The sequence below is a fragment of the Choloepus didactylus genome, chromosome 18 (genome assembly GCF_015220235.1).
Source record: "Choloepus didactylus isolate mChoDid1 chromosome 18, mChoDid1.pri, whole genome shotgun sequence".
Classification (NCBI taxonomy): domain Eukaryota; kingdom Metazoa; phylum Chordata; class Mammalia; order Pilosa; family Megalonychidae; genus Choloepus; species Choloepus didactylus.
Window position 1 is genome coordinate 45605950 of NC_051324.1, and position 68477 is coordinate 45674426.

A 68477-nucleotide genomic window follows, 5' to 3' on the forward strand; every position below is an offset into this window, starting at 1 on the left:
GGCCTCCCTGCCTCAAGCCTAGACAGGAAGTCATCCCAGACCCCTCCTCCCTCAGTCTCCAGGTCCTGGCAGTCCTGGCATCCTGTCAGTTTCTATATCCTGAATAGTTTTTGACTTGCTCTTTTATGTTCATGCTGCTGCCCTCATCTCTCAACAGCCCTGTGAGGGTCTCCCTGCCCTCAGACTGCCCTCTCCAATCCCTCAGTTTCTTCTCCCAGAGGAGCCAAAGGATTCCCACTAAAATGCAAATCTGAGCCCTTCCCTCCTTTACTAATGATTTTTTTTCTTTTAGAATAAAGTGCAAGCTTTGCCTCCTCCCTGCCCCAACCTCACCAGACTCATCTCATCTTCCCCTCCCGCCCCCACTATCTACCCCACGCAGGCCTGCGGGAGTAGAAACATCACCTCCTCCAGGAAGCCCCCCGACCACGCCATCCCCACCCTGCCCCAGGGCCAAGGCAGGCCCCTTGGTGCCTTCACACCCTGAAGTTTCCTCTGCCGACCAGGGCTCACGGCGTGGGTTGATGAGGGCCTCTCCGCTGCACTGTCTCACTTTTTATTCCTCTTCAGTTCTCCAGCCCCGACGGCCTGGACCCGGTGGGTTCTGTTCACTGAGATCCTCTCCGGCCCCGGGCCCACGAATGTCCAGTGGATATTTGCTGAATGAATGAATCAGGGGCTCTCACAGACCTTGCAGAGGAGGCAGAAGCCCCCGAGGGTCCTAAGGTGGGGCCGCCTCCCCGGCGCGGCTCCCACCCGCCCAGACTTAAGTGCGCGCCGAGAAGTAGCTGCAACTCAGCATCCCCTCGGCCGCAGCGGCGCGCGGGCCGCCTCCCCACTCCTCCAGCCCCGCCGCCTGCCCCTCCTCCCTCACGCTCTTTGTCTCCTGGGCGCCTGCCTCCCCGCCAAGTGCCCCCCGCATCGCCCCTTCCCCGGGGACCCCCGCGGACCCCCACTGACGCGGCGCGGATCGGCCTGCCAGGCAGGGAGCCCCGCGTCCGGCCGCGGGGGGCGGGAAGGGGCGGGGAGGTGGCGCTCCCTCTCTCTCTCTCTCTCTCTCTCTCTCTCACACACACACACACACACACACACACACACACACACACACACACACACACACACACACACACACACACACTCACCCACTAGCTCATTCACACACGGAGCATCCTCCCTTCAGGTCTCCGGGTCCAGCCCCTCCTGCGCTTCCTGCAAACCTTTCCTTTTCTGCATCCCACTCCCCAATTCCCTCCGGCCCCGGGACCCTCCCCGCCGATCCCACCCCCAGTCCCAGGATGGAACGGAGCGAGCCAGCCCGGAGCCCCCCGCGGCCGGGGTGACGGTCCCCCGCCCCTCTCCCTCCCGGGCCCCCGCCTCGAGCACCATGGGCCGGAGGGGTTCCCGAGGCGCCGGACGCTGAAGATGACCGAGGCTGGAGGTGAGGGGCCGGGTCCCCCAGGGTCCCCCAGGGTCCCGGGGTGGGCGGGGAAGGGGGCTGGGGTCGCTTGGCTTGAGGTGGGACTCCGAGCGGGGTTGGATGGGGCGAAGGGAAGGGGGCCTTTCTTCCCCTGTCCCGAGGGGGGCCGCATGGGACGGGGGAGCTGGACTGTCAGGGGAGGGGGCGGAGATAGGATTTGTGTCGCTAATCCCCTCCCTCCAGCCTGCCGCCGGGAGAAATTAATAACACACAAAAAACTGGCGTGGGGGGAGGGGGAAAGGGCTTAACTCCTTCATGCCTGGCACGGAGTTGGATTGATGCATTAGAGAGAAACTAGCGCCCCGGCTCTGGTTGGGGGTAGGGGTCCTGGAAGTGATGTAGTTGCCTTGCCACGACCCCCACCCCACTCCAGTTGCCATCTGAGGTGGCGGCAACTTCCACCCCTGGCCATGGAGGGGGGAACCGCCTTCTCTACTCTACAATTCACCTCCGCCCACCCCAAGCTTCCTCTCCCTGGCCATCCCTTCCCACTCGCAACTTCTCTCTCCTGGCTTTCTCCCCTTCCAGGGCCCCTTTCCTCTGCCTACCTCGCTGGGGGCTGCCGCTCTCCCACAGTGGATTCTCCTATTCTCCTTGGTTGGCACCCCACCCTTGGGCCTCACCCAGGGCTGCTGGAGCCCTCTGTTCCTACTATGGCTTTCCCTGGCCCCGATGCTCATTCAGTCTCCTCGTCTGTCTTCAGTCTTTCAGCAGCCCTGTGACTCTCCTCTCAGTCTGCGCCTCCTCCTCTTTCCCTCTTCAGGCTACCTCCCCAGGGCTTGTGTGCACACTTTCTCTCTTTCTTCTTCCCCTGGGTCCCAGGAAGCTTTGAGCTCACCTGCCTCCCTTTCTCCCAGAGAAGGGTCAAAGGTCACTGGTGCCTCTCCTCTGGGAGTCTGAAGTTTTGTGGGAAGGGAGTGGGTTGGTAGCATCAGAGCCCAGACTGGGTCCAGAGGGGAAGGTCCATTTCCACCCTCACGGCTGTTACCTGGTTGTGTGTGTGTGCACATGCATTTTTTTGGGGGGGGGGGGCGGGGGCGGTGGGGTTCAGCATCTAACTTTCCGGGGCTCAGTTTTGGAAGAAGGTGTTTGGGTTGGAGGGCCCTGGTGACCACTTGAATGTCCTGTTTCTCCAGAGTTCCCCAGCAGACCACGTAGGAAGGGTCCCCCATGCACACTCCAGGGAGTTAGTTGTTGAAGGGAGGGAAAGAAAACAGTTTAAATCAGGATGGACTGGGAGGGGGTGTGAGCTGCAAGCCTGAAAGAGGACTCCATCCAAAAGAGGATCTCATCCCTGGCCGGGGGCCTTACATCAAGGGCACATGGGACCTCCAGCTTCAGGTAGTCTAGGAGAGGAGACACAACCCCTGCCCTCAGGGAGCCCCCATTTTGATGGTAGAGGCAGTTCCTATCTTCAGAGGGTCCATAGCCTGATGGGGAATATATGGCCCCTCTCCTTGGGGAGCTCTCTTCTAATGTAGGGGGATATGACCCATTTAATGAGGTATTGGAAAAAAAAAAAAAAAAAACCCACTTCCCAGTGTTTGGGGAAGGCTGGATTTAGAAATGATGTGGACAAAATGAGTAGCGGGAGGACCATCTAGGATGGCTTTCTGGAGGAGATGGCAGCTGGGTCCTAGTCACATGAGGTTTGGTGATTGAATGAAGGAATTTGGTTCATTCTTAGGGACAACCTTCCTTCCCATCTGGCCCCTCAGGGCAAGGAGAGAGGTTCTGGAATGTCTCTGGTACTAGCCCTACCTCCCTAGGGTTCAAGAATGGCAAGAAGTTACTTAGACGGGTTCAGCTCATGTCCCCCTGATGCTGTCCCACACTTTATTTCCTGCTTTCAGCTCCAGGCATCCGTGGAGTGTTTTGATGCTTCTCCTCATCCTAGCCAGTGTGGACCAACTCCCCTCCCCCTATATTCACACCTGTCTTCTAGTAGTGTCCCTTCCTCAAGAACACCCCCCAAAACTGCAGACCATCACCCAGGAAGGGACCAAGGGACAGAAGACCAGGTTCAAGGCTGAGTTCTGCCTTTTATCTCCTGCATCTCAATTTCCCCATCTGTAAAGTGGGGTTACTAAGAATCAACAGCCTGGTCAGCTCACTGTGAGACGAGGTCTATGTAATAATACAAGAGGAGAATTGAAAAAGACCCCAACAGGCACGCGGTCCAGCTTTCCTACACCTGTCAAGTGTAGAGGCCTTCTCTTGGGAAGCTGAATGTTAGAAGTAATTTGAGATCATGTCTCATGCAATGTGCCCTTGCCCTAAGCCATCAGTGGTCCCTGAACTTCCTCACTCTCCCCTCGTCCAGCATTCCCCTGTCCCTCCAACAGCAAGGGCTGCTGGCATCCTGTATCTGCTAGGAAGCGGCCCAAATTGTTCAGCTGCTTAAATCCTGCTTCACTGCCTGCCCTCCCTTCTTTCTTATCACTAAAACAAACAAACAGACAAAAAAATCCACCTATCCATCCACACTTCTTCTCAGAACATTCTTAATGTACTGGATGCATCATCAAGCTTTGGCTGTCCGCTGTTCTGCTGCCAGCACGCCTCATACCCTTTTGCACCTATGAGTCTGTCAAGAACTCTGAGAACTGGGAGTTTGTCTAGAACGGCGGCCCTGCTGTTGGCGCCAGCTTCCTGAACAGCTCATGTTCTGAGAGACAGGTGGTGAGAGCACCAGTGATGATGGGGAGGGGCAGGATTGGATGACGGACAGAAGATGGATGGGTGGATGGTACGAATTGATGATGCAGAGATGGTTGGCTGGCTGGATGGGGATGGATGTTTAATGGATGGATGGGTGGGTAGATGGATGGTTGGATGGATGAATGGGGGATGGATGGATGGATGACTAGGCAAGTCAATAGATGGATAGTTAGGTAGGTAGATGGATGAAAGAACCAGAATTCTGGCCCTGATTTTACCGTCAACTTGCTATGTGGTCTTGGGTCAATCATTCTTCTTTCTCTGGATCTATGTCTTCATTTGTGAAATGAGAGGACTGGAATTAAAAATCTCCATGATTTCTCCCAGATTTGATGTTGTATAATTTACGATTATTAACAGCTAATAGGGGATGATAATGATGGAAAGGCCAGAGGTGGTCACGGAGAGATGTTCAGTGACCCACGTGATGGCACACGGCCAATCAGCTTGATCCAAGACTGCAGGACTCAGCCTGTGTCAAGTCTCTGGATCTGCTTCTGTCCCCACCCTTCTGCTTATGCCTCTTGCCCCAACCCCCACAATCCGGGCTATGACACAGGTGACCTCTCTTCCAAGGGGCTGGAGGAAGAGTTCTGGGGTGGGGGTTGAGGGGCCAGAGGCCAGGGCTACTGCCTCGACCAAACCAAACCACTTACCTAAGGTGTCTTTTCTTTCTCTCTCTCTCTGTCCCTCTGTCCTCTCCAGGTCTTTTGAGTCATGGCTTCTTCAAAGCTCCGAGAACCAGCAGATGAGGTTTTTGGTAAGTTCTTTATGGCTTTGTCTCTAATCCAATAGTCACAACTATAGAGCACATTCTTACAAAGCCACACAACATTGGAGGGAGTGTCTCTGGAGGCGTGAGTGTGTGTGCGTGTGTTGTGGCCTTACAGCCTAACTCTCTGTCACCACTATCTTGGTGGACATGGCCAATGATAACAGCAATAATAATAATTAGGGTCCTTATTGATTCAGTGCTTGTCTCATAACAGACACTAGGCTAAGCAGCCGCCTCTCACAGGCACTGTACCATTTAATCTTCACAACAATGCTAAGAAGTGTGCCCATTCCATAGATGAGGAGCCAAGGGTGTAAAGTGCTGAAGTGACATGGAAAACTAGTGACAGAGTTGGCTCTTAAGGGCTGTGCTGTGTACCAGTACACCCCAGCACAGATGACACACATTGCCTCCAAGTCACATGAGGACCTGGGACATCTCCTTGCATGGATGTGCACCGAGAGCACACACGCAGCCTCAAATCCCCAGGCCTGCCCCCTCCTTGGTACACACTGGGTGCATACACACACCTGCCTGTGCCACCATTTGCCCCCTGCAGTGTGTCTGTTGTGTGGGCTGGAGAGAGAGAGACCCCCTCAGGGCAGAGTTCCCGGTATACACTGGGGTGGAGAGCCTGCTTCCCGCCTGGATGCCAGTGGTGGCCTCAATGAGGACAGGAGTGTGGAGGAACATGGAAGGAAAGGTGGAGACAGAGAGCGGGAGCCGCCTGAATTCTGTACGTGCACGCAGCCTTCACCGGCTCACCCAGGGGGCCCGTATTGCCTGGGATGCCACAGGGACTACCCTGCCTTCTCCCCTTCTCTACCTCCCCCACCCCCTCCCCTGCTGCCTCATTCTCCTCTGTCCCTGCCACACCCCTGGCAATGCCAGGAATTGATCCTCCTGGCTCCTGGGGGAACACTGCTTCCCAGCTGGGCCTCCCTGAGGCCCCTGGAGAGAGGATTTGCCTCTGGGACCCCCAGGCTCTAACTGCCTCTGGCCTTAAGATTTTGAATCTTTCAGTCCCCACGTAGGCCCAGCCTAATTCCTGGCCTGACAGCAGTGAGCTCCCCTTCCCCACGGTTTTCTGCCCCACCCCCAATATCCCCCTTCATCCATTTCCTGATTTATCCTCCACAACCCCCGCAGACTTGCTGAGGCAGCTGGGCCCAGCCTTGCCCACTTCTAGATACGAAAGGCAATTAAATAGTCATGACCCGATCTCCCACTGCCCAGGGCCAGCCACCTCCCTGGGGGAAGAGAGAACAAGGAAGAGATGGAAAAAGCAGGGCAAGAGGTCCTGATGGATCAAGGGACCAGAGGAGAGGCTGGACCCACTTGGCCTCAAAGCCCCCAAGTCCCCTAGGAGTCCCTTTGCTCCCTGGACACTCACACAGATGACTGTGGTCCTTGTGTGGCCCAGACTCTGGAACAAAGGGACCCCTCCCTGGCCCAGGCTGGCTAGGCACCAGCTGAGTGCCAGTGGAGTTGCTCGCCAGCCCCCAGAACCAGCTAGGGTACTAGCTTGGGAGCCAGGAGCCTGGCCACCCTCCTTGACTCCCTCTGCACCCTTAGTCAAACCCTGCTGAGCCTCAGTTTCCCCACATGTAAAATCAGGGGTTTGGACTCAAGTCCCTCCCATTTCTGCCTGGGAGTGTAGCGTAGCCTGCCGTGTGGGCCCCAGGCTGCCCACCCTTAGCCCTGGCCCTGCTCTTGATCAGCCATCTGCCTTCGAGCAAGTTACTTAGCTGCCCTGGGGACAGCTGCAGGACCCTCCTCTTAGTGTTGGGGGTGTGTGGGTGATGGGTTTCAATGACTTAATAATTGTACAGCACTTAGAATCTTGCCTGGCACAGTGAGTGCTCAATAACTATTAGCTGTTACTTACTCTGTGGTTCAGTCCTCAATCCTCACTGCTTGGCGGCAGTGCCTGGAGAATCTGAGCCAGAGAGCATGGGACAGAGAGCTCTCCTCCCCAGCTCATTCCCAGGGCTTGAGCACCAGAAAGGAAAGAGGGGACAGCTAAGAGACAGAGGGGTGGGGTCACACCTGTCGCTTTGACAGTACCTCACCTGTATCACCAGCCACTTCAGCTGCCTCCTGTCTGCCTCCAGCCTCCCCTTTCAACCAGGCCCTTGCCCACCAGCCCCTGACTGCTCCTCAGACACTCCGAGCTCAAGTCTGCACTGTTCCTCTACTTGGAAAGCTCTTCCTTGTTCTTTCTACAGCCTCAGCTCTTTATTGCTGCCCAGATCGCAGCCGGGCTACTTAATCTAAAGCAGCTGGCCCTTGATCTTTCATCCATATGACAAATGTTTATTGAGTCCCTAATATGTGCCAGGCTCTGTTCCAGGCTATTGGAAGACAGCAATGAATGAGCCAGACAAAATCACTGTCCTCATGGAGCTTGAATTCGAGTGCAGGGGTCAGGGACTAGAAGAACAAATAAATCAACCAGGCAAATGTTAGCTGGTGGGGCGTGCTAGCCAGAGGATGAACATGCCGGACGTGACAGCATGTGGGCATGGGTTCCTAAGCAATGTCTCAGCACCTGCATGTATTTTGAGTGTGTTTCTGCCTAAGTGTGCAATGGTCCATGGCATTGTGACTTTGGTTCAATTCGTCAAACACCGATGGTCTTGGCATCTCCTATCCACCAGGTGCTGTCCCAGACTCTCATGATACATAGCGGACAGCAGACAGTGGACGGTGAAGGGCTTTGCCATCTGCAGTGTGCAGACTGGCATGGCACAGTTGTTCCTGACCACACAATGGTGCCAAAGCCGAAGAGGTGGCAGTCCAGAAGGGGTGGGGGCAGTGCCGGCTCAGAGCCCATGAGTCAGACAAAGAAGGGGAGGAGCCTGATGGAAAGAGCAGCAGGAGCAAAGGGATGAAGGTGGGAAATGAGGTGGAGAGAGCGAGGCAGGTGCACAGTAGAGCTCGAAGCAATTCAGTACATCTCCCACCAACCCATTAGTAGCCAGTGCTTGCCGAGTGCTTCCTAAGCCACGGGCAGTTCCGCAAAAATACTCTACGTGAATCATCTTGTTTAATGCTTACAACAACCCTGCGAGGAAGATGTCATCATCTTGACCCTGTTTTATAGATGAGGAAGCAAATACCTAAATGAAAGTTACTTGCCCCGGGTCACAGGGCCAGCAAGTGGCAGAACAGGATTCCGCCCAGCCGTGTGGCTCCGGAGGTGGGCTGGGGCCCCTTCAGGCCTTAAATGGCAGGCTGAGGGGCTCAGACTTTATACTGTGGGCCTTGGGGGACCCCTGAGGGTTTCAAAAGTAGGAGAGTAAGTGACATGGCCAGAAATGTGTCTTAGAAAGTTTCCTGTAGCCTCAAGGAAGGTGTGGGAGCGGGGCAGAGCCGGGGCAGAGCGCACAGGGTGGAGGCTGAGGCTGTGTTCTGGGCTGGCGGGGCGGGGGCTGGGGGAGAAGGTGGGTGGAGGCAGCTGACTGATGAAGGCCTGAGCTAAGGCGGTGCAGTGGGGAGGGGGTGGAGGGGGTCCAGAGGAGTGAGGAGTGCCAATCAACGGAATTCCGTTCTTTCATTAAAATATTTGCTAAGTATGTACAATGTGCCAGGCACTGCTCTATGCCTCTGTGTGTTAGAGCAGTGAGCAAAATGGAGAAAAATACGGAGCTGACATTCTAATGGGTGGAGAGCAACAAGAAACTAAATTAGTAAAATATTTGGCATGCAGGAGGGTGATAAATGGGAAAAAAAACAAGGATGGAGGTTATGGAGTATGTGGGGAGGGGATGCTAAGTAGGGTGGTGGGGGAAGGCCTCAATGAAGAGGGGCATTTAAGCGAAGACCTGAAGGAAATGAGGGAGAGAAATCCATGGCAAAAGCCTTGCAGAAAGAGGGAAGAGGGGGTGCAAAGGCCCTGAGGTGGGAGCAGGCCTGGCAGGTGAGGAAGAGCCAGAAGGCCAGGGTGGCTGCGGTGGAGGGAGTGAGAGGGAGAGAATTAGGAGCTCAGAGAGGTACAGGAAGGCTGGAAGGGCACTGGGAGAACCCTGGCTTACTCTGCATGAGACAGAAGTCACCAGAGGGTTCTGAGCAGAGGAGTGACATGACCTGACAGGTTTTATCAGGATCACTCTAGCTGCTGTGTTGAAATAGGCTGTAAACAGGAAAGGGAGGAGGAGGGAAGGCAGCTAGGAGGACTTTGTAATAATCCAGGCAAGAGATGATGGTGACCTAGGCTGGGGGGCTGCAAGAAATTCCCCCTCTCTGCTCCCCAACTCTTTCGTCTCATCTCCTTTCTCTCTCCTCTTTCTCTCCATGTTTATTGTGGAATATCTCAAACATACACAAAAGTAGAGAGTATGGCCCAGTAGCCCATGAACTCATTGCCCACCCTCTACTGTTACCAACTTGGGGCGTCCTGTTTCATCCTTTCCCCCTTCCATTCTCCACCCCCACGCCCCTGGGCTATTTTGAACCTAATCCAAAACATCATATCAGTTCACCATAAATATTTCAGTATGGCGAGATATATTGCAAGGGCAGAGCTAACAGGAATTGTGGGTGGAACGGTTAATAGGGTGGGAGGGAGAGAAGTCAAGGATGACTCCAGGGGCTTGGCCTGGGCAGCTGGCAGGACAGAGCTGCCATCCGCTGATGGGAAGGCTGGGCAGAGCAGCTTGGGGGGGCGGGGGCAGGTCAGGAGGTCAGTTTGAGCATGTAAGCTTAGGATGCCTGTTGGACATCCCAGTGGAGATGCCAAGTAGGCAATTGGACAAATGAAAGGTCTAGGACTGAGAGGGGGTAGCTTGGAGCTGTCTGACTTGGGTGACTGGGTGGATGATGGGGCCTTTCACTGAAGCAGGAAGCAGAGGAGGTGAAGTGGTTTGGGGCAAGGTGATGGATTCGTTTGGATGGGTTGAGTTGGAGGTGCCCGCAGGCTCTCTAAGTGGCACACTTCCTGCAGATACCTGGGTGTCCGGGCTTGGAAATCAGGGGAAGAGACAGGACTGAAAATAGACATAGATGGTGGTTAGGCCAGGAGAGATCTGGGTGGCTTAGGGGGGGGGTCTGCAGGCAAGAGACAGGCAGGTGGGCATGAGTGATGGCATGGGGGTCCCAAGACCATCAGGGTGGAGTGGGGAAGGAAGACCTTGACCCATCCTGAGGTCTGGGAAGAACCTTTTCTGTCTGAAGACCCCAGTGTCGAGCTCAGGGCCACTACAGAGTGGGGGTTCATCCTGACTGGAGCAAATGAAAAGCAAAACTATGAGCACTAAGGGTTTCTACGGATGGTCCGCTGGGGTATGCCTACCCTTCCTCCATGGCCTCCCGGCCAGGAGCTGGCCCTGGGCCGTGGGGATCGTGGGACTCCATCAGCAGCTACTCTGCTGCAGGTCAACTGTGAGCCTTCCAGGTGCTCCGAGGGCTGTGTCTCCCGAGGGTGCCCTGAGCACGGCCCAGGAAGCCAGTGTCCACTGCAGGGACCCGGACAGGCCATCAGTCCGAGGGAGGGGTGAGCCGGTCTCTGGAGCCAGAGATGGCTCAAATCCTGGACCACTGCTAGCTGGTGGTTTTGGCCAAGTGGCTGAACATCTTTGAGCCTGATTCCTCAGTTGTAAAAGGTACATAATAGCCACATCGGTTGTTTGGAGGCGGAGGTGAGATGGCACACTGCCTGGTGCCTTGTAGGGGCTTTTTAAAAATTTCCTTTTTAAAATATTGTGGTAAAATATACATAACATTAAAGTCATTTTTACCATTTCTAAATGTACAATTCTATGACATTAAGTACAATGGCGATGTTGTATAACTTTCACCACTATTTCCAGAACATTTTCATCTTCCCAAAAAGAAATTCGTACCCATTGAGCAATAGCTCTTCCTCCTCCACTCCCCTCAGCCTCTGCTGTCCACTATTCTGCCTTCTTTCTTGATGAATTTGCTTACTCTGAGGATTTCATATCAGATAGATCATACGATATTTGTCCTGTGTCTGGCTTATTTCACTCGGCAAGATGTCTTCATTTCTTTTTATGGCTGCGTAGTATTCCATTGTGTGTATCTACCACATGTTGTTTATCCTTTCATCTGCTGATGGACACATTACGAATAATGCTGCTGTGAACTTTAGTGTACAAATATGTGTTTGAGTCCCTGCTTTCAATTCTCTTGGGTTCATACCTAGATGTGGGATTGCCGGGGCACAGCGTAGGCCTATGTTTAACTTTCTGAGGAACGGCCAAACTGTTTTCCTAAGAGGTGCTTTTGAATCGGCAGCCACTACTGCCACGATCTCTCCAGCCGCACGCCCCAGCCCTCCCCTCCACAAAGCTGCCCTCCGACCGTCCCGCAGGGGCCGCCGCCTGCTTTTCTCCTGCCCAGAGTCACATATGCCAGTCTCGCCACCTGGGTACCCCTCTCTGCCTCATCTCTTGTAAACTCCCACCCAGACCTTAAGATTCAGCTTTGGTGTTTCCTCCTGTGACCCCTCCGAAGGCCGTTCTGTCCTCTGTGCCTGTGTGAGGTTTCTGCACCCTGTGCTGTACGAATGTGTGGACAGGGCTTGCTCTGCTGAGGCTTCCTCTCATCTGTAGGCCCAGTGCCCAGTGAGGTGCCCAGCCCATGGGAGCCTTGGTAACCGTTAGGCAAGGGCAGGCGGCCACCCAAGGGTATGTGGTCTCTTTCTCCCCTCCGTTCCCCTGGTTCGCAGACCTGGACTTGGCCGTGCCAGAGACCGTCAGACTGGACAGCAGTTTACACAAGGCCCGGGCCCAACTGCTGGCCAAGGGCCGGAGACACCGGCCCTCCCGCTCGAGGCTCCGAGACAGTGCCAGCTCCGCCGAGGACGGTGAAGGCTCCGACGGGCCCGGAGGCAAGGTTGGGGCAACCCACCCAAACACACATAACCCCTCCCCACCTCTCGCCTTTGGATAGGCCCTCCAGACCTCTCCTCCGGGAAAACCACATCCCAGACTTCTGACACCATACGCTAATAAATCTTAGTTGCCGGTCACTTCTGGCTCATTTCATCCTTTTAAAGGTCTTACTATCCCCTCTTACAGAAGAAGAAACTGAGGGTCTTAGAGTTCAGTAACCAAGTCACACAGTAAGTGAGGGAGGTGGGATTCAGTCTCAGTCCTCAAAGGCCGCGATTCCCATCTCTCACTGCCCTAGACACTCCTCCCCGCAGGCTCCAGATGGACCCAGAAATCCTGGCTCCCCGCCCTAGCGGATCCTGCGCAGTTTGCAGGGTGAAAGCAGCTCACAGCCCCTCCGGGAAGCGGGGAGGAGGATTCGCGGTGAGCGGCTGCTCCCTCCCCCAGGTGATCGACGGCTGCGGGAGCCCCCTGCACCGGCTGCGCTCGCCCTTGCACTCGGGCCCGGGGTCCCCGGCCGGGGGGTCTTTCTGCCTGGAGCCTCCGGGGCTGCGGCGCAGTCTGGACGAGGATGAGCCGCCGCCCTCGCCGCTCACGCGCTACCGACCCCTGCACAATGCCGCCTCGCACGAGGGCCTGGCCGCCGCCGCCTGCTCGCCGCCGCGCTCCGCGCCCTTCTCCGACAGCTCGCCCAGCTTCGTGCGCCGCCATCCGCGCGCGGAGCCGCACAGCGAGGGTGAGTGGAGGGCGGCGCGGCGCCCCCTGCCGGTGCGCACCGGGGCCGCAGCGGCTCCTCCCGGTCCTGAGCGGACCGCAATGCCCGGCTGGACCAGGATGGGTCGGGATGGCTTCCGGGAAGGCGGGGAAGCAAATACCAGGGTTCACTCATTCAACTAATATTTACTGAGCACCTTCTATGTGCCAACGGCTGTTGACTCGAGGATATGCGTGAGCAAACGAGACAGTCCTTGACCTTATGAGGCTTCTCGTTTGGAGGTGGGAATGGGGACCCAGTAATCCTAAATTAAACGTGTAGCTATAAACTACAATAAGTGCAATGATGAAAATATGTACAGTGATGGGAGAGCACATCTAGAATGCCTGACCGAGCTGGGGCATTCCTGGAAAGCTTCTCTGAGGAAGTGACACTTGAGCCAAGATTGGAAGGCCGGTTAGAAGTTGGCTGGGATAAAATTAACAAAAAATAGAAGTGGTCTCTGTCTTTTCACAGTGCTTCACAGATTGTAAAAGGCTTTCATGAACATTGTACCATTGGGTCTCATGAAATAGGCGGCTATTGTCCCCATTTTTGAGGTGAAGGAAGCTCAGAGAGATAAAGTGACCTGTCCTAGGTGGCACAGCTAGTAAAGGACCCCAGAGTCAGGCTGCATGAATCTAAATGCAAGAGGAGGCAGGCAAGCCACCACACTGGCTATTCTCCCCGCACCACCACCCCCTCCCGCCCACTTCTCCACAGATGACAGCCGGGATGCCAGCCCACCTGAGCCTGCCAGCCCCACCATTGGCTTGGATAAGAAGACACGACGAAAGTTCCTGGACCTGGGGTGAGGGGCAAGAAGCCAGGGCTGGGAGTTCTCAGAGTGAGGGGTAGCACAGTGGACGGCCCTGCCTCACCTCCCCCTGCCCTTCCCACAGGGTCACCCTGCGCCGAGCATCCACTGGGAAGAGCAGGAAGGAGAAGGGCAGCAACCGCCTGTCCATGGGCAGCAGGTAGGAAGTAGCCACTGTGCCAGCCCATAGTGCCCTGTGGGCCCAGCCCTCCCCTCTGTGCCCACACCCATGTCGGGTGCTCTCTCTGCAGGGAGTCGGTGGAGGGGTCTGGCAGGACAGGGGGCTCCCCGTTCCTGCCCTTCTCCTGGTTCACAGACAGCAGCAAAGGCTCAGCATCCTCTGGTAGCACCACCTCCCCCGCCTGCTCCCCCAAACATGAAGGCTTTAGTCCCAAGAAGTCAGCTTCTCAGGTGAGTCTATGGTTTTCTTGCCCCCAAACTAGCCCCCAGACAGGTGATACTGAGGGCAAACTTCCCTCTGTCTCACGCTGGGAGTCAGGCATTCCTAGAGTCCTTTCGTTCATCCACTGAGCCATTTGGTGGTTCATTAACTCATCCATTCTCTGCATTCATCCATTCACTTGTTCATGCATTCATATTCTGAGTGGTTCATTCATTGCTTCATCCATTCAACACACATCACTGAATGCTTTTGGAGGTGGGTCAACTGCATTGTGGGGTAAGGTTCAGGGGATGAACAGAACCCCAACCCTAGTGCTCAAAAAAGCTCACAAACTTGCAGGGGAAGCAAGACCAAGTAACAGAATGATTGTCGTCTTATGTCCACTCAGCACTTTACAGTTTACAAAGCCCCAAATGCATGGTTTTGCTTTACTCTCACAACAGCTCAGTGAAGTGGGCAGGGCAGGCACACTCATCCCATTGTACAGATGAGGAAATAAAGGCTCAGAGACAAGGGACTTGGCCATGGACTCATGGATTTAGATGTGAGGCCCTATGACTCCCAGGCCAGTGCCCGTTCTCTGGTTTTGTTCCATATTTGCTGCTAGGGCAGAGGGGCTAGAAAACTGGGAATTCAGAGAAGAGTCACTTCTAACTTGGGGCTTCCTTCCTTTCTCCCCACACTCTGCCTCCATCCTTCCCTTTCTTCCTCCCCTTTTGCTGGGCCCTGGGTATACTATGATGCACAAGACACAGCCTAGGCCCTCACAGAACTCACAGTCCAGCGAGGACAGAGACTTCTAACCAGGCAGTTACAACCCAGGGTACTAGGAGCCATGGGGGCGGGGCACATAGCAGGGGCACCTGACCCAGCCTGGGGGAGTCCTGGTAGGCTGCCTGTAGGAAGCAACACCCACCTTCCATTTCTGTTAACTATTCTGCCTGGCTGATTCTAGTCCTGTGCTCTCTGGATGGCCACCTGCAGAGGCCCCAGGTCCTGACACCTCACATGAGTCACCATGTCCTGTGTGCCTGCCCAGCTCCTGGCCCATGCACAGGGCAAGCTGAGCAACTCCTGGTGTCCATTCCAGGACTTCAACTCCATCCAGATGGGGGTGGTGGGCCAGGGGTCTCCCTTGGGCTTGGGGTGAGCTCCCTTCTCAGCCATGTGCAACCCTCCTGTCTAGGAATCCACCCTGAGTGATGACTCTACGCCCCCCAGCAGCAGCCCCAAGATCCCAAGTGGCCCCCGGCAGGAGGCCAAGTGCTCCTACCCCTATCACACACTGTCCCAGTCTTCGGATGAGGTGAGCAAGGCCTGGCCCACAGTGCCAGCTGGACCCCTGACCTCTGACTTGGTCAGACGTGCAGGCCACAGGCCATGCTTCCACCCCTCACTCACCTTGGTCTCTGCCCCAGTTCCTGGATGAGCCCCTCCCTACTGTCCACCACTGGACCAGTCAGCAGGTGGGCCAGTGGCTGCACAGCCTCAACCTGGAGCAGCACGCTGCCGAGTTTGCCGCCCGGCAGGTGGATGGGCCACAGTTACTGCAGCTGGATGGAAGCAAACTGAAGGTAGGTCAGAGAAGGGCCAGGAGCCTGGCCTGAGGCAACTTTCAAGGATTGAGATCCCCTTAACCTGACCTTTGATGCTGAGCGCAGCTTCCTGGGCTGACCTTTTCACTCCCTCTAAAGCCACAGCCTTGACTACCAGGCAAGGTCCTTGACCTAATCTTGGCACTCCAGCGTGGGTCCCCAGTCTGACCTGAAACTCAAGCCCGATTATTCTAGTTGAGCTTCAAGCTCCAGCCCAAGTCTCCAGGCTGACATCTCTAGGACTCTCATCTGACCCTGTCCCCTGGTGTCCCGGGAAGCCAGCCATTTCCTGGGGTCATCGCTGCATCGTTCTCAGTCTTGGAGGCTGGTGGTAGGGGTGGTGGTGGGACTCTGCTCTCTGCCAAGCTGCTTGGGGAAGGGGTGGTGAGGTGAGTCCCCCGGGAAATCTGTGGCAGTGGGGAGGGGCCTCAGTCTCTGACCAGCTATGTGACCTTGGGCGAGTTACTGCCCATCTCTGGGCCTTGGGAGGTTGGGACAGTGTCATCCCAAGGCTAAAATCCTGAATGGGGGATGACAACCAGGGATTGGCGGCCATAGGGCCTGGCACCCGCAGCCCTCATCTCCCCGTGATTCCAAGTTCTTGCGCTGAGGGTTCTGATCCACCAGCAACTCAGTTTGGGAGAGAATTGGGGAGAATTGATAAAGAGTTCCAAAAGAAGGGGACCGGAGGCTTGGATTGTCCAGGACAAAGTGTGGCTCCATACCCCTTCCCTCATCCTTGGATTCCTCCCCCAGAGCCTGGGGCTCAGCAGCTCGCACGACCGGGCACTAGTGAAGCGGAAGTTGAAGGAGCTGGCAGCGGCTGCTGAGAAGGAGCGCAAGGCTCAGGAGAAGGCTGCGCGGCGGCGAGAGAAGCTCCGGCGCAGGGAGCAGGAGGCCAAGAAGAGCTAGAGGAGGGCAGGGGCAGGCGTGGGCACCCAGGCATGGGGTGGCTGCCGGGCTCGGCAGGCTCAGGCCTCACCAGGGAGGCTGGGCCTGGCCCCAAGCCCTCAGGGCACTCGCCCTCTCTCCCTGACACACTGTCTGGATCTGCACCCCCAGAAAGGGAGAGCTCAGGGAGAGGGGCTGGTAATAAACCCTATTTCAAGGATGGGTTTGGCACAGAGTTCCTGGGGAAGATGGCAGATCCAAGAAAGAGAGCAGAAAGCCCAAGGCCTAAGCAACTCTGGGAGCCCCCTGGAGCCTGGGTCAGGCTGACCTTCTGAGCCCAAGCTGGGGCGGTGCTGGGGCTGGAAGTGAGCTGGATGCCCACCTGCCTTCCTTCCAGAAGCCTGAGACGGCGAGGATCCCAGGCCCAGAAGCAGGACTGAGCAGCCAGCCACGCAGGGGAGCCTGTGGAGCTGGTCCCCCCAGCTCTCTGGGGGCTGCATGTGGGCAGAGCTCTCCTCTGCTCCCCAGGAAGGCCAGTGGACACTGCAGCAAATCACACTCAGGGTCGACTCCCAGCCAAATGCCTCAGCAGGAGAGCACAGACGGCAGCATGGGGATAGTGCAAGCTTTGTAAACTTTAGAAAGAAGGAACCATGGAACCCTTCTCTGTGATTCTTCCCTGTACTGTGGGTCCCAGTGGGTGACATGACATCCATATAGGTCTGTCCTTCCTGGGCTCTCGTCAAGGCCTGGTCTTTGGCCTAACCCCCAGCCAGGCCCACTTCTCCTACTGTTCCCTCGGAGGATGCCCGAGACCTCTTGGGGGCAGAGCAAACTTGGGAGCTGGTGGGGACAGGACCACCACCACCCATGTCTAGGTGGGGCTGGCAGTTTGGGAAGCCAAGTCCCCTGGAAGCTGCTGGACTGGAAGGGTTCACCAGCCCTTCCCCAACCCAGGGCCCTGCCAGGGCCTCAGTGGGCTCCAGGAGCGGCGGCAACGCGGGCTCCGGATCACTGGGCCGGGGAGGGTGGGGCCGGCTCTGAGCAGCCTCTCACGGCCGCCCCAGGGGCCCTGGCCTCAGGCCTTGTTAGGACCTGTCTGGGGAGGAAGCTTCCAGGGTGGTGGCTTATTTGCAGGGTCAGGGGACCTGACTGGAAGGCACCTCCCCTCCGCCCACCTGTCCAGAGTGGCCGACAGGAACCAGTGCATGCTGGCTTCCCTCATTCCTGGGGGGCGTGTATGTGTGCACGTGTGAGCCCCATCCCTGCCTCCCCCCACCTCCACCCCACTGAGGAGCTGTGGGTGGAGGGCCACCCCTGCTACAGCCTGGGCCCTGTCCCTGGGACTCAGCCCATCCTTTCCTCTCTTTGCCACCTGTGCTGGGAAAGGGGCTTCAGAGGGAAAGTTATGGGGACGCCGGCCCTCTACAGGCCTGCTGCAGGGACCAGTGGGGGAGGCTGGGAGGCACTTGGGTCCTCGAAGCTGCAGGAACTCTAATGGGGGCCCACCTGCATGTGAAGGGGGGGAGGCGGTTATCAATTTATTTCAATAAACATATGACGTGCCAGTGACCTTTCTGTCCGCTTGGCTGGGGGCTGGGCTGGGCCACAGGGCCTGCGCCACACACTGGGTCCATCCCAGGCGCTGGGCTGACGGATGTGCCAAAGGAATAGCCTTGGCTGGTGTTTTACTTGTGGTGCACGCTGGGGCATGATCTGAGCCAGGCTGCATGTCCCGAGCACATGTCCCCGCATCATATGCTGGTCACGGGGTACCACGGTCTGCGTGCAAGTGTGCGCCCTGCCCCCCGCCCCCCGCAGGAAAGCAGCCAGGCTGCAATGTCATCCAATCAATCTTCTCTTTACTGTGGGTGTCACTGTCACCATCACAGCCACTGGAAGGAGCACACAACTTTAACCCCCTGTGTGCTGAGGGGGCAGGGGCATTCAGGGTTACAAAACTACCTATATACACAGAGCATTCTGGGGAGAAAGCCACTCCGGGCACAAACGTGCCAGGTGGAGCGGGAGTTGAGGGCTGGAGCGCAGGCAGGGGGTGGGTGCACGAGGAAGGCCCGGCAGGGTCAGGGAGGGGCAGAAATGTCACAGAGGCCACCTGTGGGGCCTCGAGCAGCTAGGCTGGACGGGTGACCTCTGGGTCTTCCCAGGTTCCTCCACTTTAGGGGGTGGACCTTGGGAGAGAGCCCTGTCCCTCCTCACCTGTCCACTCAGAGTAAAAGGAGAGGCTGCAGGACCAGGTCCCCTATCATGGGTGCCAGGGCACAACCCCTTTCCTCACCCAGGGTAACCCCAGATCTGGGGTCACTGAGCCCCTTCCTAACACTGACCACAGGCCCAGACCAGGGAGCCTGTGAGGGCTGGGGGGATAAGGCAAGCAGGGGCAGCATGTGGAAGGCCAGAGCTGTGGAGGGCAGTGAGGGGGGGCTCAGGACCCCTGGCAGAAAAGTGACAGCACTGGACTCAGGACTGCCGCGGAAAAGTATCTCTGGGAGTCCCCATCAGGGTGAGATGTCCCCCAGCCCTCAGGCATCACCCACAGAAACTGGACACCAGGGAGATCACCTACGGGGCTCCACAGACAGAGATTGGCACTTAGGGGCCACCACAGACTGGTCATTGCAGTGATTTCCACAGAGACAGAATGTGGTCATCAGGGACATCCACCCCCAACCTGGGGATTTGGGGCGGGGCACCATGGTGACCAGTCCAAGGGGCAGCAGTCCATCCCCTCAGGTGCAGCCAAGTGGGTGGCCTCTAGCTGACCCGGTATGTGGACGTGTTCTTGGGCTCCGTGCTGGGCACGCACCAGTCGCCGGCCTCCTGGATGGTCTGGTAGTGGCGCCAGGCAGACTTGTTGTAGACGGGCAGGCGCTCCACCGAGTCCGTGGACAGGGCCTGGATGGCACCAGGGTCAGCCTCTCCCCCGTCTTGCCCCTGGCCCACTCCCCACCAGACTACCCCATGTCTGAATCAGCCCGGTCCATGCACCAGACACTGGCCGAGATGATGACCCCGGGCCTGAAGGACCCAGGAGAGGTCTGTCCCTCTTGTGTCTTGCCCCTGCCCATTCAAGAAAGCTGCTCCCTCATGAGGGGAGGGGAGAGAGGAGGAGCCTGTACTGTATGACCTTGATCAAGGTCACTAACGCTGAGCCTCAGTCTCCCCCTCTGAGCATGAGATAACAAGACCCCTATGCCCTCCTTCTTCCGGGTTTACTATGTCAATGGTTCCCAGAAAAGGGGTTTTAATCCTGGGCTGTGGACTCCCTGAGAGCCTGCCAAGTTGTGTGTGTCCAGGGGTTAGACAGGCTGAGGAACTGTAGCCCTCCTTGAATTTGGGGTCTGGGACCAGGAAAGGCTCAGAGGGGCAGGTGCAAACCTCACAGCAGGCCAACCTCCCCGCTTTCGGCCACCCCCTTCCCCAAGCCGGGCTCCTCAGGCAGGGGCCCTCACCTTGAGATAGATGACAGCATCAGTCCCAAAGCCCTCCATGGAGAAGAGCTGCAGGTCCCCCTGGAAGTACTTGGCATAGAGGCGGGAAATGGGGAGCCCATAACCAAAGCCAGCCTGCAAGGGGGAGGAGGGGAGTGGGTGGTGAGGAGGTTGGCATGTGGCTTCCCAGAGACTGCAGGGACTGATGCAGTGAGTGGCGGAAACATGGAGACAGGGGTGAGGGGTGCTGAGCCAGGGTCATGAGGTAAGGGACGTTCCCAGAGCTGAGGAGGGGACGGGACATGCAAAGAGCAACCAAGGTGGGGTGGGGGTCTTGGGATGATGGAAATCAGCCTGGTGGAGGAAGGAGGGCGGGGAAGCATTACGGGGCAGGCTCCGGTAGCCAGAAGCCCTGGGTACCAGTCTGGGCAGGTGGTGGGGTCCTCTAAGCCTCAATTTCCCCATCTGTAGAAAGGAGGACAGACCCAAGGCCTGCCTACTCCACTGGGAATGGGCAGGGAGGGGTGGCGAGCTGGTAACGCCAAGAGAGAGGTTGTGATTTAGCAGAGGAAAAAGAGGGGAGAGGGAGAATTGGGGAAGGGTGACAGGCACCCAGCAGACAGCGGGGTGAGCACAGGCTGGGGAGGATGGGCGGCTCAAGGAGCAGGGAGGCACACACCACCCAGGAGAACGGAGAGCACAGAGATCCAGAGGCAGAGGCACGGCAGAGTGACAAGTCAAGGGAAGAGATGACAAGCACAGCTTCTGGAAGGAGGAGGGGGGCTGGGGTAAAGCCTCCTCACCAATGGGGTTCCCCCGGTGCCAGGCTGGGGGGTGGGTGCCGTGGAGTACATGTAGCTGAAGAGTCGCTCAATCTTCCTCAAAGGGACACCCCCACCTCGGTCACTCACCTGGGGACACAGGACGTATCAGGGTTCTCTAGGGTTGGATCCCCGCTCCCTGACACCCCTGACCTCCTCGCAGCCTTTCCCACTCCCAGGATCTGCCCTGAGCCTGCTGCATGGGAGCCCACCTATTTCCCAGTAGGTGAAAAATCCCCGCCATACCATTCCCGGGCCCTCAGGGTCAAGGGTCACATACTTTGATGGATAGATCTTCTTCACCCAAGGCCACCATGACCTTGACAGGTGGGAGAATGAGGCTGGATTCGTGGCTTTCCACAGTTGCCCGCATGGCATTCTGTGGAGGGAGAGAAGTAAGGGATAAGTGAGAGAAGCCTGGCCCTAGCCCCTCTCCCCCAAGGGACCCTGCCCAGCCTCCTCACCTTGAAGAGCTCAAAAAGCATGTGGTAGAGATGGGAAGGGACATACACTATGTGAATTGGCTGTTTAGAGTTGGATGCTGCAGGGAAATCAAGACCAAACATCAGGAAATTGCTAAGTGGTCACCACTCAGCATTCATTCACCCAGCATCTCACATTCAGCACCCAACTGCCAACCCGCTGTCCATCTGTCTGCTTGTCCAGTCGTCCACCTGTCCTTTCATGCAGGGTCCATTCAACCACCCACCCATCCAGCTAGTATCCATCCATCATACAAGGTCCGTCTGCCCACCCACCCATCCATCCATTTGCAGATCCAGTGTCCGTCCGTCAGCCCACCAGTGACAGTTAGTCTTATATGTCAACTTGGTTCGACTATGGTACTCAGCTGTTACATCAAACACTAATCTAAGTGTTGCTGGGAAAGTGTTTTGTAGATGTGATTAACATCTGCAATCATTTGGCTTTAAAAAGGAGCTGGCCCTGGATAATGTGGGTGAGCCAACACTGATCAGCTGAAGCCCTGAAGAGCAAAAACAGGTTTCTTGGAGAAGAAATTCTGCCTCAAGACTGCAGCATAAAATCCTCCCTGCTGGCCTGCCGAATAAATTTCAGATTTGCTAGCCCCCATAATATTGTGAGTCAATTCCTTAAAATAAATCTCTTCATGTACACACACACACACACACACACACACACACACGCACGCACAGAACTGGTTCTTTTTCTCTGGAGAACCCTGGCTGATACACCACTCATCCAGCATTCATTCATCCAACCGTCCAGCGTCCATTCCACATCCAACTGTCCTTGAATCTGTGTATCTGTGCACACATCGGTCCTTCCTGTCACCATCCTATGAATGAATCCATCCATTTGTTTACAGGGTACATATCCGTCCATCTCTCCAACATCCATCCCATCCCTCCATTCAGCTACTGTTTATCCATCTCTCCATCATTCATCCATCAAGAGTGTCTATCCACATAATGCTAAGCGAAATAAGCCAGGCATGAAAAGGGAAATATTATATGCTACCACTAATGTGAACATTGAAAAATGTAAAACAAATGGTTTATAATGTAGAATGTAGGGGAACTAGTGATAGAGAACAATTAAGGAAGGGGGAACAATAATCCAATAAGAACAGATAAGCTATCGGGGGTAAATTTAACATTCTTGGAATGCCCAGAAATGACTATGGTCTGTTCATTTCTGATGGGTATAGTAGGAACAAGTTCACAGAAATGTTGCTATATTAGATTACTTTCTTGGGGTAGAGTAGGAACATGTTGGAAGTAAAGTAGTTAGCTCAGTTGTCTTTTTCTTACTCCCTTGTTATGGTTTGTTTGAAATGTTTTTTTATTGTAGGTTTTTAAAAAAAATTTTTTTTATTTTTTATATAGTTGATTTAAAAAAAAAAAAACAATGAAAAAAATATGCAGAGCCCCCTTGAGGAGCTGGTGGAGAATGCAGGGGTGTTGGGCTCCCCCACCTCGATGGTTGCTGATGTGCTCACAGACATAGGGGACTGGTGGTTTGATGGGCTGAGCCCTCTACCACGGGACTTGCCCTTGGGAAGACGGTTGCTGCAAAGGAGAGGCTAGGCCTCCCTATAATTGTGCCTAAGAGTCTCCTCCCGAATGCCTCTTTGTTGCTCAGATGTGGCCCTCTCTCTCTAGCTTAGCCAACTTGAAACGTGGAATCACTGCCCTCCCCACTACGTGGGATCAGACACCCAGGGGAGTAAATCTCCCTGGCAACATGGAATATGACTCCCGGCGAGGAATGTAGACCTGGCATCATGGGATGGAGAACATCTTCTTAACCAAAAGGGGGATGAGAAATGGAATGAAATAAGTTTCAGTGGCTGAGAGACTCCAAAAGGATCCAAGAGGTCACTCTGGTGGGCATTCTATGCTCAATATAGATAATCCTTTTTAGGTTTTATTGAATTGGAATAGCTAGCGTAAATACCTGAAACTATCAAACTACAACCCAGAACCCATGAATCTTGAAGACGATTGTATAAAAATGTAGCTTATGAGGGTGACAATGTGATTGGGAAAGCCATATGGACCACACTCCCCTTTGTCTAGTTTATGGATGGATGAGTAGAAAAATGGGGGAAGGGAAAAAACAAACAAACAAAGGCACCCAGTGTTCTTTTTTACTTTAATTGCTCTTTTTCACTTTAATTATTATTCTTGTTATTTGTGTGTGTGTGGTAATGAAGGTGTCAGGGATTGATTTTGGTGATGAATGTACAACTATGTAATGGTACTGTGAACAATCGAACATACACTTTGTTTTGTATGACTGCATGGTATGTGAATATATCTCAGTAAAATGAATTAAAAAACAAACAAACAAAAAAACCTATACTAAACAAAAAAGCTAAAATAAATAAATAAATAAATAAAGAGTGTCTACCCAGCCTACTCGCATTCACCTGAATATGAGAATCCCCTGGGGAGCTTTTCAACCAGGGGGAGAGGAGTGAGGACAGGAGAAGGGTGCTTCCCATGATTCTGATGCCAGCACCCTGCTCCCCAAGAATCACTCTAGTCCAGCCTGGAGGGTCTGTTGGGGGTAAGGACCAGGTATCATCTCCTGGTGCCTGGCACAGAGCTTTGTATGTAGCAGGAGCTCAAGAACCGTGCAATGGATCAATGAATGAAGGAATGTCAGGCTGTGTGCTGGGCAGTGGGGACATATATGTGAGTAAGAGTCAGTCCTGCCCTCCAGGAGATTCAAGTCTAGACAGAGAAACAAACAACTGCCTTTCACATTAGGTTTTGTATCCAGAGCTGTGTGCCAGGCCCTGGGCTGGACCCTGGGGATACTGAAGCAAAATGACCTGTCTCTGCCCTCCACTGTCACCAAGTAATTATAAGACAGTGCAATACAGAGGTGTACACGGAGCCTGGAAGATGTCTGCTTATCCTGTCTGGGAGGTCTGGGAAGGCTCTCCAGAGGAGCTGAGTTACGAGAAGTTTAGGATGCAGGCAGGGTGACTTCAGGTACAGAGGCACAAAGCACCTCTGGTCTCTGGCACCCAGGGCCTGGGGGTGGCTGGAGAGCAGGTGGGTGAGGGATAGTAGAGGTGCCCTCAGGCCCCCGCTCCTCCTTGCCACTCTTCCCCCAGGCACCTCCCTGTCCTCAGCAAGTTCTGACACCTCTACCTCCAAGATATTTATGAAATCCACATCCTCTTCTCCATTTTGGCTCTCTCCACCTCCCCTAGCCTGGTTTCCACTCATAACCTCCTAGCTGGGCTTCCTGTGTCCTCCTCAATCTCTCTTTAGAATGGAAGTTGGAACCTGTCATCAGCCTGCTTCAAATCCACCCAGGGGTTCCCACTGCACTCAAAACTCCCAGTTCCTGTGCGGAGCCTCAGGGCCCTGCACGCCTGTCCCCTCTCTCCACCTCCTCAGGGCCACTCGCCCCTCGTTGTCCCACCACATGATCCTTTGTGCCACCTCCTTGCCACCTTCCTGGACTACTCTATCCAAAGGAGGGCCCCCATATCCACTCTTCCCTTCTTTTAGTAACAGAAGCCTCTCCCCCCCCCACCAAGTTTTAACTGGGCCCACGGCTGCCCAGCTAGAGACTGAGTTCTGAGACTGCCTTGCAGCTGGGTGGAGCCCGGCAACTTAGAGGTGATGCTCGACTCTGGGACTGCGCCTCCTATGTCCTCTCTCCCCTTCCTCCAACTCAGACATGCAAGAGCAGCCAGGTGTGAACATCCCACCCCTGGAGCTGACGGAGGAAGCTTCCCTCTGAATTAAGCCACTCTTACTAGGATTCTGAGAAGTGGTCACACTGATATCCCATCTAATGTACCATCTGTCCCACCAGTCTCTCAGGTCACCCCATTTTATTTTCGTCCTGTCACTTATCATGATCTGAAATTCTCTTCCTTATTTGTTCATTGGTTAAAGGTCCCATTCCCCAAACTCCCTAGCATCAAGAATGGAAGCTCCAAGAGAACAGGGACCTTGCCTGTCTGGTTTCCTGCTTCATTAACATTGATCAAATGAATTGATGATGAGAATGAGGATGAGGATGATGATGATGGTGATGATGATGTTGCTGTACTCGCTCTGCTTCTGCCCTGTTCAGAAAACAGTCCATTCTCTGACTTCTCACCCTCCCCTGTGTCCCCAGCCCTGTAGACAGACAGACAGACAGACAGGCAGACACACCTCCCCTCACTCACCATTGAGCTCCTGGATCTCCAGGTCAGGGGAGGCCATGTAATACTTGTCACACAGGAGCTTGGCCATATCGTAGGCATCTGAGAAAAGATGGGGGCCATTCAGAGCGTGGGGATGACCCACCCTTGGCATCACCACCAGGCACCCCCAACACTACACCCTTGGGATGTGGCCCCGCCCACTAGGGAATGGGTTGCCGTCTGGTCAGGTAAGACTAGGGGGGTCCCGGGGCTCCTCTGCGGGCTGGGCTCGGTGGGGCTGGCTCACCTTTTACCACCTCAGAGACGTTGCAGTTGGGGTCGATGCTGCCGATGTGCTTAGGGTGGGCTGGGTTGGTGCTGCCATCAAAGATCAGGGCTGGGGACCGGGAGGGAGGACGCTGTCTAAAGGACCCAGGGCCTGCCCCAGCCTTCCCTCCTCCCCGGGGCACCCTGACTCTCTACTTCCATCACTAATGCCTCTGTCAGCTTGGACCCTTCCCACCCTCTCTCCCCAACCCTCCCCTCTCTGAAGCAGGACAATTTTAGACCTTTTCAGAGATCTCCCCCCAAAATGCGCACAATTCCACATTAACTTCACTCTTTTCCTTTTCGATAACATTTAAAAATAGTCTTTACCATCTTGCTTTTGAAATTATTTGAGCATGAGAAACTCATTTAATTTGTGATTGGCTACGATTTCTCAACAATCACAGGAAACATTCCTGGAGTACAAACTCTAAGCAAAAAACTGTTTTTCGATGTAATGAGACCTTTTATGAATACTGAATTTGACGCTTTTTTTACAAGTGGCATAATTTTACATTTTGTAAACATTTAAATATTGATTGATTTCAATGCTGCAGTTCTCTTTTTATACTTTGAAGCCACTAACATTGTCTTTGGGTCTCGAGCAGGAGTGCAAGCTCGCGGTGTGTCTGGGGAGAAGCGTCCCCCCTGCCCAGCCCCGCTGCCCTGCTCCCGCCTTCCCAGCAGCCCCCACTCACTGTGCTGGTTGATGAGCATGCGGATGGAGATGCGGCTGAGGTAGAAGCGGTCCAGGAAGTACTGGATGTTCTGGTTGGACACGGGGTCGTCACCATAGCTGTCCTTGTACTCCAGCACGCCCTGCGCCATGGTGGGCACCACATCATTGTGCCGGTTCCGGATGGTGACCAGGGCATCAGTGAACCTGCCGGGGAGGAGACACCCTGGGACTCTCCTCCACTTCTGACTTCCTCTCCAGTGTCTCCACCCCTTGACACCACCTGACCAGACAGACCCCCCCCCACCCCCCGCCCCCACCCCCAGCTCCCTGCCTGGAAGCCTGCCCTGGATCTCCCAGCTGCTGCCTGACAGCCTCAGGCTCCAGGGCCTAGAGTTCTCGGTTCCTCAGACGGGCTCCCCAAGGGCCTGCACGTCTCGATCAGACCCAGGGCACCTGAGGGCGGAGGCTGTCTCCTCCCTCAGACAGGGCATCCCTGAAAATGGAGTTCACGCTGTCTCTCCAGTCACATTCGGGGCTCCCTGGAGCAGAGCCTGTCTCCCTTCTCAGACTTGATCTCCCCGAGGGCAGGATTCACAGCTTCTGCCTGCCCCTGGGGCTGTGACCCCGGGGGCACTTCACCGGCCCCACCCTCCTGCCCTCCCAGGGCCCTCACTCACTGACTCAGGGTGCGCTGGTCCTCAGGGTCCTTGTCCAGGAACTCCATGATGTCCAGGAGACTCTGGACATACCTGTGTGCAGGGGAAGTTCACCACCTCAGCTCCAGCTGGGCCAGGACCCCTCAACCCACTCACTGGACCCCATGCCTGTCCTGCCCACAGAGTGGTTCTGGTTGACAAGCCATGCCACAATTCTTCTCAGTCTGTTTCATTTGTATGTGAGTCTCCCTGACAACACAGTAAGTTATGTGAGAACATCTCCAATTTGTTGGTCCCCTTACAGCTCCTTTGATTTTGAAATTCTAGAATGGTAGTGTTGGAACGACTTAGAGATCATCCCACCCAAGATGAGGAGAACAAGGCCCACATGAGGTGGGGGCACTGGGCAACAGGACTGCAGTGAGGGAAGGCAGGGCCCAGACTACAGAGATCCCCTGCGAAGTAGAGAAGCAGGTGGTTTCCAACCAGCTCACACACTCCTAACTTGCTCACTTAACCTCCCTGGGCCCCTCTTGGAAAGAGATCCTAACTCAAATCCCATGGGGCTGCTGCTCCATCTAATAGGACACAGCTGGCAACATGGCCAGCACAGGGCCAATGAGCAGGGCCTTGCTGAAGATGGCAGCCTGCACCCCCGACTCTCAGTCTGGGGTGGGCCAGGCCAGGCACCAGGGACTTGGCTTCCAAAATGGCAGGTGGGAAGGACCCAGGGTTGGGGAGGGCCAGCACAGCCCCTGGAGAGCCCAGAGAGGCTCACTCTGCTCCAAAAGGCCCAGCAGGTGCTTTACTCCTCCATCTGCCTGCCTCTTCAGGAGGCCAGTTTCCCTAGGACCTAGAAAAGAGCTGGGTAACCAAACGCAGTGCTGGGAAGTCCCAAACTCAGGGACAGCAAGCCAATTTGGGTAAGGGAGTCAGGCCCACCCACCTGGAGCCGCTGTCCCCCTCCCAGCCCTGACCTGTGACACCTTTCTCCTGGGAAAGGCAGGAGGGCTGACTGTCTCTCTGAGCAGGGAACAGAAACACTTCCAGGAGGCAGGAAGGAGGGAAGGCTGAAAGCCCCATGGGCAGGCGGGAGGGTCCCTCGGTCCCCCAGTCTCTCTAGGAGAGGCTGCACCACATCAGGAATCACTGTGTGCACACTGCACGGACCTCACTCTAATCCCTAATGGGTAAGGGGAGGATTTAGCCCCATTTTACCATCTCCTCAACTGAGGCCCGAAGTGGTCCCACAGCTGGTGAGTGGTGTCCAGGACCCAGAAGTCTCTGGCCGAGCAGGAGGCGCACCTCCAGGCCTCTGCCCAGGCTGCTCCCTGGGAGGGGGGGCCCTTCCCCGGCTACCTGGGGCCCCCACTCTTCCCTTTTCTGCTCCAGCCAGTCGGGAAGATGGCGCAAGAGTCAGCTTTGAGCTGGCTGAGCCCAAATCCCAGTCCTGGCTCTCCCACTTCTGTGTGGTCCTGGGGAAGTCATGGAATCTTTCTGGGCCTGAGTTTCCTCATTTGGAAAATGGAGGGTCTTGTACCTTTGCCTGTCACTGGTTTTCTTTTTTCTTTTTCTATTCAGCTTTTTAAAAAAATATGTATTAAGCAGTTTTATTCACACACCATACAACCCATCTAACGTGTACAATCAATGGCTCTCAGAAGAGTCAGAGTTGTGCTTTAATCACCACAATCAATTTTAGAACACTTTCATTGTTCCAAAAGGAAAAACCCCATTCTCTTTATATTCCCCTATTAGTGACTCTTAGCATTGGTCTGGTACCTTTATTACAGCTGATGGAAGAATTGTCCATAGTTTGCATTAGGTGTAATTTTCCCCACATACTACCCTACTATTAACACCTCGTAATAGTGACAAACATTTGTTCTAGTTCATGGAAGAACATTCTTATATTTGTATAATAACCACCTTTATCATCCACAACAGGGTTCACTGTTACACAGTCCCATATCTCATTCTCCTTCTAGGGACATAAAGGACCTTTATCTTCCTCTTACAACCACAATCCACACGATTCAGTGCTGTTCATCACACTCCTGTGATAGTTAGGTTCATGCGTCAACTTGGCCAGGTGATGGTGTCCAACTGTCTGGTCAAGCAAGCACTGGCCTAACTGTTACTGCAAGGACATTTGTAGCTGGTTAATAAACCAAAAGGCTGGTTTATTAAATCATCAGTCATTTGGCTGCGGCTGTGACTGATTACACCAACGAAGGGCGTGTCTTCTACAATGAGAGAATGCAGTCAGCTGGATTTAATCCAACCCGTTGAAAACTTTTAAGCAAGATAGATGGAGGCCCTTCACTTCTTCTTCGGCTAGCCAACAAAGTGCTTCCTGAGTTCATCGAAGTTGCCAGTTCGTTTCCTGAGGAGTTCATCAGACATCTTCATTGGAGTTGCCAGTTTGCTGCCTGCCCTGTGGAATCTGGACTTGCGCATATCCACAGTTGCGTGAGACACTTTTATAAAATATTGTATTTATAGATATCTCTTGTTGATTCTGTTTCTCTAGAGAACCCTAACTAATACAACTTGGTACCGGGAGCGGTTCTTGAGAAACAGAATCTTAAAATGGGCTTTTACAACTGGTTTTCTACTCTGATTAGTTTCAAAGGCACTAATGACTCCATTTCCAATAATAAAGATGGCACTGACAATCCATGGCATGAGTTGGCAGTGGAGATACACGGAATATCACCATTTGATTCTCCTAATCATACTCTTGTACGAAGCAAGGCCCTGGATGACAGTGTTTTTGACGCATTAACAGAGTTTTGCAGAGTTAAGAGGTATAATGATGTTTGCTGATTGCTCTTAGATACCCTGGATAAAGTTGTAAGAGAAAAGGCTGAGCTAAAGGCTTCAAATTTGAAACTTAAGTGCCATATGGCAGATGTAAAGGTTTCTATGTGTGCCCTGAAAGAAAATCTTATTTCCTGTGGCCACAGACTTGAGATTTCTGAAAACCAGACCCAGAGTCTCATTGTGCGAGTAGCAGATTTACAACGTAAACTAAAATCTCAACCTCGCAGGGTATCTGCTATTAAAGTAAAGCATTGATTAGAAAAGAACAGGATCCTGAAACTTGGGATGGGGACATATGGACTGATAATAATGGCAGTGAGGACATTGGAACCCTGGATTTTTCTGAGTCTTTTTTAGATACACCTGTAGTGGTCTGTCCTGAGGAAGGAGCACCCCTACCTCCATTCTGCCCTGAGGAGCCTGCCACCCAACTTCTACCTAAAGAGATTAACCCTTCAGTGTCTTCTAAACCTGTAATCACCTCCCCTGAGGAAGCAGCCCTCACTCCTCTGTCTGGAGAGATTAATCCTGTTTTAAGAGATGAAAATGCAACAGAATGTCCTGAGGTAAATGGCTTGAGAGATACTTCTAATTCTTTTCATGACCCACCCCCACCACCAGTCTTTGCTTCAAGACCTATAACTAGACTAAAGTCCCAACAGGCCCCAAAGGGTGAGGTACAAAGTGTGACCCATGAGGAAGTATGCTATACTCCAAAAGAACTGTATGAGTTTTCCAACTTATACAGACAGAAATCAGGGGAATATGTGTGGGAATGGATATCAAGGGTGTGGGATAATGGTGGCAGGAATATAAAATTGGATCAGGCTGAATTTACTGATATGGGCCCGCTAAGCAGAGATTCTGCATTCAATGTTGTAGCTTGAGGGGTTAAAAAGGGCATTAACAGTTTGTTTGGGTGGTTGGCTGAAACATGGATCAAAAGGTGGCCGGCATTACTTGAGGTTGAAATGCCAGAACTGCCCTGGTATAATGTGGAGGAGGGAATTCAAAGGCTTAGAGAGATTGGAATGTTAGAGTGGATTGATCATGGAAGACCTGCTCACACATTCCTAGAATGTCCAGAGGACACACCTTTTACCAGGACTGTGAGGAATAAATTTGTGAGACTAGCTTCATTATCCCTGAAGAGCTCTGTAGTTGCCCTTCTCTGTAGGTCAGATATTACTGTGGGAACTGCTGTCACTGAGCTGGAATCCTTAAACACAATGGGGATAATTGGATCCCAAGTCGGCAGAAGCCACTTGGCAGCAGTTAATCGCCAAAGACAAGGTGGGCATGGCTACCATAACGGAAAACAGGTTCAAGGCAGTAGTCAAAATAATCTCACTCACAGAGACTTATGGTGTTGGCTAGTAGATCAAGAAGTATCTAGAAGTAAAACAGATGGGCAGTCTACTAAATTCTTGTTTGATCTGTACAAGCAGAAGAATTCTAGGTCAAGTGGACAAAAGTCTGACTTGAATTACAAAAACAGAGAGTCATGGCCCCTTAATCAATTCCCAGACTTGAGACAGTTTACAGATCCAGAGCCCCTTGAATGAGGGGAAGGGAGTACCTTTGGGGAAGGATCCTGTTATACTGCAAAAAATTTATACTGTTAATCTTCCTCCCAGCCTTCCCCAGGGGAACCTACAGCCTTTTACCAGGGTAACTGTGCATTGAGGAAAAGGAAATGATGAGATATTTTGGGGATTATTAGACGCTGGTTCAGAAGTGACATTAATTCCAGGAGACCCAAAACATCACTCTGGTCCACCAGTCAGAGTTGGGGCTTATGGTGGTCAGGTGATCAATGGAGTTTTAGCTCAGGTCCATCTCACAGTGGGCCCAGTGAGTCCCCAGATCCATTCTGTGGTTATTTCCCCAGTTCTGGAACGCATAATTGGAATAGACATACTCAGCAACTGGCAGAATCCTCACATTGGTTCCCCGACTTGAGGAATGAGGGCTATTACGGTAGGAAAGCAATACTGGATTCCTGGAGGGATTGCAGAAATTAATGCCACTCTTAAGGACTTGAAGGATGCAGGGGTGGTGATTACCACCACATCCACATTCAACTCTCCTATTTGGCCTGTGCAGAAAATAGATGGGTCTTGGAGGATGACAGTGGGTTATCGTAAGCTTAACCTGGTTGTGACCACAATTGCAGCTGCTGTTCCAGATGTGGTATTATTGCTTGAGCAAATCAACACATCCCCTGGTACCTGGTAAGCAGCTATTGAGCTGGCAAATGCTTTTTTCTCAATAGCTGTTAGTAAGGACCACCAGGAACAGTTTGCATTCAGCTGGCAAGGCCAGCAGTTTACATTCACTGTGCTACCTCAGAGGTATATCAACTCTCCAGCCCTATGTCATGATATTGTCCACAGGGATCTTGATTGTTTCTCCCTCTTACAAGACATCACACTGGTCCATTATATTGATGATATCATGTTGATTGAACCTAGTGAGCAAGAAGTAGCAACTACTCTAGATTTGTTGTTAAGGTATTTGCATGTCAGAAGATGGGAGATAAATCCAACAAAAATACAGGGGTCTTCCACCTCAGTAAAATTTCTAGATGTCCAGTGGTGTGAGGCATGTGGAGATATCCCTTCTAAGGTGAAGGATAAGCTGTTGCATCTGGCCCCTCCTATGACCAAAAAAGAGGCACAATGCTTAGTTGGCCTCTTTAGATTTTGGAGACAACATATTCCTCATTTGGGTGTGCTACTCCGGTCCATTTACCTAGTGACCAGAAAAGCTTCTAGTTTTGAGTGGGGACTGGAACAAGAGGAGGTTCTGTGACAGGTCCAGGCTGCTGTGCAAGCTGCTCTGCCACTTGGACCATAGGATCCAGCTGATCCAATGTTGCTGGAAGTGTCAGTGGCAAATAGAGCTGCTGTTTGGAGCCTTTGGCAGCCTCCAATAGGAGAATCACAACACAGGCCCTTAAGATTCTGGAATAAAACCTTACCTCCTCTTCAGATAACTACTCTCCAAACTGCTTTTGGCCTGCTATTGGGCCGTAGTAGAGACAGAACACTTAACCTTGGGCCACCAAGTTACCATGAGATCTGAGTTACCTATCATGAGCTGGGCCTTGTCTGACCCACCAAGCCATAAAGTTGGGTGTGCACAGCAGCACTCCATCATAAAATGGAAATGGTATATATGAGATAGAGCCTGAGCGGGTCCTGAAGGCACAAGTAAACTACACGAGGAAGAGGCCCAAATGCCCACGGCCCCCACTCCTTCCACCTTACCTTCTCTTTCCCAGCCCACAGCTACGACATCTTGGGTAGTTCCTTACAATCAGTTGACTGAGGAAGAGAAAACTCGGGCCTGGTTTACAGATGGTTCTGCACAATATGCAGGCACCACCCAAAAGTGGACAGCTGCAACACTGCAACCCCTTTCTGGGATGTCACTGAAGGGCAGTGATGAGGAGAAATCCTCTCGGTGGGTGGAGCTTCAAGCAGTACACCTGGTTGTTCACTTTGCTTGGAAGGAGAACTGGCCCAAGGTGAGTCTGTATACTGATTCATGGGCTGTTGCTAATGGTTTTGCTGGATGGTCAGGGACTTGGAAGGAACATGACTGGAAAATTGGTGACAATTCTGGGGAAGAGGTATGTGGATAGACCTTTCTGAGTGGGCAAAAAACATGAAGACATTTGTGTCCTATGTGAATGCTTCAGCAGAAGATGATTTTAATAATTAAGTGGATAAGATGACCCATTTCGTGGATACCAATCAGCCTCCTTCTCCAGCCCACTCCTGTCATTGCTCGATGGGCTCATGAACAAAGTGGTCATAGTGGTAGGGATGAAAGTTATGCATGGGCTCAGCAACATGGACTTCCACTCACCGAGGCTGACCTGGCCTCAGCCACTGCTGAGTGTCCAATCTGCCAGCAGCAGAGACCCACACTCAGTCCCCGATATGGTACCATTCCCCAAGGTGATCAGCCTGCTACCTGTTGGCAGGCTGATTACAATGGACCACTTCCGTCACTGAAGGGGCAGTGATTTGTTCTCACTGGAATAGACACATACTCCAGATATGGGTTTGCCTTCCCTGCATGCAATGCTTCTGCCAAAACTACCATCCGCAGACTTAACAGAATACCTTATCCACTGTCATGGTATCCCACACAGCATTGCTTCTGGGCAAGGAACCCACTTCACAGCAAATGAAGTGAGGGAATGGGCACATTCTCATGGAATTCTCAGGTCTTACCATTTTCCCATCATCCAGAGACAGCTGGGTTGACAGAACGGTGGAATGGCCTGTTGAAGACTCAATTACGGTGCCAACTAGGTGGCAATACCTTGCAGGGCTGGGGCAGTGTTCTCCAGGAGGCTGTGTATGCTCTGAATCAGCATCCACTCTATGTTGCTGTTTCTCCCATAGCCAAGATTCATGGGTCCAGGAATCAAGGGGTGGAAACAGGAATGGCACCATTCACTGTCACTCCTAGTGATACACTAGGAAATCTTTTGCTTCCTGTCCCTGCAAGTTTAAGCTCTGCTGGTCTACAAGTCTTAGTTCCAAAAGGAGGAGTGCTTCCACCAGGAAACACAACAATTCCATTGAACTGCCACCTGGCCACTTTGGGCTTCTTATGCCTCTGAAACAACAGGCAAGGAAGGGGATTGATTACTGTACTAGCTGGGATGATTGATCCTGACTATCAAGGGGAACTAGCACTGCAACCACACAATGGAGGTAAAGAAGAGTTCTCCTGGAATACAGGAGATCCCCTAGGGCTTCTCTTAGTACTACCATGCCCTGTGATTAAGGTCAGTGGAAAACTGCAACAACCCAATCCAGGCAGGACTACCAATGGCCAAGAAACTTCAGGAATGAAGGTTTGGGTCATCCTACCAGGAAAAGAACCAAGCTGAAGTGGGCTGAGGGTAAAGGGAACATGGAATGGGTATAGTGGAAGAACGTAGCAATAAATATGAACTACGACAATGTGACCAGTTACAGAAATGAGGATTATGATAGCATGAATATTTCTTTTGCTTTTTTTTTTTTTGAGTATGTTTGTATTTGTCTGTAAAGCAATATTTTTGTTTTCTTCTTTATCTTATCCTCTCATCATATGACATAAGCAGTATTGTTCACTCTGCAGTATTTAAGTTAAAGGAAATCAAGTTTAAGAGTTAATGTCACCTGAGGACTTACACTCCATTTTGGAGATTTAGTGCGTTTCCGGTTGTACGCAGGACAGTGGAGTATTGTTAGGCGAAACATTGTTCCCTACTTAGAGATAAAAGTATGGTTTAAGAAGATGTGTATAACTGCCAAGTTGACAAGGAGTGGACTGTGATGGTTAGGTTCATGTGTCAACTTGGCCAGGTGATGGTGTCCAGGTGTCTGGTCAAGCAAGCACTGGCCTAACTGTTACTGCAAGGACATTTGTGGCTGGTTAATGAACCAGAAGGCTGGTTTATTAAATCATATGTCAATAGGCTGCAGCTGTGATTGATTACATCAACAAAGGGCATGTCTCCCACAATGAGAGAATGCAATCAGCTGGATTTAATCCAGTCAATTGAAGACTTTTAAGCAAGACAGATACAGGATCTTCACTTCTTCAGCTAGCCAGCAAAGAGCGTCCTGAAGAGTTCATCAAAGTTGACAGTCGTTTCCTGAGGAGTTCATCAAACACCTTCACTGGAGTTGCCAGTTTGCTGCCTGAGGAGTTCATCGAACATCTTCACTGGAGTTGCCAGTTTGCTGCCTGTCCTACGGAATTTGCCTTGTGCATACCCACAGTTGCATGAGACACTTCTATAAAATCTTATATTTATAGATATCTCTTGCTGATTCTGTTTCCCTATAGAACTCTAACTAATACAACTCCCAATAATATGCCACTGCTCTTTGGTGATGATCAAATGTGATAATTAGCATATGCCTAGCACATAGTGAATGTTCTCCGAATGCTGGCTCTGGTTATAAATGGCGGCTCACACTTCACAGGCAGCGAGCGCATCCCCTGAGCCCCAACTCAGCACCTGCCACCCACCCCACCCCCTGCTGTGTGTCCAGGGAGGAGGCTCTGAATTGCATGTTAATCCATCGTACCCGGAAGGCTGCGCCACACCATGCACTGACACAGGAATAGTGTCTGTCTCAGCCCTGGCACCCCCGCCCTCCCCCCCAGGACCCAGAACAGCGACTGACACCCAGAAGACGAGACGTCATAGTCAATGGAGGGGTGGGGGGCCCAGGCAGCAGAAGAGCCCAGCTTGCAAGTCTGTGCGGGAGAGCCCCTGCCCCAGCTATTAGAAGCCCCCCAGGCCCCCTCGTCAGTCACTCTGGAGAATAACAGGCGGCATACTGCCCACCTGTGCTGAGTCCTTACAGGGTCTCTCAGCTCCCACCAGCCTTGATGAACATGCAGGATTTCCCCCCTTTTGCAGTCAAGAAACCAGCTCAGGTGGCTCTGGTGGCATTCTTAAGCACTATATAGATAACCCTTTTTAGGTTTTGATGCATTGGAGTGGCTGGAGGTGAATGCCTGAGGCTACTGGCTGCAGCCCAGTGGCCTTGGCTCTTGAGGACGATTGTGAGCAGTGTGGCCTGCAGGAGGTGACAATGTGATTGTGAAGGCCTTGTGGGTTGCACTCCCTTTGTCCAGTGTGTGAATGGATGGGTAGAAAAACGGGGACAGAGGACTGGGTGAAGAGCGGGGGTGGGGTTTGGGTGTTCTTCTTTACTTTTACTTTTTATTCTTGTTTTACTTTTACTGGTGCACGGAGGATGTTTGGAGAGTGGACTGGGGTGGTGAGTGCATGGCTGTGTGGTGGTGCTGTGAATAGCTGATTGGGCACTTTGGATTACTGTGTGGTGTGTGGGTATATCTCAATAAAATTGAATAATAAAAAAAAAAAGAAGCCAGTTCAGAAAGGTCAGGTGATACACCCAAGGCCACACAGCAAAAAGGAATTCAAACCCAGGTCTGCCTGGCTCCAAGTCTACACCACACGACCAACTGCCCTCCATCTACACTGATCCTAACAGAGCTGCTGCTGCTGAAGTTGATGATTTCAGTGCTGGCATTTATGGGGTGCTGACTCTGGGCTGGGTCTGCTCTGTGCTTGAGTGCTCCCCACACTTTAACCTGCATAATAACCCTATGAGGTGGGTGCTACTGCTGGGCCCATTTTACAGATGAGGAAGTCGATACGCAGAGCTGGGATTCTCTATCCTGGGCCTGTGTGACTCCAAATCCATTCCCCTAACAGTGCCAGGATAGGGCAGGGAGAGAGAGGAAGGGAAGGCCACAGGCTGGAGCATGGGGACCCTGGAGTCCCTTCTAAGAAGGGGTCAGGCCTAGGAGGCTGAGCCACCCCTGCCTGCTCAGCCAGAGCATTGGGGGAGGCAGGGCCAGAGTCCCAGCATCCAGAAGCTGCCGGGAAGCTCCAGAGGATGGAAATTAAGTGGAGCCCAGGCCACCAGGATGGAGTGACGGGCAGTGCCCTCCTTGTAGGTATCAGGAGAGTGCCAGCCTCAGGCCTCAGCCTCCTCCTGACTGTGAAGTGGGTGTAGACCCCTACCCGCCTCCCTCCCAGGGCCTTTCCTTCATGGAGGTGTTCTGGGTGCACTCTTGGAAGGAGAGGACCCTGCCCCTGCCCTGAAGCTCCCCAAGGGTGTGGCACACCAGATCTCATCCTTGGGCCAGACCTTGGTCCTCAAGGGCGAGACACTGGGAATGGAGCAATGCTGGCTCCTGGGCTGCCCACCGTGAGCCAGAGAAAAACTGCCGAGCCATGGGGGCGGGGGGGGCCTGATGACAGAGGTGCAATGACAGACTTGCAACTTCCAGCTTATCCGCCCTCAGCCAGGCAGAGCAGGCAGTGGGGAAATGTGGCTGCCCGAGGTGGGATCCAGGGCTCCCCTCCTCCAAGGTAATGTGGAGGCCACCCAACCCTGTCCTGTCCCCACCCCTCTTCTATATGTCCGATAGTCCCTAGTTTCCAGCCAGTCCAGAGCCATGGATTTGGGAGGCAGGAGGGGTTGAGGGAGCACGCGTGAGAGTGTGTGGATGCTATAATGAGGGTGTGGGTGTAATGAGGGTTGTGTGAGGGGGGTGTGCGTGGGGGGCGAGTGCACAGGAGGGAGGGAGCACGTGCACAGGCATGCTTGGGAGCCAGGGTGTGTTATGCATGTGTGAGCCTGCTGAGCAAGTGTGTGTGTGTGTGTGTGTGTGTGTGTAAGTTGGTGAACGTGATGTGTGGGCCCTGTGGGGGTAAGTGTGTGTGCACCATGCACTGGTCCCATAGCCACTGCAGTGAGGGTGTGAACAAGCAGGTGGTGAAGTGACAGATGTGATGGGGAGGCCAGCAGGGCATAGGCTCCGAGCCAGGCATACTTGGGTCCCGCTGCTGGCTCTGCCCTGGCAAGGCCGCCAGGCCACCCCTGCACCCTGCCTGTAAGAGTGTGGTGAAGATGAAAGAAGCAACAAGCTCTGGAAGGGTCGTCACTACTCAGCTTCTACTATGGTGCTGCATAGAGGGGCTGAAGGGTTAACGAGATGATTCAGCTGAAGGCCCAGCGGAGGGAGCAGAGCAGGCCCTGGGGAGCTGAGCCAGTGCTGTGGTCGCTGCTCTCTGTGACGGCTGGGTCCTGGGGGGTGGGAGTGGGGGTTCTTACGGCAGAGTTGGGCTCCATACACCTTACCGACAGTCAGCAAGGGAGGTCCCTGAGAAGGCGACCATGGCCTTGTCATCACCCACCCCTGCCCCTACACCCCACAAAACCTCTATTAGTGACAGGAGTGTCACTGCCATTTGATTCTACTCTGCTCCCGGGAGGCACATCCCCACTGACCCCACACCCTTCCCCAGGCTGCCTTCCCTCCCGAGAGAAGTCCAGACGACCCCTTGTGCACGCCAGCAACGCCGGCCATCAGATTTCTGCAAAGTGAACCCCGCTTTGCCACCAACTTGCATATGATCTTAGAATCACGCACACATTCTAGTGCTCCACCTGACACCTGCGCTTGCCTGCTAGGACCCACAGCTCCTACTCAGCAGTTTTTCTTTATTCTATAAATGTCCAGGACTTTTTCCCCCACCTCCACTCCTAGGATCCCAACAATTTTTCCCAACCTGGAGAAATCTGTGACTCCATGTCACTGCCCCATGAAAGCAGTACTTTTCCTTTCCTTTCAAGGTTGTAGCCTCCAGATCAGACTGCCTGGGTTTGAATCCTGGCCCCACCACTTTGTATCTGAGTGATCTTAGATAAAATTACTTAACCTCTCTGAGCCTCAGTCTCCTCATCTATACAATGGGGATGATATCAGGGCCCCCTTCATAAGGTTCCCGTGAGGACTAACTGAGTCAACACGTGTAAATACTCGGGACAGCTGCTGGCACACAGGAGCCCTCAAGGTGTGCTGACGTCATCATCATCGTCATTACTACAGTGCCCAAGAGAGACTCTGACACAACAGCATCATCTTTGGCCTGGGGGTGCCACTGCCCAGAAGCTGGAGGATGCCATCTGTTAGAGAGTGTTAGAGAGTCCCATAAACCGTCACGTCTAGCAGGACTGGCTCCCATTTTACAGATGAGGAAGCTAAGGGTTAGAGAGGCCATCTGCTTGCTAAGGATTACATATCTAGCGAGCAGCAAAGCCAAGCCTCATGCCTGCTGATGCCAAACCCAGGGCTTTCCACCACCTCTCAGTCACCTCCAAACTGGGGTCCCCGCTCCCAAGCCTGCCCAGCTGAAATCATTTATCAGGTTTATTTAAAACCAGGGATGCTCAACTTGTCCACAGTGCCTCTTCCCTAGAAGCTCTCCTCAAATGAGTGGAAACTCCAGTAGATATTACCCAAATTAACTGTTATCACTGCTAATAACAGCCTTTGTACAGGATTTTTCCATGTTCCAAAGGGGAGGTGCTGCTCCTCACTCATCAGACTCCGAGCTAGTGGCCCTCTTGCCAGACCCCTCGGTGAGTCGTCCCCCTGCCTTTAGGGCAGACCCTACCCACCCCCATCCTCCCCCTCTATCATCCAGGCTGGCAAGGAGGTTTCTCCTTGGAAGGAGATCTTTACTCTCTCATGAGTAGCCACCCCATCCCTGCCAGGAACTCCTTCCTGCCCTCAAACCTGTCTTCTCTTGGTCTCTTTCTTGCCCATTCTCTCTAGAAACCCCCCCGGAGGCCTTCTTGTCAGAGTGTCAGGATGCTCGCTATTTAGCAGTCCCTTAGTGTGCTCCCATGTAAGCTGAATCATCCACTTGGAAGTGTTCTCTCTCGTCTAACTTCATTCCCTCCTGCTGTTGCTTCTATCATTTCCAGGCTTTGAGGGAAGAATAAGTGAGGCCAAACCCCTACATACGTAACTGATTTTTAGTAAGGGACTCTATGGGTGCCCTGGGGGAGTTACACGTAGTTCAGCAGCCCCCGCACTCCTCCCTCAGCTCTTCCAGGAACACAGTGTCCAGGAAATGCCTGAGAAACCCTGTCCTAGGGTCAGGGACCCAGCCAGAGAGGCAGCCAGTTCAGTCAGCTGGACAGAGCTGTTGGGGAGAAGAGACGGCACCTTCTGTCTCCTTGGAAGCCCGGGACCCCTGGGGGCAGGGCCCAGAGAGGGGCAACCTGGTCGGGCTCCATGAAAATCAGAATTTGCCCTCCGTCCCTCCAGCCCACCTGCACAGCCTGCACTAACAGCACCACCTCCACAAGGCAAGTTCTTGGATGCCCTGCCTCGACACCTCTGCACAAGCTGCTCCCTTAGCCTGGAAGGCCCTTCCCTTCCTGCAAGTTATGTGGCTTACCTGGGGCCTCCATAACTTCCCCACAATGTGTGATTCACTGGACACCTCCTATGTGCTTGGCTTTGTGTGTGAAACACTTTCCCCTACCATATCTCATTTAATTAAAATCAGTTGTGTGTATACACATCCATGCACAGGAAAATGCTGGAAGGGCACCAATAAAATCTTATGCAACCTCAACAGTATTTGGTTATGGGGTGGAGGGTACTGGTTGGCTTCTCCTTCCATCTACTTTTCTGTTTTTCAAATGTCAAAGTGAACATGTATACTTTCACAATGAGAAAAAAACACAGTCAACATTAAAAAAAATCTTAGTTCTTAATTTAAATAAAACTAACCCTGCAGCAGCTCACTGCTCCTCCCACTGTTGATGTAGCACTAAGTTCACCCTGCCTTGGCAAGGAGTTCTGCTGCCCCTAGTGAGCTCATGGCTCCCTGTGGGCAGCTGCTGCTGTTTTCTTAGACCCAGCACAAAGCTGGGCTCAGTGTAGGTCTCGATACACACGCCTGAATCCATAAAAGAAACCGCAGCATGCCATATGGCAAGCCCAGAAGATTTTGCCAGGGTGGCGCTAAAGGCCAAGGATTATTGGCCATTTACACACCTAGTCACAGAGCAAACCCTTGTTTATTCTTCATGTGACTGGCCACTGGCTAATGACCTCAGTTACTTAACTTTCACAGAGTTCTGGAGTGAATTTTACTGAGGGTTTCCCTCTGTTACTGCAATACATTTGGCCTTTGCCCCTCCAAAGCTACTTAGGTTCAGTTCTGGCCATCCCTGGATCTCTCTGAGTGCTCCGCAACATCCAAAACAGCCTGACCTGTGGTTTGGATGGTAAAATTTGTTCATCTGATAAAGATTTGCTTCTTCTTATTTCTGATTCCCATAGTTACCCCAGGTGAATATTACCCAACAATGGCAAAAGTTAACAGTAGCAAGGGCTGGGCTTCCGGGACCAGGGCTGGCAGCTCATGCCGACACGAGCCTGATTTGGAGTTCGGGCCGTGACCACTGTGATTTCCTGTGTGGATCATAGGCTTCTAGAGAATGGAGGGCACGTGAAGGGCTGGGTGCAGACTCTTGAGGCAGGGAGCAGGGTCTTATTCCCTGGGTTGGCCTAGGATTCCTACGTGACCTTAGGCAACTCCCCAGCCTTTCTGGGCCCCTGTGCCCCTCCTCTGTCCCCACCCTGTCAAGACTGCGGGGAGCCTGGAGGCTCCATCCCCGAGCCCGGGGATGCCTGGTCAGGGGTCTCACCAGCTCTGCACCAGCTGCACCGAGGGTGTGCTCAGCACCCGGTCGGGAAGGAGGTTGATTTCCTTCATGATGTTGGCCAGGCGCACGGGCAGCTCCTGCCTGAGGAAGGTGAAGGAGGTTTTCTCACAAGCATTGCTGGACCCTGGAGGCATGAAAGAGGGGTGAGCCCGCAGGACTGCAAACCGTGTAAGAAACTCTTCATTTGCCACAGGTTCAGAGGGGAAGTGACCTGCCCAAGGGCACACCACAAGCAGGTCTCCTGACTCCCCCCAGCGCTCAAACCTCTGCACCACTCTGCCTACCATTCACCCCCTGTGTGAACGCCCACCTGTGGGGCAAGCAGAGCCTGAGGGTGGGAGCCCAAATACCTTGGTCCCTGCTCTGGCTGGAGGAGTGGAGGATCCCCTGAATGAGGACATGGCCTGGAGTCAGGAGACCTGGGTGCTACTACAGGCTCTGCTTCCAACTTTGTCACCCAGGGTGTGTCACCCTCCCTCTGATGGTCGCAGTTTCCCTCAAGGACCACACAGCTGGTGGGCTGAGCGTTCCTGTGAGCCCCTCCCTGCTGTGACACTTCAGTAATCAGGATCCAATCTGGACTGGGCAGCTGCTAGGGTGAGGAATGGGCCCAGGAGGCTTTCCCACATGGGGGAAGCTCAAGACTCAAAAAGGACAGAGGGGCAGGTAGACCAGTCCTGGGGAACAGGTTTCCTGTGTCCTGGCTGCCATCTCCCTGTCCCTTCCCATGAGTGACGTGGCTGTAACCTGAGCCAGGCACTATCTGCTCAACTGTTCAGAGAGCTGGGCACCTCCTCCCGATCCCCAGATGGCACCACAGAAAGGTTGTGTGGACAGACAGAGCCCACACAATGCCTACTTCAGCCACTACGTTGGTGCAGCCTTGCTCCTGCCCAGAGCCTTCCCAAGAATGCCAGTGGTGGGCAATCTTGGCCCAGGAATCCAGGGGCAGCCAAGGGTGGGTACAAGCAGCCTGACCCCACCTCAAAGCACCTTGGGCCCCTATTCAGTAGGGACAGGCTGTCAGGCCAGGGCAGATTTGATCTTCAGGTGCCCTTGCCTGCTGGGGTAGCCAAGGAACCAGTTCCTTCAGTGGGTGGAGGTATACCAGTCAGGGGCCCCCTCTTGGCTTGGCATGGTCTTCTGTGAGGGCCCCCTTCCCTAACTGCCCCCTCGTTTTCTCCCACTCTCTGCCCAGGAGCCAAAGACCCTTCCATGCTTGGCCCAGCCCAGGCCCCTCCTTCTCAGAAGGCTGCACCTCACCAACCCTGCCTTGTTATACGCCCCTACCCCACCCCCATTAACCCTTCAGTGCCTGGGTACCACCCTACTCCCTTTCTGCCCTAAGACGCCTCTACTGCCCCTTATTCCCCAAGACTCCCCATAAAGCCCAGGAAGGAAACTTGGCCCTTTCTTTCTCATTAACAGTCCAGTCGAGTCTCTCTTCAGTGGGGGTCCGCTTTACCTTCTCAGGCCCGGACCGCTCCTTGCTTCCCCGTTAACCCTTTCCTGTCTGTACTCTTCCTAGCAGTACTTCCCTGTCGTCCAGGGCCTGCCTTCTCCTCCCCGTTATCTTTCATTGTCAGGACCCCTTCATTTACGCGACCCACGCCCCGGCTGCACCTCCTCCCAGTCCCCGCGGTCCCCGTTGGTCCCCGCAGCCAGCCGCCTCACGCCCGCTCCGTACCGAAGTCCAGAAACTGCTTCATGGACAACGGAGATGGGGAGAACTTGCTAAAGTGCTCGATGTACTTGGGAGCCCCTACCAGGGACGCATTCTTCAGCAGCGCCCGCACCCAGCGCATGGCGGCGACGGCGGCCGCGGCTCGCGCTCGGGTCCCCGCGCAGGTGGCGCTCGCGCTTGGCTCGCCACAGCCCGGCCCAGCCGGTCCCGCGACGCGATTCGGTCGCCGCCTCCCCCACCGCGACCCCGGCGGGGTCCTCCAGCCCCGGCCAATAGGTTGGTCGCGGCGCCCGACGTCACCAATGGGCAGCGCACAAACAACTCCAGGGGAACCAATAGGCTTTCGCCCCGGCACGTGGCTTCTCCCGGGCCCGCCCCCTTAACCCAGTCCTGCCCCCCGCGATCCGTTGTTTTCGCGAGGCCGCGCCGAGGTCTGGTCTCTAGTCCTGTCCGTCCTCCTTTTTCTCCCCTTGGCGGCTCCCGAGTTAACCGCTGCCCCCCAGAGGTCTGCTGGTCTCTCGCTTCCTCTTCTCCTCCTCTCTCGCCCTCGCCCTTTCCCCAAATCTCTTCACTTGCTGGAGATTCCTTTTGACACTGGCCTTCTCTGGTGTGGTCCGGGTAGCTTTCCATGAATCCCTGCCCCCACCCCCGTACCTGTTTCACCTGTCCCGGGCCCTTCCTCTTTTCCCTGAGGGGGTCTCCTGAGACTCCAGACCGGATTCCGGCTCTCCCCAACCCTCCAGCAACCAGCCTTCCTGGACAGTTTCAGTGACAGTGACCCAGGCTATGACTATTTGCAAAATTCGGAACCGGGATGCAAGCCTATACTAATCCCTCACATTTTACGTGCAGCCCACCCACTTCTCCAGAGATCCAAGTGGGCTAGGAAAGGCGGCATTTTACGTTTCCAGTGAAATTCGACACCCGGAGTGAAAGCCCTAATGACTAGCGGCGGCGGCGGCAGCTAACATCAGTGCCAAGAGCGCAGTCTCCAAAACACTCATTTTCATTGTTCGCTAGTTCATTTGACTAAACGTGACGCCCTGCGTGTCTGCCGCGGCCAAATGAGAAAGCAACCTTCTCCACACTGGGCTTCCTTGGAGGGAGGTCTCTGGAGGTGACTTATCCAGGGGTGGGGTGGGGTGGGGCGGGGAGTTGGCGCTGGGTGTTGGCCTCTCCCGTCCCGCCCCTCTATCCCAGCAGCCCGCGCCTTCCCCTTCCCAGCGGCCCACCGGTATCATAAAAAGAAAACGAAGCGCGCCCTCCTGTGGTCGAACGTAGAATGTTCTGGCCCGGGCGGAGGGGCGGACTCAGCGCCTTGATGCCTGACATGTTTCGTGCTTGATGCCTTTCACCGGTTCGGTCTTTGGCCCGTACTTAGCAAGCGCCTAATGTGTGCTAGGCTCTGTGCTGGGAACTGTAAACACAGGATGAAGACAAGGTCTTTTCCTGCAAGCAATTCATTGTTCACCTTGGGAGTGTATGGGGACCCAGGGCCCGGGCCCTTTCCCTCCATAGCGAAAATAGCAGAAGTAAATAATTAACGAGTTACAGCAGTCTGTTTAGAGCCAACACAAAGCTATGTATCTCTTCGCAATGGAAGGGACGCTCAGGCGAATGAAGAATGGCCTATGTGCCAGGCACTGTTCACATGCATTATCTCATTTAATTCTCAAGACGATTCTACTGTACTATTACTGTCCCCGTTTGATGGATAAGGAAACAGGCTCAGAGGTTATTCGCAACTGCAAATCTGACCATGTTACTTCCCTGCTCACAGCATTTCAATGGCTCCACTCCTTATCAGAGTGTGATGGTTTGAAGTGTGATGGTTTGAACACCCCAGAAAAGTGTGTTCCTAAGGTTAATCCATTCCTGTGGGTGTGGACCCACGGTAGGTAGGATCTTTAGGTGAGTAGGATCTTAATTTAAAATGTGACCTACCTCATTCAAGGTGGGTCTTAATCCTCTTACTGGAGTCCTTTTTAAGAGAATGAATTCAGACAAAGAGAGAGAAAGCCACAGAAGCAAGAAGCTGAAAGCAATGAAACCCAGAAGAGATGGGAGAGACCAGCAGATGCTGCCATGTGCCTTGCCATGGGACAGAGGACTCCAGAATCACTGGCAGCTGGTCTTCAGGAAGAAGGTATCATCTCAATGATGCCTTGATTTGGACATTTTCATGGCTTCAAAAATGTAAGCTTGTATGCTAATAAATTCCCATTACTAAAAGCTAACCCATTGTATGGTATCTGCTTTCCGCAGACTAACAAACTAGAACATGGAGACTTTCCAGTTTTTGCGTGATCTGCTTTAGCTGAACTCTTCAGCCTCATCTCTCCACATTGTCCTGCTCAACTTCACCATCTGCTGCCTTGAACGCCTCCAATAGCCTCCAATCTCCAAGCTGTGGCATGCACTTTCTCTTCTGCCTGGATCCTTCTTTCTTAGTGCTTTCACCTACCCATTCTTCAGGTCTCAGCTATTTTGTCCCTCCTTCCTCCTGGAAGCCTTCCCTGACCCTGCCAGGCTGGGTTATGGGAGTCCTCCAAGGCCTCCTGAGAATTCCTGTTCTTGGCACTAACTTAGCTCTTGCCACTGTCACATTGGGTGGTGATTACCTGTTGATGCATCTGTCTCCCCCATTAGACTTGAAGCTCCATGAGGGCAGGGGCTGGGCCTGTCTTATTCATTGCTCTATCTCTAGCCCCAAGCATAGTACCTAGCTATAGTAGGAAGCAGAGTAGAAAGAGAAGATGGGGTTGGCAGGGAGACATGCCAGAGATATCAGGTGAGGACCACCAAGCATCCACTGGGCTAATGACGAGTAGGTCATTGGTGACCTTGGTGAGTGCAGTTTCCAAGTTGCCCAGAAAAGTACATAGGATACTATGTTTTAAAAGCCTGGCCCTGTGCCAGCCACACAGTAAATAATAAATGGCAGCTATTACTCTTATTTTCAAAATTAAAGTAACAAGGAAAAGGCCATGACCTCTGAGGCTAGGTGCAGGAGAGAAGACAGATTTCCCATTATCCCCACCTTAGAGCTGGACTCCCATAATGTGGGTCCTGTGCTTGGATAAAATTCCTTCTGCAGAGACTGCTGCAGCTGGTAATGGGAGTGGTGTGTTGGAGTGGTGTGTTGAGGTGTATCAGTCAAGCTAGGTTAGTGATGCTGAGATAACAAAACCCCCCAAACTCCCAGTGATTTAGAAAAACAAAAGTTTATTTCCCACTATATGACAATATGGATTGGTGAAGGGCTCTCAGGGACTCAGACTGACAGAAGCTTTATCTCAACACAGGCTTCCACAGCAGCAGAGGCAGAGAAAGAGAACTGGGAGGGACTCGCACCTGCAATTAAATATGTCAGCTCAGGAGTGAGCCACTTCCTTCCTGCTCATCACTCATTGGCCAGAATTAGTCACGTGCCCTCGCCCAACCAGGAGGGCCCAGGAAGTGCAATCCTGCCACATGCCCAGAAGGGGGACAATCACCTTGGTGGACCTTTTAGTGATGCAAGAGCCAACACCCTCTTCTGGAACAGAGTTTGGAGGTGCTGCAGCTCCACAGAGCTCAAGAAGCTTGGCATCATAGAGGGTTATTTTCTTGTGAGCAGCGCAGTGTCTCTGCTAAGTATATTTCTCTTATCAAAGTGTTGCTGAATCAGCTGTGACGATGGCTACTTATTCTCAGGACTCGGTGTTCTCCTGCAAGCAGCCACTCACAGGAGACTGGGGCTGGGACTGTGAAGATGGCCGAAGGGATGTGTCGAGCCTGCCTTTAGCTTAAGCAGGAAGTGGCTTTAAGAACAGGGCTGAGGTGGGCTTAGCTACGCTTAATCCGAGCTGAGTTTAGACGACCCACTTGTGTTATTCCCGACCAGCTGAATAACCCAGATTCTGGGAAACAAACTGAAGTCTCAGATCACTGGATTCTGAGATCTTAGCAGTTCTGGGTAAGGGCTGGGGTTTTCCTGAAGGAAGTGGATACCCCACTGTCAGTCTTCCTAGGAAGGGGCAAATCCCAGCACAGAAAATGATGGAGAGGGGAGGTGCATTGGGCCCAGGACTCCACCGAGGCAGGTCTGGTAGAGGGCAGACACCAGGAGGTGCCCCCAGGCAACAGCTTGGGTCCGTGGACTCAAGAGTAGCTGAACCCGGGATCCACCTCTAGCCTTCCCTGGGTAGTAATTTCAAGCCTTAGGGGAAATTAACAGAAGGGCCTGTGCCACAATTTAGGACAAAGAAGTCTTGAGGAGAGCAGTCTTGCTCCACTCCCCCAGACCTATGTGGTGCATCCAGCCTTGGCACAGAAGAGGAAGCTGCTCCAGGAAACACAGGAAGTGGGTGAAAGCAAAGCCAGGGCCAGATCAAATGATGAGCAGTCTACAGGTGGGGGGAGGGGGGAGGGGGAAGGGGGAGGTGCAACTGCAAGAGCTGATGCAAGGCCAACCCTCGAGGGTGGGGGGCTGTGGGGAGGGGCCCCAGTCCGCTGTTCTGTGTACGGTGCCACAGGCCGGCACAGATACGTGGGCTATGCAACCTCAATATTGAAACACTCCCAGTAAAGTTTCCAAAAAATTGGGACTCCAGAAGCTGGGGAATGGATACTATGACCTTTAGTCTTTCCAGCCTTGGGTCATGGGTTGACCTTCAGACCTACTCACCATGGTGCACAGGGGTGGAAGTGGGAAAGCAGGGTCTTAACTGAATGCAGCCACTTCTATTCACAAATTCATTTGAAGAAAATTCTCTTCCTCCACACTTGCACCTAGCCTCCCTCCACTATTGGCCAAGACTACCTGTTCCTACAGCAAAGTAGCCTCCTGCCTCTTTCCTACCCTGCACAAGACCACCTCTATCCCCCTTCCCCCTCCCCAGGGCCAGCTCATTCCTCCAGGAAGCCCTTCTGGATTCCACGCAGCCTACTCAGTTCTTTTGCCCTCATTCCATGTTTGGGGTCTCAGTTATGTGTCTATGACCATCCCCTAGCTGGGGCAGCCCTGAGAGCAGGGATTAGTGTCTCCTCTGTAGATCTCCCCCTCCCACCCTCCAAGACCCCAGCACCTAGCTTTGTCCACCTAGGGGTCAGCTAGATAATACTATTTGCCCAGTCATTCAAAATGAACTGGGCTGGTGGGGAGCGAGGCTGTGGATGGAGGCAGGTGCAGCATGTACAAACTGGGAGCTGTTTATTGGTTGCTGTGAGAAGCCTATATACAAAGAAGGCACAAGGAAGGGGAGGGAGCTCCCCTGCTACAGTACCATGGAAGGAGTAGGGGCTGGGAAGTAGGCCTGCCAACAGGCAGGGGTCAGGAGAGGTTTCCTGGAACCCACCTCAACTTCTAGAATGGGCCTCAGGATGCAGCCCTTGGAGGAGGGGGCAGAGCCAGGTTGGCTCTGAAAGCCCAGGACAGCCAAGAACTCCTCATCCAAGCCTTTAACCCATGGTCAGTGGGGGGTAGAGTGGGTCTGGCCAGACAGGGTGGGGACAGGGCTCCCTCCCTGTCCTACATTCAAGCATCGTTCCTCTGTGGTCTTGTAGGGGTCTCTCCAGGCCCTTCTGAGGCAAGGACCGTAGTGGTCGGTCAGAATTGATACCTCCTTTGTATGCTTCCAACGTCTCCTTGGCCCGGGATTGGTCCTTTCCTCTCTACTGAGGATCCCACGTGCTCCCTGGCATGGCGAGCCCAGGCTGTGTCATGGTCCGTCTGTCCTTGCTCCCTGCATGCCGCTAGTTCAGGCTTCATTCCCTGCTAGTTCAGTCTTTGGTCAAGGAGAGAGGCTTCCCAGAGAACCATGAAAGAAAGCCATTCTGGGGACCCTCCTTCTAGTTCATTTTGCTCTTTGGTCTGAGCATGCCAGGTCCTGCAAAAATTTCCATGGACAACCATAGGTAGGACCCCTGTGGTTCTCAGGCATGGGTGCTCAGGAGCTGCAGCTGGGGGTCCAGTGGGCTGCTCCCTGTCAGTAGTTCTAATCTCAAGAAAAGAGTCAATCCAGTGACTATGGCTCAAGATGGATCCAGTGTGAAAGGGGGAGGGCGGTGTCACCACAGCAGGGGCCTTTTCCTCCAGGCTCTACGAGGTTTTGGCCCAGGTGGAGGCTGGGTTAGGGTGCGTCCACACACATCCTCAGTGCACACAGTCCACATTCCGTGGGACGCACAGGTGTCTGGGACATGGGGCTGTCGTGTGCTTGGCCTTGCAAGATCCAAACGGCGGTGCACTTGACGTGGGGTGTGTGCCTGAGCCTGCTGGTGCCAGCCAAAGGCAGAGGCCCCTGTGGACTGTCAGGACCAGAACTTATAAATAGGAAGAAAGAGGCATTGGGGGATGAGAGGTGGGTCAGGGAGGACGTCAGTAGTATCGGTCCCCAGTCTGCCAGCTGGTCACCCAGTGCTTCTTGGTGGGCAGGGTGCTCCTTGGGGGTGGGTAGCGCTCCTCCTCACGGATCCGCACCGCGTGGTACTTGGGCATGACCTGGTAGTAGTGAGTCCGCTTAAAGAAGTTGCACTGGAGGGGGGAGAAGGGAAAGAGCGTGAGGAGCCAGCTCTGGAACCAGTGGGCACATGCCCAGCCCCCCCACCCCACCCCACCCCATCCCACCCCAGAGGTCCTCAGAACCAGGACCCCTGATTCAAACACACCCCATAGCCCCACACTGATGGGGAGGTTAGGGTCCCCCACCCCAGGCCCCAGAGGAAGGAGGAGTTGAGGGAGGCAGAGAGGAGAGGAAGAGGAGGATGGAGAACAGAGGGGGAGCCATGGAGGTTGCGGAGGGAATGGCTCATTGGAGGGGCTGGTCTCTGCTGACCACCCTGTTGGGGTGGAGTCAGTTTGTGGTCCCTGAGGGGCACTCTGGAGGAAAAGTGCCGGTTCCAGGGGGAAAGGACTCCACTAGTCCCTTCCTTCCCTAGGAGGTGGGAGAGGGAGTATAGAACCATTCTGGAAATTTGCCTTGTAGCCTACAGGGATTGCCCCTTTCCCAATCGTCAAAGAACAAAGTGGCCCTGGGGAGGGTTTATGGCTCCCTTTGGGGATCCCAAGTCCCTGAGGGGCTCAGCGGGGAGGCTGGTGAGAGCTCTCCCCAAGGGGTGCGAGTAGGGCAGGCCGAGTGGCCCAGGCTAAGGGGAGGCGCCCAGAGGGTCCGTAGGGGAAGAGGAGCAGTAGGGCAGAGGCAGAGCCCGGGCAGCCGTGGGGCCGGGAAAGGGGGTGCGGAGGCCGCGTTACCCGGGTGGGCCGGGGGCGGGGGGCTGCCCCCCTCAGTAGTCGTCGGTCAGCCTTTCTGTCTCGGACGGCTGGCTCTTCATCTCCGCCTTCTGCCTCTTAGCTTCATACAGGGCGCGAGTGCGGGCTCGCTTGAAGAAGCCGCACTGCGGGAGGGCAGCAGGTGGGGAGGGGCCATCAGGGGTGGGGGCCGGGGTGTCCTTGCCAGCAGCACTCACCGACTGGGGCGTGGGGCGGGGGGCCCTGCCGGCCTGGCGCCGGGCCCCAGCTCAGCAGGGAGGCCAGAGCCAGAGCTCCCAGGGGCCCCGCTCCGGCTTGCGGCTCCCCCCCATTCGCCCAGGCAGGGGCGTCCCTTCTAGGTGAGGTGAGGTTAGGACAGGGGGTGACACTGGAAGCGGGGAGACGTTGGGAAGGAGATGGGGGAAGGGTGGTGGTGGGGAGATGGAGGTGGGGGGGTGGGGAGACACGGGATGAAGGGGGTCTGCTGGCAGGAGGTCCCGGAGTGGGAGTCCCCGAGGCGGGCTGGCGCTCCTAACCTTCCACAGCAAGAGGATGATCAGCCCCAGCAGCAGCAGCCCCGCACCCACGGCCACGAGCACCAGCCACAGCTCGATCTCGGCTGGCAGCTCCTCCACCAGGTCGGAGTCGATGTCCACGGAGAACTGAAGCGGGGAGAGAAGGGACTAAGCCCACCCTCACCCCTCCAGGCCGGGAGGGGCCCAGCGTTTGTTTAACCTACCGCCAGTAGGGGGCACCCGAGGACAGAAAAAGTCCCTGCCTGCCCCACTGACTTCAGCAGATACATCCTCCTGCTCCTCCCCGGCCCTGCCCGGGCTCCAGGGGAACAGCCTCAGACCTGGGGGGATGCCTGGAGTCTGGGTTTGTGACCCGCACATTCCAGCTCCATCCCTGATGAGCTGTGTAGCCTTAGACAAGTCATTTCACCTCTCTGACAATGGGCATCTGAATAAGTAGAGGGGCCTAAAGCATGGGTCCTGGAGCCACACTGCCTGGTTCACTTCCCAGCTGTGCCACTCACTAGCTGTGTGTCCTTAGACAAGTTACTTGACCTCTCTCTGTTGCTCATCTGTAAAAAGGGAATTATGATAATAATACCTACCTCATAGGTTGTTGGGGAGGGTGAAATGTGCTTAATATGGGCAAACTGCTTAGAACAGCACCTGGTACATAGCAAGCACTTCATAAATACTGACTAAAAACACATGGTACCTAGTACCATTCTTTTTATACCCCACCCCCAACACACACAGTGGAAAACATTTTTTTTTTCTGAGTATAAATGATTATTATTCCTAAAAACCCAGATAATATAAAGAATATGATAGGCTTCCAGTAATTTTACTCCCTAGAAATAACTATTTCTAGCATTTTGGTGAATCTCTTTCCAAATTTTTAAATACATATTATTAAACATCTATTAAAAATATATATATATTTTTTTCTTCCACATAAACGGGATCATCCTACACATACTCTTCTGCAACCTGCTCCTCTCACTTGATAGCATCATCTTTCCATGTAAGATGATAAAGATCAGCCTAATCTCTTCTGATGATGGAATGGTCATTGTAGGAAGTGTACCATAATTTATCAAATCCCCTACTGAAAGCCATTTAGATTGTTTCCAATTTTCTGGCATTATAAACAATGTCTAGAATATGCCTGTATATTTATCTTTGCACACTTGTCCTATTAGCTCCTTAGGATATTATTATCATTTGCTGGATCAAAGGAAATGTTCATTTTAAATTTTAATAGGTATTGACAAGTTCCTCTTCAAAAAGAATCTAATTTATCCACCAAGTAGCATGAGGGACTGCCTATTTCCTCCTATCCTCATCAGCACCAGGTAGCATTACTCTTTTGAATATCCTCCAATCTAATAGGCAAAAAAAAAAAAAATCTTGTGGCTATTTTTATTTTTATTTTTTGTCAGTGAGTTGAACATTTGTATTCCACCCTATGTCCTATGCCTGCTTATTTTTCAACCTGTGTATACTGCCTGCTTATCCCTTTTATCTGTGTGCATTAAAAAATTTATATCAATGCTTTGTCATATATATTGCAAACTTTTTCTAAGCAGCATGTCATTTGCCCTTTTAGTGTCTTTATGATCTCTTTTGTTGCATCACATTTAAATTTTAAAATTTAATTTAAAACTAAAATTTTAGATTTAAAATTTCATCTAGTTTAATTTGTCAAATTTTTCCTTTATGACTTCTAGGATTAATAAAAGAACTTCCCTTCTCCATAATTCAGGATGATTAAATTATCCTCTGGATTTTTTTCTGGGCTATTAGTTTTTATTTCATACATTTAAATATTTAATCCAATTCAAATGTATTTTTGTTTGTGGCGTGAGTAAGGATCTGTCTTTATTTTTAAAGTGGGTCCTCCCAATATTATGTAATAATCCTTCTTTCTCCAGTGATTAAAAATAAGTTGATTAAAAATAAGTTAAATTTCTGTATACACATCTCTTTCTGGATGCTGTTCTATTCCATTGGCCTTTCTGGGTCTTCTTCCATCACTCCACACTACATTAATTTATTGTAGGAAATGGACCACTTTAATCAACTCTCCATGAATGAATGCCTGTGTATCTCCATTCATAAATCTTTTTCACAACAAATTATTAGTAACTTTGTTCTATTTATTTTTTCAGATGTAATTCAAAATCAAGTTTGGATACTTCTCCCTCCATTCCACCCCCCCCCCCCAAGTTTCTTGAATCCAATTGGGACTGGAAAAATTTGGAAAGACCTGAAAACTTGGGAATACTGCTTTTTCAATCCGTTATTCAGGGTTTTTTGTACACTTATCATTACATTTATTCCTAGATACTGTATAACCTTTCTGGTTAATTTGAATGGGGTCATCTCTGCTATATTTTTGACTGGCCATTGCAGGCATATAGGAAAGCCATGGGCTTCAGTATTTTTATCTTGCTTTGAGCTCCTCAAAGGAGCTCAAAATTCTGTTCTATTATTGGGTCTGATCACTTTTTGGTTGCTTCTCTTTTCCGCTGGGTAGACAATTGCACCATCTGTAAATAATGGTCAGATTCCCACGGTTGAACCTCTGCTTTGCCTTATTATCCTGCTTCCGTCTTTCCTGCTTGTAGCCAGAAGCTCACTTGTCCATAGTGGATGCAACAGTGTGTGAGACAAGCAGGAGGCCTGGGATCCGGCTCCTTCGATGCTGTGTCACTTTGGGTAGGTCACTCAATTTCTCTGGGCCTCAGTTTCCTTGGCCATAAAAGAGCTAACAATCCAAGCCTCACTCTTCATGGAGATGTTGTGCAGATCAGACAAGACAAAGCAATGGTTCTCAACCCTGGCTGCACATTAGAATTACCAGGGAACTCTGAAACATACCAATTCTGGGGTCCCGCCCCCAGAGCTTCTGATGTAACTGGTCTGGGATGTGGTACAGATGCCAGAAGTTCTCCAGATGATTCTAACGTGCCACCAAGGCTGAGAACCACACAGCGAACGCACATGAGGGTGCTCTCGTGCCCTGGCCAGGGACTGCGCCCTCGTTAACAGGCTCACTCACCAGCATGGTCTTGTTCTCCATGTTGATGGTGGGGACGCTAGTTCGGAGGAACAGGGTGGCCCAGCCGTCTACCCTAACTCGGTCAAAGTCTTTGTAATCCTGGGTGGGGAGAGGGGAGCAGGTCAAAACAAGTAGCTGAAGCCCCTCTAGCCCTCCCTCCTGACCCTAAGCACCCTGTCCCACCCCCTACCCCTGGGATGCCCTCCCTTCTGGCAGCACCCTCAAGCAGCACCCTCAAAGGTTCTGACAGCCAGGCCTCTCCCCCTCACACTGATTCATTTGGGTGTCAGATCCTGTGCCAGATGTTGGGACAGCACAGCATAGATTGCTGTCTACATCGGGCTTTTGTAAGTAAAGTTTTATTGGCACACAGATACTTCCGTTCATTTACACACCACCTACAGCTACTTTCATGCCACAATGGCAGAGGTGAGTAGTTGCAACAGAGACCATTTGGACCGCAAAGCTGAACATATTTATTGTCTAGTCATTTACAGAAAAAGTTGCCTGATGGCTGGTCTAGGTGGCGTGAGAAAGTAGGCATGTGAGTAAGTACGGTACAGGGTAAAGAATGATAAGTAATAGCCTAAGAAGCTTCTGAGAAAGTTCTGTGAGTGTCCAGAGGTCACTTTCAGCTGGAGAAATCAGCAAACGCTTCACCAATGGCAAAGCATCTGAGGGAGACCTTGAAGGCTGAATAGGAGTTTACAGACAGACATAAAGAGGGGGGAAGCAGGCATTCCAGTGGGAAAGAGCAGCACGGGCAAAGGTGTGGAGGCGAGAAAATAATGGACACATGACGGAATAATGGACACATGATAGAAGGTCAGTTTGGCTAGAGACAAACAGTATGCATGCAACCACACACAGACACATAAGCACACACCGACGTGGTGCACGGTGACAGGCAAACATCTGTGCATAAAACACACTCTGTCGCTGTCACACATGCACACCCTGGTGCCTGGCTGTGACCTTGGCCTTGCCCTCTCCCTCTTGCTGCCCCCCCCCACCCCAGAGGGGCAGTGGAGACCTCCAGTCACAGTCACTGACCTCGATGAAAGTGCTGTTCCACACCCGGGCCTGTACTGTGATGTTGGTGATGACCAGGGCATCAGGAATGGGGCACTCAAGCCACACGCAGCGGGCGCGGCCATTGGTGCAGGTCTGAGGTGGCAGAGGACACACAAGACACCAGGCAGCCTGGGTCTCCAGATTCTCCAGCCTTCATTCCTTACCTGGGACCCCTGAAAGGGCTTGGCCTCACCCCTTCACTCACATAGACTCCGGCTGCCACCCACCCTGACCTGCCGCACATGCACACTTATACATGTAAGATACATCCTTTGGGCCAAGCGAGGTAGACGCTAGGGACATGGATGACATGAAATCTGGTCTCTGCTCAGGCAAGCAGGATCCAGTCCCCAACACTCCTTTCTCAGCCCCTCCTGCCCTGAATTCATGCCAGCTCCCTCTACCGGGGCACCACCTCCTGCCTCTCCACCCAGCTCAGCCTGAATGAGCCTCCCACGGCTGTTCTCTCCCCCCCCAGGAGAGGGTACCCTGCACCACCCACCCCCTCCCTTCCCTACACTTCCTCCTGCCCCTCCAGCTCTGCAGCCCTAACCTCCAAGGCTTTGAGCAGCTATATGTCCCCTAACAACTTAGGGCTCCTTGGAATAGAGCCAGCATCTTTTCCTTTGGTCCACTGTATTGGGTATTCCCCAAGGTAAAGGGCTGTGTCTCCCCCATTACAGAGGGGCACCCTCTGGGGGCAGCAGCTGGTCTACCCCTTTGGGATAGGGGTTTCCGAGGGCAGGGGCCCCATCACCTTATCAGGCTGGGGTCTCCTAGTAAGTAGCATCTATCTCCCCAGCTTGGTGTGCCCCCGGTGCCCACACACCCTGTGCTGTGGTGGACGCAGTCCTCTCCACCCCTGCCCTGGCCACTCACCAGCAGGGTCTCAGACTTGGCTTTTTTGGCAGCAGCCAGAGTGACAGGTGGGGGGCCCTGGTCTCCCCCAGGGTCCAGCTGCCGCCGCCTGCGCTGTAAAGTTGACGACCCATCCCCGGACACCTGGAGAGAGAAGAGATTTGCTGGGAGGTCTGAAGAAAGGGAGCAGGGCTGGGGAGAGGAGGAAAGGGCAGGGTGGAGAATCAGGCTCCAAAACTGGTATGAGGAGAAGCTGGAAAAGACACTGGCTTTCTGCCCCGCAGCATGCAGATGAGATGGGATGCAAATGAGATCAAAAGAAAGATGCCCCGCTAAGGTGTACTTACAGAGAGAGTGAGGTTGAGAGGGTTGATGAGGTCTCCTGGTGGCCGGCAGGGCCAGGACCCGTTGCTGCGGACGGTGATCTCCGTAGGGTACAGCAGCCACTTGCCATTGGCAACTTCATAGGGCCACTCCAGTCCCAGGACCAGGGTCCCCAGGGCTGCCAGCCCCTCTCCCATTGGGCCCACCTGTGGGCACAGGGGGAGTCCTGGGCACTGTCTCCTTGAAAACCACCTCCATCTCACCTACCTCAACCCTCCCACTCTTGGGCCCCAGACCCAGAGAAACCCCCCATCACCCTTCCCAGAAGTCCCGAGCCCGGGGCCACCCTTCTTAGGAATCCCTTACCTGGAATTCATACTTGAGGGGGCTTCCCACATCCTCCACGGTTTTCATGCCAGCCTCGCCCATGACTGTTCCCCCAAAGAAGCTTTGTAGCCGGTGACTCACCCTAGGGTTAAAAAAGGAGTTGGGGCCTTGGCGGGCAGGAGGGCAAGATCCCTGGCAGAAAGGGTGGACAACAAGGAAGTGAGGCTGCTTAACTACAGCTCCTCCAACATCAGGCAGGCTGGGTGGAAACCCCAGCTCTGCTGCCTACTGGCTGGGTGGCCTCAAGCCAGTTATTTATCCTCTCTGAGCCTCAATTTCCTCATCTGTAAAATGGAGTTAATAATAGTTATAATAATTAATAACCAATAATAGTTAAGAATTCCTGTTGTGAGGAATCTAAGAGGTGATGCACATAGAATCCTCAGCCCTATAACCTCTTAAGAAAGGGAAGGGCCCCGCCAATACCCTAGCCCTGGGTTCGCTGACTCCTCCACTTCTGTCTGCTTTACAGGGGATCAAATTATAATAACAATGAAGACAGGGAGGGACATCCCAGGGGAAGTGGAGGCCTGAGGATACCAGGCCAAGAGGGGTGTGTCAGGGGAACCTGGGAGACATGCTGGGGACAAATGAGGCCCTGATTCAGGCAGAGCAGGTGGTGTGTGGGTGGGGGACACCCACATGCTGAGCGAGGCCTGGAGTGTGTAGTCCACCAGCAAAGTCAGGGTCATGGGCCGCAGGTTGTCCTGGTGACTGGACCTGGGGAGGGGTTGCGGGGGGTAGGAGAGGAGACATGTCAGCTGAGGCCCCAGGTTGGCCCAGCCCGACCCAGCCCGGCTTCCTCAGGCCACTCACGTGGAGAGCTGCAGCTGGGCCTGGAGGTCCGTTGTGTGCAGGGTCACCCCGATGACCTCGAAGGCAATGAGCAGCTCCATCTGCCAGAGGGTCAGAGGGGCAGAGGGAGAGAGAGGGGTGTTTGGGGCCTGGCAGGAGGCATGCCAGTGGGGAGAGAGGGGCTGGATGCTCTTCTGGGAACCGGCCTCCACCCCACACACCCCAACCCCTTCACCCTCCTATCCTCATCTCTGCCTCTCTCTTCACCTTTTTCTCCTTCAGGTACTTTCTTTGCTGCTTTTGAGTTGCATGGGCTCCGGCAAGTTAGAAAACTTTCTAAGCCTGCTTTTCCTCTTCTATTAAATAGCCCAACTTCCTTGGAAGACTGTGAGTTTTATATCCTACACAAGAAGCTCACCTCCACTGGCTGCAGCTCTGCACATATGTCCCCAGTGGTCCCGATTCTCTCCAGTCTCTGTGCCTCTCCCCACCCTTTACTGCTTCACCCCTCCCCCACTCAGGCTCTTTGCTTCAAGGAGGCCCCGAGGAACAGGCAGGCAGAAGCAAGAAGGATAAGGAGCTCGTCAGAGGTGCAGTCTGGTGCCCACCAGACCTGGGGGATCTGGCCAGTGCTCACCCTCTGGTTCCGTTTGAAGGGGTTCCCCAGCTCGCAAAGAATAGTCTCGTTGGCCTGGCAAGCCCCAGGCTGAAGAAGGAAGACAAGAGGGTTAGGTTCGGGTCAGGGCCGGTTTGCCCCCCTCCTCCCCTAAGGTGCAGGGCCAGAAACCCTAATGGCTAGAGATGGGGCTCCTGAGCAGCAGAGCAGCTGCAGGCACGGGGGAGGTCCAGCGGAGGGGAGTGACATGGCGAATGACAACGCGGGCAAACGATTCACATATGGACGCTGTGAGCCCCGCTTGGACTGTGAGCCGCGGCACTCACCGGGCGCACTGAGGACAGCAGCAGGGCGGGAGGCACGGCCAGGGTCAGCAGCGCCTCGTGGGCATCTTCCCCGGCTCGCTCCCGGCTCGGGACGTTGGTCACGTTGATGCTCAGGAGCAGTTTCCTGACGTCTCTGCTGAACTGGAGCCTGAGGTGGAGAGGCCCGGGACTAAATCCACAGCCCCGCTCCCCGCGTCCTCCCCAGGTCAGTGGGGCCCTGCCCTTTGGGTTTACCTGGTAAAGAAAGCCCCTTCTTGAGACAGCCAGGACCCGCCCTCGGGTCTCACCTGGAGTAGGAAGCCCCTTTTCTGGCCCGTGAAGACCCCCAGACTCATCCTGCCCGGCCAGTAAGAGCCCCCTCCCCTCAGACTCGCGTCTACATGAAGCCCCTCCCCTGGCTCTAGGGTCCCACCCCTCAGATCTGAGCCCGTCCTTCCGGTCTCCCCACCAAAGGGCACCTCAAATCCTGTTGGCCAATGAAGACACCCCAGGCCGCTGAGGTCCCCACCCTCGGCCAATCGGCGCGGCCCAGAGCCCACCTGCTCTGCGGCTGCATCTGCTCCGACACGAAGGCCGCCCTCATTTGCAAATTGCTGTCGCACTTGTTGTCGGGCCCGCACTCCTTCTGGAACTGCACCTAGGGGCGGCGGAGGCGTGAGGGGCCGCACCGCCCACTGCACCCTCTGGGCCTGCAGCTCCGCCCCGGCCCCGGCCCCGGCCCCGGCCCCACCCACCTCGGTGTGGCTCTCCAGCGCCTGCGCCGGGTTGAGGACCGGGTAGGCGTCCAGGGACCGCGGCCCCAGCCGGGGGCGCTCTGGCATCCGCAGGGGCAGAGAGTAGTTCATGGAAATGATGATGGGACGGAGTTTGTCGCGGACGTTGTCCTGGGGAGGGAGGGCCAGCTGAGCGCAGCCCTGCACTGCCGCCCCACAAGCGAAATCCTCACAGCACCTCAAGCTCCTAAGGAGGAGCCAGGGCCCGCCCCCTCTCCTTCCGGAAGAACCCCAGTTAGACTGAACCCCCTCTAACCTGATCCCAAATTGAGACTTCCTACCACCTCCACTCCCCAGAAAGAAGATGGGGCTCATCCTCCTCAGAGATCTCTCCAGGGAGGCCGAGCCTTCCACCCAGATGCCCCAGAGAGTCGGGGACACCCCCCCACCACCGGGTGAGCTGGCCAAGCGTCCCACACTCCCTTTTTGTCTCAGAGGTGAGAGCCCTTTGGTTCCCATCCCCACCTGGGAGTCTCTCTCCTCTACAGCGTACCGGGTGCTGTACCCCTGCAGACCTGTGGCCTCCAGACCGAGGTGTCTCTGGGGACATCCTGACATCCCTGAGCCTCGACCTGGAGGACTCTGCCCACCGCCCCCCCCCCACCGGGGGATGTTGGGGCCCCCTCCCGCCCCTTGCCCTCCCTCACCATCAGAAGCAGCTCCAGCTTCTGGCAGCGCATTTCAGGCATGGAGAAGAAGCCATGGAAGATGGCCGACTGGCTGCGGGCAAAGCGGAGCCGGGGCGGGCGTCGGTCCTGATCGGCCTCCAGAGTGTAGGCCAGGGCTGCAGGTGGGCGTGGCAGTCAGCAAGTGGCCGGGTGAGCATGCCCCCCTCGCCCTGCACCCCAGAACTCACTGATGTTCCGCCTGTAGTTGGGGTTCCCAGCACTCTGGTTGTAAGCAAAGCACAGCTCCACCTGTACACTGTTGGGGGGGCAGGGGGGCATACAGGAGGGCTGGGTCATGGGGGGGACCCAGATAGCCAGGCCCTAGCTTTCAGCCCCCTGGACCGGGCAAGTGGGAAACAGGGCCCTTCAGGGGAAAGGCAAGGGCAAAACTGGAAAGGCCACAAAGTTGGTCTGTAGTGCCCTGACCCCTTCTATCCCCACTCCCAGTAAAACCAGAGAAACTAAGGTTAGAGGTCAGGATTCCAGCCCTCTCACTTCATCAGTGGGGTAACAGGTCCAGAGAGCAGAAGAACTCATCAGCTGGTGGCCAAGCCCAGTCTTGAACCTGGATCTCCTGACTCCCAGTCTAGCTCTCCTTCCACTCCCCACCTTGCTTCCCTGCTCTGTCTCCCTTTGCCTTTTGACCTGGTCTCCTCATTCATACAGCAGTCTCAGGGACAGCACCATCATTGTCACCATCTTAGCAACCAATATATATATATATTTTGTGCTCTTAGGGTGTACAGAGAGCTATGATAAGGGCTTTGGCACATTAACCTCATTTTACAGGTGAGGCATCTAAGACAGAGAGATTAACAATTTGCCCAAGGTCGTCCTCCGTCCTTCCCCACATCCATCCACCTAAGTGTCTCCCTTTTTCCTCTTCCCCTGGGGCCTCACTTCCCAGAGCCCATCCTTGCTGCTGCAGTAGCAGAGTGAGAATTTGAACGGGGCAGTCTGGGTGAACCCGGCAGACCACTCCTGACCGCCATGCCCCCTACCCCCCAACCCCACCCAACTTTGCCCATTACCTCCTGTGAGGAATTCTGCTTTTAGTGAGGTTGGGTAGGGAGGGTAATGCTTACCCCAAGATTCAAACCTCTAAAAGTGAGATAGGAGTTGTTAATGGAGGGGTTTGGGAGCCAGGACTCCTCCTGGCCTGCCCACACGGGAGGAGGGGTGGGGGGACAGAGCAGGGGCTGAGAGTCTCACCAGGAGGTGGCTGTGCAGAGTGCCGGGTCCAGCACAGATGGCCTGGCCACCAAGGTCCTGTGGAGGATGTTGATGACTGGCCGGGCCCTGCACAGAAGCCAGGCAGATCTCAGTACCTTCTAGCTGCCCCATCCCAGGCCAGGGCTGGGGCTCGGGCTTCCGTGGGCCTGATGTCAAAGGAGGCCAGAGATGGGGCTCCGTGCCAACAGGGTTGGAGAAGAGAAAGGGCCCTACCCACCATCTCCCCCACTCACCGCAGCAGCACGATGCGGTCTGACAGGCTCCCCACTAGCAGGTCTGGGTAGAGGTTCTCATCCACGTCCATCCGCCCACTCAGGGAGTAGCCAAAGGTGGCCTTGCCAGTCAGTCCCAGGTCCTTTCCACGGATCACCTGGGGGCAGGTTCTGGAGTGGGCTCTGGGGAGTGGGGCCCCGGGAGGATTGGGGAAGGGGTGGGTGAGGGGAAGGAAGGAAGGCCCGACCCATCCATACCTGCTGGGGCTGTCTGGGGAGTCCCCTGGAGCCACTGTGGTAGATGTACACAGCGCCTGAGTCTTCAAATGGGGCTCCCACAGCAATGTCTGGGGAAGAGAGGTGGGATGGGGTCACCCCTGGTTACCCTGGGCCCCACATCTCCCCACTCTTGGGCTCCAGGCCAGAGAGCCCAGCATGGCATTGTTCTCCCCTGCCAGGAGCTGCTCAGAGCCCATGGCTCAGGGTTAAAATCGGGACCCTCTGGAGCCCAACTGTCTCCTTTTATAGGTGGGACAGGAGGTCCAGGAAAGGGGAAGTGACTTACCCAAAGCTGTACAGTTAACGTCACAGTTAATGTCACGGCCAGGCTAAACCCCCGATTCCTGCCCCCGGCCTGTCATTTTTTTCCCTTATCATGGTGCCTTCCTTCTCTGTACCAACCTCCCCTCCAGACACCCCTGGTCCTTCCAATGGTGGAGGAACACCTCATTTACCAGCAGAGTCAGAAAAGGAGGCGTTCCCCATTGGTCAATTTGCCAAGGAATGATCAAGCACTCATCTCACTTAATCCTCACAAGAGTGCTGTAGGGTAGGTAGGACGGTCTCCACTCTATGGACGAGGAAATAGACTCAGAAACCCCAAAGTCAAAGAGCTCAAGAAGAGGACCCTATTTGTCTAACACCAGGGCCTGTGACTTTAATCAACATGGTAGTGAACTTTACTTGTTAATGTGCCAGGCTTTCTTCTTGTTATTATTATTCTAATCATTGTTTTCACAAATAAACCCAAAATATTTTATCTTCTTAAACTTCACTGAACTTCTTTTAGTTTGCTTTTGTTTTTATTTATTTATTTATTTATTCTTGATCTATTAAGGCCTAGGTAACCAGGAAGTCAAGCTTGCTATAAAGGTATGTATAGGGAGAACAGAAACCAAAAGACTCTTCTATCAGTGAGTGCATGGGCTTAGTTGACTGAACTTTCTGGCACCTATTTTGGCTGTGCAGAGGCTCCTCTACCTTCCTTTTGGCTCTCAGCTGTGTTCTGGGAAATTGAGGTTGTTAGAGCAGTGACTTCCAGCTAAGCTGAGTGCTCCTGTGGCAAACAGGCTCAATCCCTTGATCTGTCCCTCTCCCTGACACTCAGGTCTGATTGGTACCCAAGTCCTGCAGATTATTGGTGATGTACCCTGTACAGGGCTCCCACCTTGTTCCAGCCTTTATCACCTGCATCAGACACACTACCTTCTTGATCTTAATGTCTCTAGCCCTGCTTCCCCCTCATCTATCCCACACCCCATCTAGAATCATCTTTTAAGGCACCAATTGCACTGTTTCACATCCTTTTCCAAAACCATCACTGGATCCTCTTGCCATTACCCAAATATAAAGCCCTAGTTCCTGGGCATAGCATTTACAGCCTCTATCCCAGGCTACCGCTCCAGCCTCTTCTCTGATGTAAACCCACTGGATTTGAACAAGTAAGGCAAGTATCCCTTACCCATGTTGTGCCCCTTCCATTCCTCTCTGTTGTGTACACCCGTCCAGCCTTCGATGCCCAGCAGCACATCCCCTCCTCCAGGAAGCCCACTGAGCTTGCCTCTGGTTGCTCCCTCTGCACGCACTCTCTGTAGGACAGCTGTGAACTCCCAGGCCCAGGACCCCATCCTGTCTCCTCTGCAGGCCCTGTCAAGCCTGGCATGCAGCTGGGGCTCAGTCAGTGGGCATGCTGGAGGTGGAGTGCTGGCTCATACCCTGGAATCCATCCTGGTTGACGTCACCAATGCTGGCCACCGCGAAGCCGAAGGCAGAGTGGCTGGGGCCATGAAGAAGGAGGGAGGGTTGGGCAGGGAAGGAGGTGCCTGCCTGGTTCATGAAGACGTAGACGGCTCCTCCTACCTCCTCTTTCCGCTCAAAGTAGTAGGGGGCACCCACCAGGAGGTCCTGCCACCTGCACAGCAGAGAAGGAAAGGGGAAAGGGGAGTGTGAGGTTAGCCCCCAACATGTAGGGTAACCCTTGTTTAGCAGGCGTGGTGGTGCTAGGACACACGGCTGTGCAAATGGCCCCTCTGGCCATAGGTCATGGAAACGCCAACACAACCCACCAAATAGATAATGCATTTCACAGAGAAGCCACGTAGGCACAAATCACATCCAAATCACCAACATCCACTACAGCCAAGCGTGTGCAGGTGACATGCAAATTACATGCACATAGTAAGAATCCCACAAAGTCTGATTGCAAATCAACATGCAAAATTGACTGGCCAATCCCTGCAAACATCATGCAAATAAATGCACAGCTCTCGAACAAGCTCTATTTCCCTGCCCCGGTTGGATGAGTTCCCCTCACCCCCCACCTCTCTGACAGGGCCCAGAGAATGTCCCCAGATTCTCACCCGTCATTGTTCAGGTCTGCCAGGGCAATGGCACTGCCAAAATAGGCGCCCACCTGTGTGCCCTCCAGCACCTGCCTCCTCCGCAGGTCTCTGCCTGCTTCCTGGCTCAGCAAGAAGACCGCACCCACATGTCGGTGTCGTGGTGCACCCGTCACAATGGTGATGTCTGTGGGGTGCAGGATGGCACTGCCCACCTGCACCGTGTATCCTGGGATGGGGAAAGGTGGTCAGTCAAGGCCCCAGGGAAATTTGTCCCCCTCTCCTCTGGACCCACACCCCTAGAACTACTCTTGCAATATCCTCTATTCCTCTATTCCAAGCTGAGCAAGAAAGTGGGCTCTGGATTCCCAGCAGCTGCACCCCATCCCAGCCTGCTGCTCGCACCCTGCACTGTGAACTCCAGGAGGGCAGGAACTTCACATTTTGGGTGCTCAGAGCAGTGCCTGGTATATAGAAGGTGCTCAATAAATGCGTGCTAGTCAAACTGACTGTGCCAGTGACTGAGCCCCCTTCCTCCTCTACCACCCAATGGGCCACACCAGTGGACTCACCAATATAGAGGTTTCCTTGGTCTTCCGGGTCCTTGTAACTGTACTCGGATAAATCCCAGTCCTTCCGCTGAATCATGTAGCTGTTTCCTTCACAAGAACGAGGAGAGGAGGTGCACCGTCACCACCCCTTTCCTCCACCACGACCAGGGCCCCCATACCAGACAAGGGTAATAATAACCCCTTTCGTTTGTGAGCACTTTGCCATTTGCAAATCACTTCCTTTTTATTTGAACAGTTCTGTGAGGTAGAATCGTGATCCCCATTTGCAGATGAAAAAAGTGAGACCCAGGGAAGGGAACTGGTTGTAGAGACACCATTGGAATCTGGTTATCCTGTCTCCTGGCCCAGAGCTTTTTGTCCTAGATGACATTTCCTCTGATCTCTAGATGCTGAGTTCAGATTGCACGTCATTTACTTCTTGTTGGTTCTGCCCCCTAACTCGGGGCTGTCTACCCGGTCCCTGCTGGAGAGCACCCATGGGCTCAGGCTTTAGGGGCCAGGGGCAGGAGGCAGGACAGAGGATTGGGCAAAGCCCGGCTCCTGCCTTAGCCTTACGTGAGCCCAAGGTTGTGACCACTTCCCAACCACCTGTGGTCGAGAGGAGGAGGTCCGGGGGCTCCCTTGCCGCTTGATTCTAAGGGGAAAGCATCCCTGTTGCTACAACCTGCGTGGTGGAGAGAGGCAGAGATGGAGGGAGTGTGAGCTGTCAGACCCTGAGGGCTGGGTGCAGTGTGGAGGTTGCAAACATGGGTCTTGAGAGGAAGAAATACTCCACAGCCCCTAAAAAGATCACCCTATGTGTACTGACATGAAAAATGCCCACGATTTATTGATAAGTAAAAAGAGAAAATAGCAGAACAGCCCATCCAGAGTGATTCTGTTTGTGTGTGTGTGTTTTTTTTAAAGACATCTATATATTCTTTTAAAAAGTCTGGAAGGATCCAAAAGATACTATTAACACTGGGAAATGGAACTAGGGAGATAGGGATTTTATTTGACCACATTTTACCTTTATTTTACCAAATCCTACTGTACCATGTGGTTGATGTACCAGAAGCATGTCTCACTTTCATAGTTTTCATAAATGAATAAACTGGAGTCAGGTGGAACTGGGTTCCAATTCAGGTTTCCTAATTTACTACTGGCCTTGACAATTTACTTAATTTCTCTAAGACTTGGTTTTCTTTTCTGTAGAATGGGTATAATAATGCAGTCAATTCTTGTTATTCTCAGTAATTATGTTCTAGAACTTTGCCATGAATGCTGAATTGGCAAATACTGAACCATTGATGCTATGGGAAATACAGGGTGAGGTTTCTGTGAGCCTCTCCTCACAATATTTTCATCAAGTGAGCAATACATAACCTTGTTTGTGTGTGTTTCTGTTCAAAGGCACCTTATTTAACATGTACTGTTGATTCATTAACATTGAGCTCACGGCCAAGAGCACGATAACTCATGCCTGAACAAAGTTTGTCTAACTTATGCATTTTCTCTATAAGGCACATCACAGCCTTCTTGAACTTAGGAATGACAGACGGCACTTCAGCACTACGCTGAGGGTCATTTTAAACAGTGAAATCACCAACAAAAAGCAAAAAAAAAAAAAAAGTGAAAAAGCGTGGCACTGGATATAGCACGGAAAGGGCACTTGCGGACAGTATGAGAGTTGAAAGAAGCAGACACAGCATCTCCTAGTTCAACCTCAGCCGGGAATGTGTGCATCTGGTGACTCGAAGTTTCCGCCACCCTGTGCATGTTCACGAATGGCCACAAAAGCACCGTGAGTTTTGATTTGGGGGTTAAAAATAAATTTCAACTAGTAGGAGAACTCACCCTTATGGGACCTGTAGTAATGAGGATCAACTGCACTACCTCATAAAGCTATTATAAAGAATAATAAAGATAATGTGTATAAAGCTCTGGACACATAATAGGGGCTTTCAGGTAGTAGTGCTCATGGTGGTTGCTCATATTGGCAAGGGGCCTGTCTCTTGCACCCTGGTGGGGAGGGTCTGAGCCAGCAGCCCCAGGGGCCAACCGAGAGTGGGTGGTCTCTGCTCCTCCTCCCCTCCCCCAGGTCCCCCACCTTTCCAGTTGTAGGCGCCTGGGGCCCCAAAGTACACGGTGTTCTGCGTGAAGCCCCCGCTGGTGCCCAGCTGGCACATGCCCGTCTCCAGGTAGTCGGTGTTGCTGTTGCACATCTCGTTGTGGTAGGTCTGCCAGTCGTCGCTGGGGTCCAGCTCCAGGTCGTTGCCCCGCACGTAGCACTTGCCCACCATGCGCCGCTGGTCCTCTGACCCCGACCACAGCACCTGGGTGTAGCGGTGGGCACAGACCTGGGGACCCCCCCAACACATGCAGCCTGAGCTCGCAGCAGGGACCCCAGGGCCAGCTGTCTCCTTCCTCCTTCACCCTGGGCGCCCCTGGCTTTGCGGGAGGGCTGTTGGAAGGGCCTCCTGGCTGCTCTTTCTTCCCACAGTCATGCCTGGACCTGTGGCTGAAGGTCAGGAACACTTTTGGGGAAGCCAGAAGTTGCTGGATTTGAGAGGGGCTTAGAGATCTTGGAAAAGGAAAGGAGGGTACAGTGAGGGAATATGGGGTTCAAGTTCACCAGTCTAAAAAATGCTAGATACAGAGCAGATTAACATATTTGCTTCTCGGTTGTCCCGATGATCCTGTCCTCTTAATGAAAGGCCCATTGTTAAAATAATAATAATAATGATGATAATAATAGCAGCTGGTAACACCTACTGGTGTTTACTATATGCCAGGCACAATTCTAAGCTCCTTCCACATATTAACTCTTTTAGCTTTCTACTAACCCTATGGTGTAGGGACAATTCTTTTTCCCCATTTAACAATTAAGGAAACTGAACCACAGAGAGTTAAGTTAATTGCCTAAGATCTCATGTCCAGAAAGAGCCAGAATATTCAAACCAAGGCCACCTGGCTCCAAAGTCTAGCTTTGAGCAATATTCTGTGTTCCTTGCAAAGGTGAGACTCTACATGTAGCTTCTCCCTGCACAAGGCAGGTGTGCAATAGATATTCATTGGGCAATCAATAGGTGCTCATAAAACAGCCTCTGGTCAGGCAAAATCCAGAAACAGGCCTAGATTTGCATGTTTGTGTTTTGCGTCACCCCGAACTGTGAGCTCCACTAGCACAGTACAAGGGCCTGTCCTGAGCCAATGCTGGGTCCCTGGTGCGGGCACAGTGCTTGGAGCACAGTAAGTGCTCCCTGAATATTTGCTGATTGAGTGAAAGGGTAGGTGAGCAACAACTACTAAAGAACCAGCCTCACATGGACTCCTAAGCCTACCACCAGCCATAACAGGGGCTAGAAAAGGCACTTGGGTGAACGGATGCAAACCTAGGGCTCAAAACAGTGTCCAATGGTGACAGAAATCACAGCAGTGACTGGAAGAGAGCACAAGGGAGCTTTCTGGAGTGGCGTAAAGGTGCTGTGTCTTTAATGGGTGTTGGTTGCACAGGTGTATACATTTGTCAAAACTCACTGAGGCTTCAAATCTGGGCATTTCATTGTATGTCAATTTTACACCAATTTAAGAACTGAAAAGAGAATTGTCTACCTGGGACCCAGAAATTGGGGCCCCAGGGGCTGGCACTGAAGAATGCAGGCAGGAGGTGACAACTGACAGCAGGGAGTGGCCCCCAATCAGACCTGGGTCTGCAAGGCTGTGGCTCTGCTGCCAGCGTCCCAGGAAGCAGCGCTGG

General features: G+C 53.4%; 3 protein-coding genes across 6 annotated transcripts in view; 1 reads left to right on the forward strand and 2 right to left on the reverse strand.

Annotated features, from left to right (window-relative positions):
* Positions 1-1072: 1072 nt before the first annotated feature.
* Positions 1073-17916, forward strand: SAMD14 (sterile alpha motif domain containing 14). Its single transcript, XM_037808283.1, has 10 exons — positions 1073-1438; positions 4904-4958; positions 11665-11831; positions 12278-12566; positions 13308-13395; positions 13487-13561; positions 13653-13812; positions 14991-15110; positions 15223-15378; positions 16156-17916. The coding sequence occupies exons 2-10, from the start codon at positions 4916-4918 to the stop codon at positions 16309-16311; spliced, it is 1254 nt and encodes a 417-aa protein (XP_037664211.1). The 5' UTR covers positions 1073-1438; positions 4904-4915; the 3' UTR covers positions 16312-17916.
* Positions 17917-18132: 216 nt separating this feature from the next.
* On the reverse strand, positions 18133-43715 carry PDK2 (pyruvate dehydrogenase kinase 2). 2 transcript variants are annotated; one of them, XM_037808284.1, is made up of 11 exons: positions 43476-43715; positions 41771-41912; positions 26889-26960; positions 26231-26415; positions 25513-25602; positions 25248-25325; positions 21028-21104; positions 20844-20942; positions 20546-20653; positions 19764-19877; positions 18133-19206 (listed from the first exon to the last, which is right to left on the reverse strand). In XM_037808284.1, the coding sequence occupies exons 1-11, from the start codon at positions 43591-43593 to the stop codon at positions 19066-19068; spliced, it is 1224 nt and encodes a 407-aa protein (XP_037664212.1). In that variant the 5' UTR covers positions 43594-43715; the 3' UTR covers positions 18133-19065. The 2 variants fall into 2 exon arrangements, with proteins under 2 accessions (XP_037664212.1, XP_037664213.1); XM_037808285.1 differs by having other exon boundaries at positions 43555-43712.
* Positions 43716-49850: 6135 nt separating this feature from the next.
* The window catches only part of ITGA3 (integrin subunit alpha 3), a 27406-nt gene continuing 8779 nt past the window's right edge, over positions 49851-68477 (reverse strand). For 2 of the 3 annotated variants that reach the window (XM_037808790.1, XM_037808791.1), the window contains exons 5-27: positions 66828-67077; positions 64739-64825; positions 64188-64395; positions 63543-63739; positions 61807-61895; positions 61570-61706; positions 61316-61402; positions 60292-60359; positions 60083-60219; positions 59397-59546; positions 59202-59299; positions 58663-58810; positions 58358-58426; positions 57742-57821; positions 57568-57645; positions 56905-57007; positions 56562-56744; positions 56236-56358; positions 55336-55449; positions 54283-54381; positions 51240-51365; positions 50707-50849; positions 49851-49989 (exon numbers count right to left, since the gene is read on the reverse strand). In XM_037808790.1, the coding sequence (XP_037664718.1) occupies positions 50739-50849; positions 51240-51365; positions 54283-54381; positions 55336-55449; positions 56236-56358; positions 56562-56744; positions 56905-57007; positions 57568-57645; positions 57742-57821; positions 58358-58426; positions 58663-58810; positions 59202-59299; positions 59397-59546; positions 60083-60219; positions 60292-60359; positions 61316-61402; positions 61570-61706; positions 61807-61895; positions 63543-63739; positions 64188-64395; positions 64739-64825; positions 66828-67077 (2742 nt within the window). In that variant the 3' untranslated portion in view covers positions 49851-49989; positions 50707-50738. Of the gene's footprint in view, positions 49990-50706; positions 50850-51239; positions 51366-54282; positions 54382-55335; positions 55450-56235; positions 56359-56561; positions 56765-56904; positions 57008-57567; positions 57646-57741; positions 57822-58357; positions 58427-58662; positions 58811-59201; positions 59300-59396; positions 59547-60082; positions 60220-60291; positions 60360-61315; positions 61403-61569; positions 61707-61806; positions 61896-63542; positions 63740-64187; positions 64396-64738; positions 64826-66827; positions 67078-68477 lie in introns of those variants that run through there. The other variant, XR_005212652.1, reaches the window with a different exon arrangement.

What these genes read in the sequence shown, in the direction of transcription:
- SAMD14 (XM_037808283.1), top strand. Translation starts at nt 4,916, where the DNA reads ATGGCTTCTTCAAAGCTCCGAGAACCAGCAGATGAGGTTTTTG. An exon ending in CCAAGAAGTCAGCTTCTCAG is followed by an intron (nt 13,813 to 14,990) that starts GTGAGTCTATGG and finishes CCTCCTGTCTAG; the next exon opens with GAATCCACCCTGAGTGATGA. An exon ending in TGGATGGAAGCAAACTGAAG is followed by an intron (nt 15,379 to 16,155) that starts GTAGGTCAGAGA and finishes TTCCTCCCCCAG; the next exon opens with AGCCTGGGGCTCAGCAGCTC.
- PDK2 (XM_037808284.1), bottom strand. Translation starts at nt 43,593, where the DNA reads ATGCGCTGGGTGCGGGCGCTGCTGAAGAATGCGTCCCTGGTAGGGGCT. An exon ending in GACCAGCGCACCCTGAGTCA is followed by an intron (nt 26,416 to 26,888) that starts GTGAGTGAGGGC and finishes CCTCCCCGGCAG; the next exon opens with GTTCACTGATGCCCTGGTCA. An exon ending in GCACCGGGGGAACCCCATTG is followed by an intron (nt 19,878 to 20,545) that starts GTGAGGAGGCTT and finishes TCCCCCTTGCAG; the next exon opens with GCTGGCTTTGGTTATGGGCT.